Source organism: Drosophila guanche, unplaced genomic scaffold (genome assembly GCF_900245975.1).
Source record: "Drosophila guanche unplaced genomic scaffold, DGUA_6, whole genome shotgun sequence".
NCBI classification, from domain to species: domain Eukaryota; kingdom Metazoa; phylum Arthropoda; class Insecta; order Diptera; family Drosophilidae; genus Drosophila; species Drosophila guanche.
Genome location: NW_022995750.1, coordinates 1,212,497 through 1,273,444, shown reverse-complemented (window position 1 = coordinate 1,273,444; position 60,948 = coordinate 1,212,497). Strand labels below are relative to the sequence as shown.

At 43.7% G+C, this 60,948-nt stretch overlaps 10 protein-coding genes and 1 pseudogene across 11 annotated transcripts; 7 read left to right on the top strand and 4 right to left on the bottom strand.

The window, feature by feature from the left end:
- Window positions 1-19,668: 19,668 nt before the first annotated feature.
- LOC117586565 lies at window positions 19,669-20,802 on the top strand. The gene is made up of 2 exons (XM_034276725.1): window positions 19,669-20,493; window positions 20,572-20,802. Exon 1 carries the CDS (start codon window positions 19,748-19,750, stop codon window positions 20,480-20,482), a length of 735 nt encoding a protein of 244 aa, XP_034132616.1. The 5' UTR covers window positions 19,669-19,747; the 3' UTR covers window positions 20,483-20,493; window positions 20,572-20,802.
- A 4,919-nt stretch (window positions 20,803-25,721) lies between these two features.
- On the top strand, window positions 25,722-27,056 carry LOC117586563 (annotated as a pseudogene).
- Window positions 27,057-28,541: 1,485 nt separating this feature from the next.
- On the top strand, window positions 28,542-30,154 carry LOC117586562. Its single transcript, XM_034276722.1, has one exon. The coding sequence runs from the start codon at window positions 28,600-28,602 to the stop codon at window positions 30,067-30,069; it is 1,470 nt and encodes a 489-aa protein (XP_034132613.1). The 5' UTR covers window positions 28,542-28,599; the 3' UTR covers window positions 30,070-30,154.
- Window positions 30,155-30,283: 129 nt separating this feature from the next.
- Window positions 30,284-31,071, top strand: LOC117586567 (peptide deformylase, mitochondrial). Its single transcript, XM_034276727.1, has 2 exons — window positions 30,284-30,612; window positions 30,703-31,071. The coding sequence occupies exons 1-2, from the start codon at window positions 30,334-30,336 to the stop codon at window positions 31,012-31,014; spliced, it is 591 nt and encodes a 196-aa protein (XP_034132618.1). The 5' UTR covers window positions 30,284-30,333; the 3' UTR covers window positions 31,015-31,071.
- A 452-nt stretch (window positions 31,072-31,523) lies between these two features.
- On the top strand, window positions 31,524-32,421 carry LOC117586566 (peptide deformylase, mitochondrial). Its single transcript, XM_034276726.1, has 2 exons — window positions 31,524-31,952; window positions 32,005-32,421. The coding sequence occupies exons 1-2, from the start codon at window positions 31,548-31,550 to the stop codon at window positions 32,314-32,316; spliced, it is 717 nt and encodes a 238-aa protein (XP_034132617.1). The 5' UTR covers window positions 31,524-31,547; the 3' UTR covers window positions 32,317-32,421.
- On the bottom strand, window positions 32,314-32,957 carry LOC117586568. The gene has a single exon (XM_034276728.1). It carries the CDS (start codon window positions 32,885-32,887, stop codon window positions 32,390-32,392), a length of 498 nt encoding a protein of 165 aa, XP_034132619.1. The 5' UTR covers window positions 32,888-32,957; the 3' UTR covers window positions 32,314-32,389.
- A 178-nt stretch (window positions 32,958-33,135) lies between these two features.
- On the bottom strand, window positions 33,136-39,726 carry LOC117586569 (C-1-tetrahydrofolate synthase, cytoplasmic). 2 transcript variants are annotated; one of them, XM_034276730.1, is made up of 6 exons: window positions 39,575-39,661; window positions 36,486-36,569; window positions 36,211-36,421; window positions 35,672-36,143; window positions 33,540-35,377; window positions 33,136-33,475 (listed from the first exon to the last, which is right to left on the bottom strand). In XM_034276730.1, exons 1-6 carry the CDS (start codon window positions 39,643-39,645, stop codon window positions 33,233-33,235), a joined length of 2,919 nt encoding a protein of 972 aa, XP_034132621.1. In that variant the 5' UTR covers window positions 39,646-39,661; the 3' UTR covers window positions 33,136-33,232. The 2 variants fall into 2 exon arrangements, with proteins under 2 accessions (XP_034132621.1, XP_034132620.1); XM_034276729.1 differs by lacking the exons at window positions 33,136-33,475; window positions 33,540-35,377; window positions 35,672-36,143; window positions 36,211-36,421; window positions 36,486-36,569 and adding an exon at window positions 38,587-38,858 and having other exon boundaries at window positions 39,575-39,726.
- On the bottom strand, window positions 37,205-38,641 carry LOC117586564 (probable methyltransferase-like protein 15 homolog). Its single transcript, XM_034276723.1, has one exon. It carries the CDS (start codon window positions 38,604-38,606, stop codon window positions 37,470-37,472), a length of 1,137 nt encoding a protein of 378 aa, XP_034132614.1. The 5' UTR covers window positions 38,607-38,641; the 3' UTR covers window positions 37,205-37,469.
- Window positions 39,727-40,561: 835 nt separating the features above from the next.
- Window positions 40,562-46,504, top strand: LOC117586570 (zinc finger protein squeeze). The gene is made up of 4 exons (XM_034276731.1): window positions 40,562-41,285; window positions 44,105-44,550; window positions 44,605-44,732; window positions 44,790-46,504. Exons 2-4 carry the CDS (start codon window positions 44,310-44,312, stop codon window positions 46,026-46,028), a joined length of 1,608 nt encoding a protein of 535 aa, XP_034132622.1. The 5' UTR covers window positions 40,562-41,285; window positions 44,105-44,309; the 3' UTR covers window positions 46,029-46,504.
- A 6,734-nt stretch (window positions 46,505-53,238) lies between these two features.
- LOC117586261 lies at window positions 53,239-54,232 on the top strand. The gene has a single exon (XM_034276203.1). The coding sequence runs from the start codon at window positions 53,262-53,264 to the stop codon at window positions 54,150-54,152; it is 891 nt and encodes a 296-aa protein (XP_034132094.1). The 5' UTR covers window positions 53,239-53,261; the 3' UTR covers window positions 54,153-54,232.
- Window positions 54,230-57,166, bottom strand: LOC117586260 (BRCA1-associated protein). Its single transcript, XM_034276202.1, has 6 exons — window positions 57,099-57,166; window positions 56,263-56,316; window positions 55,803-56,181; window positions 55,571-55,741; window positions 54,723-55,514; window positions 54,230-54,666 (listed from the first exon to the last, which is right to left on the bottom strand). Exons 1-6 carry the CDS (start codon window positions 57,112-57,114, stop codon window positions 54,372-54,374), a joined length of 1,707 nt encoding a protein of 568 aa, XP_034132093.1. The 5' UTR covers window positions 57,115-57,166; the 3' UTR covers window positions 54,230-54,371.
- Between the last annotated feature and the right edge of the window lie 3,782 nt (window positions 57,167-60,948).

The following is a 60,948-nucleotide window of genomic DNA, read 5'->3' as shown; positions in this document are numbered from 1 at the left end:
GTGGCCAATCGAAATATTTCCTCGAATGTGTGTCTGTGTGTGGTGTCGCATGCTCCGCCAGTTTCAAATTTGTTTTCGATACACCTGAGGACGGGGTTCGGGGGGTCGCCTCCTGCCGGCGACAGCCAACGACAATTGGAGTGCCGCACAGATTTATGTGGAAACACCGTCCCAGCCATAGCCTTAGCCATGGCCTGGGAACTTTCTGCGTCTGCAGCTGACAATGTGCCTCTGCCCGGCTGGTCGTTATTCCCGCATGTTTTCTATGGCTAAAAGAGAATGGTGTTTCCCTAGTGTCCCCCCTCCCCCCGTCGTTTGAGGAATGACAAAAAGGACATTCAACTTGCACAGGCATTGCTGCGGCTTAGCCACAGGGGGAGGCATTCATTCTCTGCTCTTTCTCCTTTGGCCGCAAGAAAAACGTTTGCCTAACTTTACGGTGCCCTGGAAAAGAGGTAATCTGGGGTTTGCCAGGATGTTTTTTAAAGGATTTTATGAGCGTGGTTGGTGTAATGGGTAGATGTTGTGTATGGGTAGATATGCTACATTGGCTTAAGGAATTGGCTCAATAAAAGGTGACAAAGTAGTTTTCTAGATTGATTTAAATAGTAGTTGTTGTGTATTTTGTAATAAAATTATCACTCATATTCTCCTAATGATATTTCCCACAATTGTGTAAATATTTCTGCTTAAAGAAATACAACATTTTATCTGCAGATATCTCCTTCTGTTCGATTGACTCACTTGTAATATCATTAAATTTTTGACATTTTTTAAAGCAAAATCGCAGTCAAAAAGTCGCTCCCATCATTATGCACGACCACACACACAAAATCGTCTGCGGGGAGGGGCACTGCGAGAAGTTTAATCAAAATAATAAACACAGTTTGTTTTCTAATTTGCCAAGGCACACAAAAAAGTTTCAAGGACAATCATGTCCTGGCTGCCTGTCTCTTTGTTGTGTCGCTAAGTCTATTATCTGCCAGCAGCGCAAAAGCCATGGCAAACAAAGAGACACAGACACCTACTGACCCAGGGTAAATTGTTGAGGAAGGTCTGTCCGTGTAGCCTGTCCATAGACTTGACTCCACCTGCTCCTCAACATGCCATTCCGGCACACCTCAACACCGAACACCCACACCTCGCAGTACATGTAATTCGGCGCCGCCCACTGTTCCAGTTCATTTGAAAGGAAAAGAAATTCACAGGAATTGAAAATGAAACAGAGACGAGCCGGCGTATATTAGAATTCTATCGAAAATGAAGGCAATGGTTTGGGAAAAATCTAAAATGCAAATGAATAAACAGCTGGCAAATGAATTCAACATACATGTATCGTAGCCATACGAGTATTCATAATAAACAAGATAACAAACAATAACAATAATGTCAGTTTATACGACAGATGATATCCCCTCGTATGACTCTAATTCCGAGTGCCCACAGCCATAAATATTTATGAGAATATCCCAAGGACACACATAAAAGGGCGTAAACAAATGTGAAGTGAAAGTTGATTTTTTCGCCAGGCGCCCGGCGAGACGTCGGATAAGTCCATTAAAATGTATTTGATTTGAGTTTTGCTAAATCTGTTTTATTTGTCTATTAAATGGGCATTAGTATGACTAGCATACACTCGCACCCACACTGCTAGGGCCCAACAATTGTGTGTGGTCATTGTGCTTTCGGTTGGTTGCACATTTTCAGCATTTATCAGCACGCTGCAGTCGGCTGGCTGGCTCAGTGCATTATTAATGGCATTTCGGCCCTAGCCCTGGCCCTGGTCATGTTAGACAAGGCTAATCCATTGGATTTCCAAAAAGACTCTACTATTTTGGCTAATATCCACACAGCAGACCCTGCTTGTTATTTGTTCAAAAATGTTTATTAGCTGCGAAATAAACATGGCAATAATTGTGAACACATGATACACGAAACATGTGAAACTGGTGTTGGCCTTTAATGATGAATGACATTGATTGAGTTGCTGGCTGGCAATATTTGCGCTTGTTTATTAATTTAAGGATTAGTCTTTTAAGTTAGCTGAACATACAGCCAGTGACCAGTCGGTGGCCAGTCTGTGGTCGCTGGCATTCGCTTTAATCTTTCATAAGCGTTTCATAAGCAGTTTGCTGGACCCAACTAGAGCTGGGATAGGAGTGTGATTATGTTGATTGCAGCCATTGTGCAGAGGAGCAGGACAACACGTAAGCCATCGCCATAGCCATAGCTATAGCTATAGCCCCATAGACAAAGAATTTTCTCGTTACTGCTACGGCTAGTGCTTGCCCCATTCTCACTTGTAATGCCTCTTAAACGTAGACATTGAGGGTATGTTGGGCTTTCACTTTTAAACTCTCAAGAAATTCTGCAGATTTTCTGCATCTTTTATTGTACGTTTGCTTTCTTCTCACTTATTAAGTATTTCTTTGGCATTTAGCACCTGTTGGCTTCCTCTAACACTTCTCCATTCCACCTCCAGGCAAAAGAAGCTGACGTACTGCGCATCCTGTAGTCGTTTCCTTCATAGTTTCTTTATTTCCTTTCCATGGCAGCCAAGCTTTAAACAGTTTTAATTAAGCGCCAAGCCAACATAACACTGCAGCACTTTGCGCAGGCCCTGCAGATGGCATTCATATTTATTATTTACATGCATGCCAGAATGTGCAACCCCCAGGATGGGGTCCTCTTGACGTCGGAGGACTGTTGCCCCTTTTCCTGTTGACATTCTGCGTGAATATTATTTCAATATTGCACATGGCATATGTGGAGGCAGGACACACCAACTAAAGTCACAGTTGGGGTGGGGGCAGCAAATTAATACACACACCCCAAAAATGTTAAAGGACCAAAACACGCAGCAGTCCACGTGGCGGATACGTCATGTTTCCTACCAAATAAATCTCCGAAGGGGGTCGGGCGGTTGATTTTATTTCGTTTTGTTTTTTTATATTGTTACGTACCTCTCCTTCTCCGACTCGTTTTTTGGCAAATTTATGAGCCGCGTATAATGTTGATTTAATATTTATACCAACAATTGCCATTTGCCACAAGGAACGTCAAGTTTTTAATGCCTCTTGGACAACATTTGTTCGTTTATTGTGTGGTTTATATTTGCCAAATGAAGTTTTCTTATTTAGGCAATAATTCCACGATACTCTCCACTCTTCTCCCTCTCTTTTTATGCTTTGCTTCTGGGATTTGGTCTGGAAAGACTGAAATTTTTGTTCGTCTTCTCTGTTCCGTCTCTGCTTTTATGGGGCGTACTTTGGATCCATGAAGTTGCCAAAATAATTGAAATGACATGGCTTAAGTGGGTGTGGAAGTTTCCTTCGTCCTTTCGTATTTATTGTTGTTGTTTTGCTGTCATTCTGCTTGAAAGATTCCAAGTTCCTTATGATCTGTCCTCCAACAACAGTAGGAAGGGGGGATGGGGACTGAAGCGCAGTCTCAGTTTTGCAAAACTTTTTAGCACACACATAACCGTTGCGATAAATTGAGTGGAAGCAATGGAATATGTGGAATATTTCGATTTAAATTTGTCTATTTATTAAGTTTGATATTCGATTTGTCGGCCAATTTGTAAATTAAAACGAAAAATGAAATTTGACATGACTGTTGACAGCTTTTGGTTAACCATGTGCACTGAAAAAACGGGGAGAAAATTTTAAACTCGGCACTCGGTCTTCAGTATGTACATGTACATGTACATGTAAATATTTATGTAACCATATGTTTTTTTTTAATGTTACATTTTTCTACATTTTTTTCTACAACACTTCTCACACCAACACGCCATGCTGCCCCACTGCGAGCGAGAAAGAATGACAACAATAAGCAAGCACAAGCTAAGCAGCTGGAAGGGGTGGGGGAAAGCCGCTGCAAATGTATTTCTGCATTCTGTCTTTAATAATGCACCAATGTGATCCCAATTCAGGGATCTGATACATATGTCCATTTCTTGCAGAACTGCGTTTTTTTCTATTTTCAAAATTGTGGGTATGAGAGCTTTTTGGCTCTTGTGCGGTGGAATGGGGCCGGGGCGAAATTTTGAAATACACTTGTAACTTTATGATATCACATGAGTCTTCACACGAAATATGGTGACTCAAGCTCTTGCTAGTCTCCGATATCCATTCGCTGATCAAGACAGACGGACAGACAGACAGGATGACAGCCAGATGCTAAGTATTGATGCTGATCAAGAATATGTATGCATTACTTTATGGGGATGGAAACGTTAATTTTGCGCTTAACGCACATCGCGTAACCAAAACAAATAAAGGTGGATATATCCAGCATTTTTATATTTTTTTTAATAAATCAAAAGTTCGTATAAGTTAACACATAAGCAATAACATGAGACACCCTAACTTAGCGCACAAGAAATGTGAAATATCATGTGCCGCCCTTACTTATCCAGTCCGATACGGAGGGCGCCGATGCAGTAGATGCCGTTGCAGCGGGCGGCTCTGTTATCTGATTGGGCGCCAGCGATCGCATGATCTTGTTTATGCGTAGGCGGCTCTTATCTCTTGTGAGCGCGGACGGCTCGCCGGCTAGGTTTCGGTGTAGGTTTAGAAGTAAGCTTTAGTTTAGAATTGGACGAATAAATGAACGGAGCGTTCACATAAACTCCGACACGAGTCGTAAAACGTGCATTGATATAATTATATTGTTGAGCCTTAAGGGCCAACGAAATAGGGGGCAATTACCCTCTCAACATAATCTTCGGTAGAAGACTCAGTTGCCAACCGCAACCACCGTCCCCCGCTACAAGAGCGGGCCACGGGAACCCGATCGCTGCAGCTCGGACCAAAAACGACATAAGTTAATTTATATAAACGGTTTTTTTCACATTTGGAATTCTCATTCCGTTTCGTTTTCTCTCAGTAAATTTATTGACTGACTTTTTGAGTAAGCAGATGACCTGACCGCTTTACATAGCTTCTCCTGCTTGGGGTTAACCACATTTGACTTATGTTGTCGTTCTCAGAATTTATATATACATATATGTGTGTACATGTGAATGTGCAATGCACATGTTTTTAAAAGCAAACATATGAACTAATCTGCTGACATTCAGCTTCGTCAGAAACCTCTGTGGTTATCTTTAAAGAACATAAGCTACATAGGCATTCTAATCCGTAGATAAAATTCATACGTCATCTCATGTAATACATCGTATGTAAATATGAACACATTCTACACTTGTACAACTACTAATAACATACAGTAAGACTACCGTTGCATTGCAAACAAAAGTTCCCTCTATACAGGAGTTTCGCGATTTACCGTATGTTTCTCTTTTTGCTTATCTCTATTGCCTTTCGGTCTGACCAAAGCACTGTGTCTTGGGCTTTCGGAAGTGCAGTCGCTCTCTCTCTCTCTCACTATTTGTACGTGCACAAAGATGCATAAACTTGTTGTTGCTTCAGTCTGCTTTTGGCAGATTATCACTTCGCCTTCGTTTCGTTTGTGGAGAACACTGACATGCATGCATGCAGAAGAACTATTTTATACTCTCTGGAGTCTGTGCTGGCCTGCACGCTACTCCTTGATGTCTTGTTCCTTTCTGCATTGTATCTACCATATACTTTCGTTTTCAAAGGTGACCTGTTGGGCATTCAAGTGGTCTGTTCGACTCTTTTTACATTTTGCTATTATTCAGTCAGTTCAGAGATAATCTTCCGCTCTTCCAAGTCAACTTTGTTCTCTGCTTCAGTATTTATTCATTTATTTGAGAACTACTGGACATTATTGTGGTCTACTCTCCCTCACTTGTCAGCCCTCCAGAGTCATTTAAATTCCTTTAATACTAAATAGTTTATCCGCTCTGGCACCACAATCTCCTCTCTCAAAACTTTATGTTGGCTTTGAAGCCAGCAGTCAGTCTGACTGGCTGTCTACCCGACTGTCAGACTAACTTTCTGACGCACTGACAAATGCAGTTAAAAGTGGAAAAATAATTTGAGCGAAAAACCGACACGAAATTTGAATTGCAATATTCCACATTCCTGTGCAGAGATTTGAGTGTTTTCATCTTTGTCTGGGCGGGTCCCCAGTGGCATTCCCCAATGCATATTTCTAGCTTCAAGTGGTTCGAATGGGAAATATTTGTATTTAATATTAACAACAATTCAAGGGGAGAGAGAACAAATAACCATTTCACACGATCATGTTATACATTTTATTTAAATAACCAGCAGCCGCAAGGAAAAACCCGCACTTTCACTTGGGACTTGGTAGCGACCTTCCATTTTTCACAGCTTTTCCCTTGTGTGCAACAAAGTTTTCCACAACTTTGTTGTTAAGAGGTGGGCAAAACTTGTACTGGTATTTATGCTGTTCAGTTTCTCTCTCTCCATTAACGATGGGGGCCTTCACCTGCTACAGCCGCAACTTTTGGCCTAAGCCATTTGGCCAGAAAGGCAATTAGGTGATGTGGCTGCCTGGAGCACTCCTTTGGGGCCGGATTATCAAAACGCGTCTAGTAAGCAGATGTGTAAGAAACCTGGGTAGAGCATATGTACATACATATGTATGCAAATTCACGTTGAAAACGTGACACGGGCAACCAGAAATGAATCCAAAAACCGAGATTGTCTCATGTTTCTGTCTCCTTCGCTATTATTAAATAAAAACTGAATCTATCTCTCTAATCTCTCTAAACTCTCTAACTAATATTGCTACAATATTTTGGGGTTTTCGTCCGTAAATTTTAATAAACGTTGAAACTTTAGGTAACTTTTTTTGGTGTCCTGTCCCCCTGGACAAGGCTGTGACCTCAACAAAAGCCAGCCTCAACCTTGGAGCCTCCCCAGCAGCCTTGAATGCCAACCAAAAAAATATGAAGTGGAAGCCGCAGAAGCAACCATCTTTTCCTTTGCCAAAGGGCTGCTTTCCATACTTTTCTTTCACTTCTTCCAGACGACACGACACGAAAAGAGGATGTCAAATCTTGGGACCAAAGTCGACATAATTCAATTTGTTCAGCCTGCTGAAGCTTCGATGCCCCCCCCGCAAAAAAAATGATGAATGGAGGCCAGAAAATTAAGGCATTTTAAATGCTTAAAGCCGGCAATCACGAAGGAGTTTAAGTGGCGTGGGGGTGGCTCTGGGTTGACACGCAATTTGCGTTTTTGTGTGATTGAAATGCCTTCTGCCTGTCGGCTGCCCCAGTGACGACAAGTCGTGAACATAATTTGACAAATTGCTAGCTTAGGCATGGCACCATTTCAGCATTGTAATTGATATGGACTTTTCCTTTTTCTGTATGCCACATAAGCAGCTTAATTGCGCGCCTTTTGATGGGCTCATAAAAAGGCCAGCCCCGAAATCGTCGGCACACATGTGTTTTGGTCGGATATTCTGACGCCAGCTCTGAGGAATGTGCTGTGAAATTTTTTAAAACACATTAATTAAATCAAATAACTCAAAGTTGAATTGCTAACTGAGCAATTTGTTTGAATTGCGGTTCGAGGCGAAACAGCATAACAGAAAGGAACAAAACACCAGCAGCTTCCCACACAATAAAAAGGAGCTCAACAGGCATTTATGTAATTTTTAATGCCCTCTAACAGAGCGTGTATGTGCTTTTAGCAGGGGTTTAAGCCTTCGTGCCCCCTTCCTTTTGTTTCCCTTTGATATCCATACGGTGATAAAAATTTGTCACGTCTTTGGAATGCTCCCCTCGGGTGCAATACAACCAAATTGATTATGAACTAAAAATGGAAAATGTATTCAGAAAATTCAAAGAGCATAAAGGAAGTAGAGGAAAGAGTGAAATTTAATCCTCCGCACTCTGGCTTCACTCTGGCGACTCCTTTCAAGGAGCGTCTCGACTCCTTTTGCCACTCATAATTAGTATTTTCTTTTTATTTAAGATTCTCTGCTCCTTTTTTGGGTTCTGCCACTTGCATTTCCTCATTTTTCACTTTTTTACTCATTTAGCTCAAGGGAAAATGTGGCTGGGGAAACTGCAGGGACAAGTGGGGCAGGAAGAGGCGTGAAAGTATTAAGTTGCCAGAAGTTTTTTCCCCCATAATTCCTGGGTTGAGGTGGACGTCGGCACTTGTTGCTCGTAAAGGCAAATAAATTCAGCACGTAACAGCACCGACTAAAAATAAAACACATAAATAAACTAAACTCCAGCTACTGGATAAAAATAAGGAAACATTCTTGCTCTTCTAATTAGTTGAGCAGCCAAGAGGTCAGACAGGTGGAGCAGGGGGAGGCAGTCCTCTGTCGATTGGAGAGACTTAAAAACTAAAAGAGGATACTGTTGTCCTGCAGCAGAAGCATTTTGCAAATTTAATTAGCCCCAGAAAGGGGGTATAAGTACCCTGGGATTCCCCTTTTAAAAATGAAGTCAAAGTGATGCTAAAAATGGCAAAAAGTGGTGAATAATTTAAACTTTTTAAGGTAGAAACTTTACCAAATACCATAATTGAAATTTGTCTAAACTGAAGACTTGCAAACGGAGTAGGAGCTGCTTTCGGGTCCTTTCCTATCCCTCTGCCATTCTGGTCCATTAGAGATGGTTACGTGCTGATGCCATGGCCATAACACTTCACTTCAAATGTAATAGCCAGATCGATAGACTGACAGCAAACACACAGATAAATTCACATGGCCAATGTCCGGCTGAATGGATCCAAATGACCCTTTTTTATGGCAACGTAGAGCAGTGGGTTAGATGTTAATCCAACAAGAAGATAAATTACCCAAGAAACAGGATAGCTTGGAAAACTTTTAGTGGCCAGTAGCTAAAGTTTTGTGTGTGAGAGACAAACGCTTGAGCGAAACCATTGCCCAAATCGACAGTTAATTACATCCCCCAAACTGCCGCTCAGATTAACCTAAAGCAGCTTTCGTTTGCTTAAACTTGACTTGAAATTATCACCAGAAAGTTTAAATTTTAATTAGCAAACTATTTGCCACTGACACTGGCTTCAAGGACGCGCCATAATCTGTTTGTGAAGCTCAATACATACATAGGATCATCCTGCTAAAAATATACATCGAGATGTGGCTCGAATATCGTTGACATTCAAATTATATTTGGCGCAAAACGAATAACAAGCGAAAAAGATTTTTCAGGTCTTCCTGCCGCCGCCAAACAAAGGAAAATTGTAATATTTGAGCAAATATAAACCAATAAAAAACAACACAAAAATAAATGCGACAGACCATCAACAAAAACTGCCATTGACGTCAGCTCGCAGCTACATTTAAGTAAAAAATATAAAAAAAGAAAATAGAATAGCAAAAGTTACGCGGCATTCTTCGATTTCGTTTGAAGATATTTTTGGGGTAACTTGTTAATGAAGACTAAATTTGCTCGTATTTCTTGTATTTGCTTATGTAATTGAGCTTGGATAGCAGACGCACCAAAAAAGGAGACAAGAGATGGGGAAACAAACGGAGATCCAGCTTAGAAATTGAGCTGGAGATGGAGCTGAGAAATGGAGATGGAGATGGATATGAACCTGAGGTATGGGGTCACAAATGTGTCTATTTAGGCCAAAATAACCGAGTACAAACTTGATACACAGCTAAAGCTGGGTATCGAATGTGTGTGTGGCAAGGGTAGAAATGTTAGCCCAGTCTTTGAAGAATTTTTGGTTGGTATTTTTGTTGGAAAAAGGTGTAGGTGAAACTGTTCAAATTTTTGGTTAAAAAATAAGTAGGAGAAACTGCTAGAATTTCGGGGCAAAAAGTGTAAGTAAAACTGCAAGAATTTTTGGGGTGTTTGTGCGTAAAAGATGTGCATGATTTTCTGGGAATAAATCATTATAATCTATATCGAAAAGAAAATTTAATTTTTTCTACGTATAAAGCAACATTTAGGATGGAATTTTTGGCAGAGGAGTCAAAGTTTAAAATGAAACATATTTTCTGAGTAAAATGCATTCCCGTAGCAACACATTTGGATACAAAATAAAACACAAATACAAAAGTGTTACTCGAATTGCATTTTCTCTTCAAAATAAGTATAAATTGTTGTGTGTGAAGAGTGTGAAGTATTTTCCACAGCCAATAACTTTCTTTTGTTTTATATAAGCAATCCCGAAAACTGGTTACCAAACAATTATTTCTGCTCCAGTTATCACTTGAGAGGTCCCCCTTCGAGGAAATCAACTCAAAACTCATCCTTGCCGCTTAAATTGTTATGAGATTGAACCTTGAAATTCCGTTTTCTTATGCATAAATGTTATATCATTTGGTAGAAGCTTTTTATGAATATTTTCTGCTGCGCCCCAGGAATATTTGTTGCTGCTTCTTAGGGATATTTGCTGCTGCTCCTCAGGAAATATTTTGATGCTCCGTCGACATTTTTGCATAACTAGAGAATAGGGAGCCGCCTCGTAGATGCACAGTGAGATTTGCATAAATAAATAAATACAGAAAAATTGTTGAATAATTTTTCCGTTCGAAAGTGTATCTCCTGCACTTCGCTTCCCGCGTGCATTGCATGGGAAATCTAATTAAAGGGAGACTCTTCCTTTCTCCTCCTTTATTGGAACGTGTTGCAGCAGCGACAAATCCTAATTGAGATTCCATCAGTGTTGCCATCATTTGCACAGTTAGTTAAATAACAACCCTGACCGGAGCAGCAGCCACCCAACCAACGTCCCGCGAAATAATTCTTATTTGTTTAATGCTCTGACAGCAGCCTGGTTTACCCCTCGAGTGCCACTCCAACCATTCCCTGGGTCCCGGCACGCCTATCGCGGGGTGGGGGGACGCTTTAGCTCACGTCGCAATTGTAAATAGAATTGAAAATTCCACGCCTTTTGCCTTGCGGTTGCCTTCGCTGTGCGGCGCAGTATCTTTGGTGCCTCGGCTACCCTGTGGTTCTAAGGGTCAAGGAACGTTGAAAGAAAGCAAAGTTAGTCTCGAAGTTGTGTAACTATATATTGCCTTTTCTGCTTCTCTTTTACAGGGTACCACCTAGTTGAAACACCCTCAAATCAGCACTTAAATCTTTGTTCTGTGTAATCGCGCAGAACTTCAACATTTAAAAATCAAAGCAAGGCATTCGACCGCGCAGGTGTTGGGCCGATCGGATCTTCCCACCAGAGCTCTCCCCCCCTTGGGGGTAAAATTTCCGAAAGCTAATTGCAAAATCAGAATAAATAAAAAGGGGATTATGCAAATTAGAGAATTTATTTTGGGATAAATAAATTTCACTCGACAACTTAAAGGCTTTTCGGGAAGTAAGGCATTTTTAATTGACCTTCACTTCTGCGACTTCCTTGTAGAGTGGCCATCGCTGCGTATACTTCATAAAAGAGTGTGGGCCGTAAATCATGAGGCTGCCTGGCATGTGGCATGATGAATGAGCAGTATACAGTGCCCAATGGAAGCAACTGCAGAGCGTGCGTGCGCCTCATGGCTCGTCTTGAAATTTATTTATTTATTTAAGAAACCAAAAGGCCCAGCATCATGGCAGAAAAGAGTTTAAATAGGTGAAGATAACGAAAGGAAGAGAGTTAATTCATTTTATTATGCAAAATGGCAGAAAGAGCATCGCTTAAAGTGCTCTGCAAAACGATATTTCTGCCCATTGGCTTTGGCATTGGCAATCAATGGAAAAGTCTTGGCCATTTTCCATTATTCTCTCAGCTCATTTTGCAATTCCCAGTTGACATTTGTCTGGCCCGACCCGCGCCTCACGGTGTGCACACATCTAAATAAATAATGAGAGGGAAAACCTCAATTGAAAAGGCAATTGACTGGAAGAAAAGGTAGCCCAAGAGCAATGTAACCCAAGTCCAACGGCCAAGTGGAGTGTGCAAATGTTTGGACATCGGTCACCCATGACTTCGGCGGTGTCCTTCGACTTAACTTGAATTCTTGATTGTTCTTGTTCTTGATTTGTGTACGAATCTCTGGTGTATTTTGTCATGTCCACAGCTTGACAGGCAGGTAATCAGGGCACGTGCCCCGCTTCAACTGTGGCAGCACCCCATGGATTTCTCTACTTTTTCAAACAGTTTTTACCCATCATCCGCTTAACATTAATTTTTATTTTTTTACTGTTTTCTGTGCCACTGATTAAATATTACATCTGCTTGTAACCCACTCTCGCGTGGCGAAAACTTTTGCTGCAACGAAAAGTTTTGGGAGTTTTGGGATTCATTCCATTAATATTTAGCCACAGCACACTTTTCCATCCCATCCATCCTCTTCTCTAGAACAAACAGAAGCTGCAGTCAACAGCAGTTTTTTTTTTGCCTGACACAAGTGTGCCACGTTGCGGCACCGGCACCTCATCAACACGGATGCACATGGTGCGTCCATCCGTCTCGCCTTTCGTTCCGTTACTCCACTCTCTCTCTGCTCATGAATTTGGTGGCGAATTCTCTTTTGGAATTGTGAAATTTTGCACGTTTTGTTTGCATTTTATTAGAGCGCTCCACAAAGACAAGGGTTAAGCTCTGTTACTCTGATGCTCTGCTGCTCCGCTGCTCTTTGCTTTCAGGTTAAGGCAATTTGCCAACTGGACTGGCTTTAAGGTCTGACTGGCATGAGTCTTGTGCCAGTCTGACAGTTTGACTTTTGAGTGTGTGTTTGGATCTACAAGTAAACATAATGCGCAAAGGGCAGTCCAATCCTGAGGGATTCCTGGAATACCCTAAGCTTCTTCTCCCCCCTCTAAAACCAAAACAAAGGACTAACAATAACACTAACAATGTTGGGAAAACGTTGGCATGCCTCGACAATGTATGCACACCCCTAATCAAAATGGGTTTTCGGGTGGCATGGACATTAACTTTTGGCTTGTGGCAAACAGCTACAATATACGACTATGTCTGTCTGTGTATGTAGGTTCGTTGTGGGCGTGGCATTGCATTGCTGCCGACAGTTGCAGCCAAGCGAGTGAAATGTTTAACAAGCACAAAATTCGCAGCTAGGAAACTCGCCTGCAAAACCACGTTGGGGTGGGGCGGGGACAACAAAGAGATAACGCGAAAAAAAAAATCTAGCGTGCTGTTTGCGTTCTGATTTTGCTGCTTGCTATTGTTGGTGTTTTCTTTTCTTTTCCTCGTTTGGTTTGTTTTTCCTTTTCTTGTTCCTTCTGCTGGTTGCTGCTTCTTCGCCGCCTTCCTCCGTTCGTCTTTGGTGATTTATGTTAGGCGTTACTTTTTTTGTTGGGTTTGATACCCCTTGAAGGTTCTAGTTGCGAGTGTGAGGATTTTTGGTTGGAGAAACGTCAAGGAAGGGGAACTTTTATATCAACCAGAAAATTGTTTCAAAAGGTGTAGTGTCTATTTGGGTATATTATTATTTTTTGGGTAGAAAACTTGAAATGCAATAGGTTAAACCATTTCTAAAAAACTACCAAAAAAATACTAGGACTAGTACTAGAAAATACTGTAGATAATAAAACAGAATACCATAAAATACCACATACTCTATTGCATGCAAAAATAATAAGTAACACGCCCAACCATGCACTCCAAAAAACTGCCCAAATTGTTTGTTGTTTTCTTTTTTTATTATTTTTTTTCTATTTTAGCTGCAGCCTGTGCTGAAAATTTAATTAAATTTTCTGGCCCTAGTTGTTTACAACAGCCGAGACACAACGTCTCGGTTAATCTTTTGATTAACTCACCAGTCAGACAATGAAAATGTATGCATGTCTCTCTCTCCCCTTCTCTCGCTCTGGGGCTGACAACTTGATAATCTTTACAGAGCCACGGAAAACCACACGAAGGACCAGACCCTCATCCCCGATGCGATGCGAGGCAGCAGCATTTGATGAAATATAAAACTTCAAAATGAGTCTGACAGCTGCTCACATTGCCAACGTGCTCGCTCCACTGCTACATAGATTTGCCGGAGGGGGAGCGAATCTGGCTCTGTCGACGGTTGCACATTGCGCATACGTCATGTGGCACGAATTTCAATATTCACTCGTGCAAATGTGTTGCCACAGGATTTATAATGCATACACTCTGAACAAATTTGTCAACTGGTGGCTGAATCAACTGTCACCTTATGTGTATTCAAATACTTTAGCAATTAATCTGCTTATCCGTCGGGCCCGCCCACAAATACTGACAGACAGCCAATGTGATTTCTCATTGATTTAAGAACACTTTTCGAGCGAAGAACCCCATCTAGCTTTCACTCAACTACAGTCATTGGACTTTGGTGAGTCGTCCGTCGTCCTCTTAAGATTTTCTGAACAGCCATTGTGAATTTCTGTAGAAAAATGTCCTTTTATCGCAGATTTTCAGGCGTCAGACACAAACGTTTGGTGTTTCAGACTTCGCTTCGTCTTCAGTTGGCCTTTTGAAGTACTTTTACAGAAGCATTCAATTTCTATTCATTTTCCAGTTCGAGGAAAAAGCCAACCAACCAATTTGGCAATGATTTGGCACCAACATTTTGCATTTTTGGGTCCAAATCTGGAATGGAATTTCCATAGAATCCAGTATGAAATGATTGCAAAATTCGTTTGGATTAAGACCTTAGATTATAACAATGTGTGCATAATATATTAGAAGTTTCTGCATGGCTGTAGGTTTGTGTATGCGAACACCACGAATGGTTGATAAATAGACACAAATGATATGGAATTTAATGTTCTTCTTGCGTATTCCAGTCTCCGGTTTTGTTTTGGAAACATTTTAATGGATTTTTAACAAATTTGTTAGACATTTTCGATTCCAACTTAACTTTTAATTGATTTATAATCGATAAAGTTGGGTTACCGTACCAATTTGCAACAGTTTCTCCCCACAGCTCTTGGAAAAATAACTAGATATAACCAAAAACACCGCACATATGTGTGTGTATGTGTATGCTGCAAAAGACACTCCTCCCGCCCACATGCTGGATACCCGAAAACCCGCATCCGAGAGAAACAAACTGTTATGGCTCTGGCCATGTCCGGTTATGGCCATAAATGGAAGCAATTACCAACACCTCTTAATGCTGCGAAAATTGAAGTGAAATAAACAAAATTAATATGCTACCACCCGCTGGGCACGGCTGTGTCTCGTGTCTAAACACAATGAACCACCACCCGCTGAGGCTGATGAAAAAGCTTAAGAACGGGAAGGTCATGGGTACTATACACTGCACAACACATGTATGTGCACACCAGTCCATGGAGAGTCTAAGGAGCTAGAAATAAATTGTTATGCATGTGTGTTGTAAAGCCAACGAGGGGCAAACAGTCCTTCAAATGACTTTGCAGAACCTGCCGGCTGGCACGATATTGTTAACCTGATAACCAGTCTCACTTGTCTGGCCATTAATTAAGCCTCCATCCGAAATGCCAGCATAAAACTAAATATTGTCCGGCATCGCCAAATGTCAACAGGATTTTCGTATTGCCTTGCGAGCGAAAGGGATATCAGGGATACGAAATCTCTGCTACGTACGTCAGTGCTTAATTAAATCTCTCTGGACAACTTTATTTCACTTCCAGGACAACCCCATTACCCGCTGTCAAATTAAGGTTTAACACAGCCCTAGCAGGCTGCTGCATAAGTTTGTGGCAGTCTGGTTATCCCCCGCTGACTCTGACTCTCGCTCGCTGATGCTTGGCTAAAACTAATTTCAGCTAGATGATGTCAAGTCATTAAGTTATTGTGGCCTGGACTTCTGACCCCAAAATAGCTCTGAGCCCTGTGCATGAGATACGAGCTAAAGAGGAGACCAAAGGACCAAAGACCAAAGTTCAAGTAACTTTCAGTTGGCAGAACTTGTTGCATGATAAAATGTCTACTCAATGGCAGAAAATTACATGAAATTCGCAGAGAACTACAAACGTTCTTGTGGCTGTCGTACTCTCATGTAGTTTGCTAATTGCAGTTGGAAAACTATGCCTTATGGGAGGGATAAATGCTTAAAGTTCTCTTCAATTTAAACTACAAAAAGAGCTACAGAATCTGCCCAGGATAATTCTTTGCTTGGTATACATATTATTAAAGACATCCCGATGATAAGTAAATGTTTAAACCTTTACCCTTTGCATTGGAAATTTCCTAACCATATTTTTAGCTGACAAATTAATACTCCCACTCTGAGCAAGCCCCCAGGGTAGCTTCTTGTCAGTGCAGAAAATGTTTACCATTGGCAACATTCGAGGGATTTTCATTTAACTTTAAATGTCACAAAGGCCAAAGGCAAAGCTAAGCCCCAACTCGCTGCAGACGCGAAACATTTTCATTTGTCTAGCACTACTTTTGTGGCAGACATTGCTTTATCCCTGCCAAAAGTCTCACCTGGCTTTGGCTACAGCTGTAGGTGATTAATATCTTATTTATAAAACATTAAGATGAGCCCTGCAGAAGACACCTTCAAGTATAGACGAGCCTGTTCCGCTCCGCTATTAAATAGCCAAGAGCCTCCTCCTGGTAATACGCGATGCTCACTTCAAGTCAATATTGACGTTGCTGCTGCTGGGGTATTGGAAATGCAAAACTTTTCTTTATGGTGGAATTTTGATATTTGAAAAGTTTTGTCTGCGTGCTCGCTGCACGCAATTTGGCAAGACAAAGACAAACAAACATATAATCGTTAAAGTTTTAATTGTGCTGTGTGTAAATGATGTTTTTGTTTCCATCTAAATTTAGATGCCACAAAGTTTCAGAGGCCCTGTAATGGCATGATTTTCAATGACAAATGAAATAGGCAAAGATTCATTCTGACATCTGTAGAGCTAAAGCAAAAATCGGATAGTCTGCAAAACATTTAAAGAACTCCAATAGCCAGAGCCAGCAACTCCTTAGGAACCTACCTACATATGCAAACATTCTGAGATTTGTACACATTAAATGCATTTCCTGACAATGCTGACAACTGTCAGCGACAGATGCACAGGGAAAACCCTACCTCCCACCAAAGAGGAGGAAAGTTTCATTTCAACTTTTACGTCTGACTTTTTGTCAAATAGTTGAAGACTTTCTCTGCAACTGGAAAACTATTGAAATGTTTCGCCTTCTTTTTCTCAGGGACGTCGTCGTCGTCTCTAGGCACACAAGTTCTTTACATTGCTACTTTTTTTGTATTCAGTGCAAAGTTGATTTCAGGGCATCCTTGTGGTGGATTCCATGCCATGGCGTTGACATGACAAAACAGCATAGAGCAAGACGATACAGTACTAAACAGAACAAGACGATACAGGATGAAACAGAGTAGAATACAAGGGAGGAATGCCTGCTCCTTGTCCTTGTACTTGTCCTGTCCCCCTACTCCTGAGTGATTGAGTCCAACATTTGTTGAACAAATTGCTGAGGATTTCTCTGAAATCCAGCATTGTGAGTCCTTGCATGCCGAACAGAGTACATTTTTGTGAATTAATTTGATGTCTCGCCCGATTCGTTGCTTGTTATAGTCACAGATACACAGATACACAGATACGCAGATACAAATGTCTGCCTGTCTGCAGCCACACCACGGACACACAAAAAAAGAACTTTGCATAAATGGAGCGAATGTCTGACTGTCTTTTCCCACAGATGACACATGTGCAGGGAAAATGTGGAAATAAAAGGATACCAAAGGCAAATGATTAATCGAAAGTCATCAGTTTGGGTGCCTTTATGGGGGTTTTAACCTGAATGATGATGGAGACAATTAATATTAGATTTTTGACAGCCAAAGATGCTTTATGCTTAATATCTAGCTTTCTTACACTTTGGCCAATGATGTGCCCATTTACCATTCGCTCCGCAGACATTCCACTCGGAGCTCGTGGCAGTTAATCTTTTCGTGGGTATACACTGCACCTTCACCACTTCGAGAGGCAAAACATATTTTGTGCCATTGATGCCACGATGATATTTGGTGTCTAGTGTGAAGGAGAGCGGTGCTCGTGGCTCCTGGCATTTCTTTGTGTCTGTCTCCTTATCGCAAACATTTGGCAGCTCATCCGCACCATCGATGCAGTCGTAGATGCCATTGCAGATCCGTTCAGTGTATATGAGTCTGCCATTGCGGACACACTCTCCTGGTCGGCACTCGAACGACAAATTTCTGACGGTGAAGAACGACTTAGAGCACAGTTTTTGTCTTTAAGACTTCATCCCTACCCTTTACAATTTCCTCAACGATTAATTTCTTTTCCAGGCTGACACATCGTCCGCAACTCATCCGATCCGTCGCTGCAGTCGACTTCTCCGTCACACTTCTATTTCATTTCGATCGCCGCTCCAGTGGCACAGTAGAAATACGAGTAATGCGATAGTTTCGGCTCGTGTTTGCACTCTAAAATCGACTCATCCTCGCCATTCGGACAGTCCGCCAGCCCGTTGCACACTTGAGTGTTACGTATCCGTGCAGGTACCCTCGCCGACGTTGCTCTCCCAGCAATGGAACCAGTCTGAAGTGTTGTCGCACACACTAGGGTCTGTGAATATTCTCATTTTGTTATATGTATACCGTATATTCCTAGACGTTGCTGCTTGCCAGTATATATTGACTTTATAAACATCAGCAACGGGACTAACACAATGTAGGCGCACATATTGATTGTCGATCTGAATCGCTCTGACTTTCCCAGCTGAATGATCTGCCATGCAAAGCTGAAGTTTTCGCATCTACATATATTTACTGTGTATAGATTCCTTACAACAGCCATGCAAATGAGCTCTGTAATTCAAGATTATGCGAAGCTTATCATGTTCATAAATACATACGTTAATACACATGTGCAGAGTAGCAGCGACAGCTATGTATATCTCGCGCACAACGCGAGAGAACCTTCTACAGTGTTTTGAGTGACTTGCAAACGACTTTCTTTTCTTATTCGACTTGAGGCAAAGTCGGTAAAGTAAAGATTTGATTGTAGTTTGGTTTCCCGCAGAAGAGGGACTTCTGTGTACGTAATAAATATCTGTTGTTGAGTTCAGAGCGTGTTTGCAATTACAAAATTCTGCAATTTGCAGCAAAGCAAAGCCTGCATCATTCTCCCATCTGCTGTTGTGTACAATTTAAGTTGCATTGTATTTTACAGAGAATTTCCTATTACTTTTCCTGTGGCTTGAGTCGGAATCCCATTTGGTGTGGTTCGTTCCTGTGGCTTTTGTCCTTTTAAGTCGCTTCAAACTTCCAATTGTTTGTGGAGTGTCCTGAGGTCGGTCCTTTGATTGATAGGCATTTATAGGGCTTTCTGTGTCAAAGCCAAAGCTTATTACATCCTTAATCTGGGCTGGAATATTGTATTCTCAAAATATGGCCAAATTGTTGCGTTTTTTTGTGTAACTAAAGGTCCTTTGGCCAAGTGGTAATCGATGATTGGGGATTATGTGGCAATCCCAGGGTTAAGCGGATTATCAGGCTCTGGCTAATCTCGAATTACAATGGGAATATTCTTTGTATTCTTTGGCGCTGACTCATGTTTATTTAATTCCTGACTTTGTTTGGTGTTTGTCTGGCGTTGTTTCTGCACGTGTTGGCTTTTCCGCGCCCATAAACCCAATTAAAATTCTGCAAAAGCGAATTCATGCCCAGAAAGTGGGCCAGTCGACACACACACAGACACACTCGCATACTTGTCTAAACTAAAGCCTCAGGTGGCAGAGTGGTAAAGTGTCTTGCCGCAGCAGGGCGCACGTGCCATTGATTAGCACTTGAGTTGTGGTCATTTAATATTCATGAGCAGGTGCCGGGGGGAAAACATTCATTGAATGAATTGTTAAACAACACAAATTTGTCATATAAAACACCCAGATCCTTAGACGAATCAAAGGAAACAAAGGAACACCCCAATGTAGAAAGGATGAGCGATTTGGCTGGTCCTCCATCACAGACAATTGGACGACCGGAGTTCTTCAGGAAAGTGTACACCATACTGATAATTTTTGTGACTGTTGGACTGTTGCAACTGGTGATTGTCAAGGCCTGTGATTATGACTTCTACTTGTACTGTCCCGTGCCCAGTTTTATATGGATGCTCATCGCCTTGGGCTGCCTGATGACGTTGCTCTGTGTGCCCATGGCCCACGAGTTTCCAGTCAACTATCTGCTGGGCATTATCTCCACCGAAGCACTGACCCTAAGTGTGCTCAATCGAGATTATATGCTGCTCACGATCCCCTGGTCGTATGGCATCCTGGTGGTGGCTATAATCCTCAGCATTTGCCTTTACTTGATTGGAATTTTCATGCCGCTTAAACTGCTGCCGGGTCCCCTGACGATTCTGGTTGTTACCATTGTTGCAATTGCCACTTTCGTCTCACTGCTAATCACACGCCTGGTGCTGCATTATGAGAGTCTGGAGTTCTACATAACCGTGATCACGCTGCTGTATGTCATGCTGATTGTTGTCTTTACCGTCACCATGGTGCACGATAGACGTCTGCAGCCGCTGCCCCAGGAGCAGAGTATGCTTTCGGTTATCGTTTTAGCGGCACTCTTCTTCTACATGGTGCACATGATTGGCGTCACTGTACTTTATGCTGTGCATTATCTCAAAATCACATCAGCAATAACGCCACATCGATTAACAAAGTAGATCCAAACTGTGTGAGTGCTTTCTTTCAGCAAAAGACTTAAGGCACTTTTTGGACTTGCTTTAACTATTCCTTGAAACTATTTCTTCAGTCTCTTTCGTCGTGGCTTAAGGCACACAACAATTTCTCTGACGTGTGAAAATTTGATTGGCTAGTAATCTTTGGGATATCGATGGACTTCTATTTACATATGCATTGTGCTCTTTGGGGCTTTTAGCTACGACAGTTCTGGTTGAGGCCGAGCCTTTTTGTGTGTGTTTATCAAAGACCTTCTGGACGATTACACAGACAGATGGACAAAAGGGAAACAAATATAAAGACCTGCGGCTGAAATAAATAAATAAATATATATCCCAACAAAACTTTCCCTCTCCCTAACTCTCGCTCATATTTTCCGGCATTTTTCCGGCATATTTTTAGACTTTGTATTCCTTTGGCTTTGTGCACACTCCAGTGAACTTCAATCCTTTGTCGGTGGCCACTCGAAATTGTAAATTTCATTCTGGCTTCATTCCAACTTATGCTAATTTCACAAATACCATTCCATTTGCTTTGGATTGCTTTTAATACTTTAAAAACAGAAACAGCAAACAGAAATTTCCCTGATAAATGTGCTCGTTATTTTTCTTAACCACAGAAAACAGAACAGAACACAGGCCATGTAACACTTTGTGAGTGTCGTGAGTGGTTGCTTGGTTGGTTGTGTGTATAATTGCGTGGGTGACTGTCTGTGGGCATAGTACACGTACTGCTGGTTTTACACGTATGACAGTTATTCATTTGTTTCTTTTTTTGTGGTTAAAAGACACCTGAATTGTAAGGCAAACCATGCACTTTGTGTGCCTTTTTTCTGATGCGAAACTTATGTTCATTCATTCAAATGAAATTTTCTGTGGAACACAAAAGCCAGAGAGAAGTGCAGAAGGTTCGGTATTAAACCCCACTTGAAATGCATTAAATATAAGCTTGAAATTTAATAAGCTTCTATTTAAAACGACTCACATCAAACATTTTTAATATTAACAATTTTAAGATATCAATATACAAATGTGTGGCAATAAAATAATTGAATATTGATTGTTAAATATATTTATCCGGCCTGCTCTTTGTCACACCTAAAAGTAATAGAGCCTTCTTCGCCCACGCAATCCATTCGCCTGTTGGGGTGGTCTCCTTTTTTCCATAGAATTTCGTGAAATGTAATTAAATTTGAATGCCTGTCCATTATCAGAAATTTGCATTTGGTCAGAAATGTTGCTAATAATTATGTAACCAATTAAAAATACCTTCTGTCACGTTGTCATGGCGCAAACATGAAATTACTAAGCCGATTCGATATTCGATGACAATTTTCACAAATATTTTGGGGCGTTTTCTTTGTTCAATTATTTCTTGAGTAAATAATTGAGAGAAATTAAATATTAAGCCTCTCATTCACTTAATACCCTTTTTCGGACGTCTGCTATTAATAAAACTTGAGCAGCTTTTCCCCCAGACTCAAGAGGGGAGAAAATCTTTTGGTTCTTTGCTCAAATGTCAGTTAAATGTCAGACTATTTAGGGGGCTACAAGGAGATTTATAATGGAAGCCACATCAATTATGGAATAGTATCAAAGTTTTTTTTGGTGTGGTGACGGACATGCGTGTATCTAATTGTGGCTTAAACTTTTCAAAGACTGCTTTAAATAACTGTCTAATTGGAGAACAATTAGGACAAAATATTCAAGGCTAAATATATCGTGATTTATTAGAGCTCTGAGTGCGGTTCGAGTGTTAGTCCCTCACTTCGATTTAATAAGAATTTTGTAACCACCTTCATATGCCGGCAGTCACCTAGGGGGAGCCCTGCCATTAAAAAGCACCTACACATCATACCGTGACTTTCCACCCGCCTCCCCACTTTCCACTCTGCCGCTTTCCGGCGACATGCAATTGAACAAATAAATCTGTGGGCTAATAAATTTTTAGCTACGCCTGAAGTAGAACCCAAGCGACGAAAGCCAGCTGGGGGATCTGGCATGAATGCCATAAATGCTGTCGTCTGTGCCATTAAGGAAGCCTTTTCTCTCTTTCTTTCGTTATGCGGCAGCGAAAAGAAGGTCCTTCCTAGTATCGCTTCAGTGCCAGTGCCTGAGTTTCAATTGAATTGTAGCATACCACACTGCGTATACGTGTTGCCTCCTTCAGGGGTTGCCTCTTGCCTATTCCGCTGCTGGCTTTGCCACACACATAAATACATATGTATATGATTTAATTTGTTGCACCTGTTCAGGCTGTAGATTTTGTATCACGGGATTTAATTGCATTTTATTTTATTTTTTTTCGGCAATTAGATTATTTCAGTATGAGAGCATAAGCCATTTTAAAGCAAAGCAGCAGTTCTTACAGGGGTTAAGCGTAGTTCTTTTGAAGATTTGTAGTTACTAAATAAATATAAATGGTGATACATATACATATGATAGCTTTGTGAATTCTTTTAAAAATTCTGGAAAATAACATTTTAAAGACAATATTGTACAATGAAGACGTGTAGTTGTATGGTGTATGGTTAACACCATTATTGCTGAAAATGCAATGATAATGTAAATCCCTTCTAAAAAAACTGTCAAACAGCGCGTTGAAATTCTATTAAACAATAAATATATGTTGAAGTTGCTCTTAAAAGCTTATTAAAATAAACGTCAATGACAATTTAATGTGAAATCAATTTCCAACTGCATTTATTTCACAGTTGACTTTTCTTTTTAATAAAAACGAGAAGGGACGTGTGAGACGCTTCTTACGCGTCACAGTTTTTATACCCGGAACTCAGTACTACATCTGCACCTTAGCGGTGTTTTGTCAAATTTTACATATTTTCTTCATCTGTCATCTACATCTACATCACTTCTCACACCAACACGCTCTAGCTCGCCGCCCTTCCCTAGGCACACACACTGCAGACTCGCGGCAGAGGCAAAGGCAGCGCCTGCACACAAAAAAAAACAAATATAAGCTGCGTGACGGGGTGAAAAGTCAGCAAAAGCAAAGGCAGAGGGGCGGCAGAATCAAGGGCCGAGTGAAGAAGAAGCAGAGTGTGAATGAGAGAATGTGAAAAGAACAACAAAAGCTGAGGGACAGGGTGGGTTTAGCCACTGCTAATTAATTTCTTCATTCTGGCTATAATAATGATCCAATCGGATCCCAAGTGATCTGATATATATGGTCATTCCCTACAGAATGGCGTTTTTAGTTTTCAAAATTTATCTTCAAAATTGTAGATTTGGGAGGTTTTCGCCCTTTTGCGGGGGCGGAAAGGGGTCCATGGCTCATTTTTGAAATACACTTGTAACAGTGTGAGCATACAGAAGTCTGGATACAATATTTGGTGGCTCTAGCTTTTATGGTCTCTGAGATCCAGGCGCTCAACAAGGCGGACTTACAGACGGACAGACGGACGGACAGACAGACATGGCTCAATCGACTCGGCTATTGATGCTGATCAAGAATATATATACTTTATGTGGTCGGAAACGTTTCCTTCTATGCGTTACATACATTCACTTTGTGCACAAATACAATATACCCTATTTACTTTTCGAGTACCGGGTATAAAAAACACCGTGAAATGACTGTGAAATGACGTTATGTTTTCGTATTTCCTTGCAACCAAACGATATGAAAACCGAGATAAAAATCACACAACATTTGAGCTTTCAGCTGATTTGAAAGCATTCAAGAACGGGATGGAAAAGCGAGGAATGCCGCAGATTGTAGCTTCTTCTGCTGAATCTGTCAGTGAACAAAAGATTAGTTTAATTTTCTAACAAGATATCTATGGCATGTAAAGCAATAATCCATTCGAATGGCATCAGCCTTTTAAACGCACTTTGTGACATGGAAGATTTTTCATTATTTTCTTTCCATCTAATTGCAAAATCCCTTTAAGACTCGCTCTACATTAAAAAGGGAATTTTTCATTTTTTTCTTTCCTTAATTATGTTCAAGCAATTTCTTACTCTGCCCCATGCTCCAAGCGACCAGATTGTCCTTGCTGCACCTTAAGAGCAAAAGGCAAAATACTGATAATAAAAACTGGGCGGAAATCCACAAATTACGGGGACTAAAAACAATCACAACGATGATTACAATTGTGGAAAAAAAATACAAGACTCTTGAGGAAGAAAATACTTTTGCAAACATTTAAAGTATAAATAATGTGTCCCAAGGACCCAAGGAGGGAAGCCTTGCATAAAAATCCTACAACTGCTTTACGCTGCTTGACAATATGTCAAAGGGAACAATGCATCCAAGGGCTGAAGTTATTTCTCCTTTCTTCTTTTGTATTTCATTTTTTGTTCTTTCGAATGGTTTCCCGTTTTCTTTCTTTTAAGTATCTGATGAGTTTTCCTTCTAAAATTTAATGCATTTAATTTCCTACAAATGAAAATTCAAAATGAAAGTTATTCCCGTGAAACCATTCACATCTGTAACAGCACATTTCCTGGAACAGTTTTTCAGCGAACTTCACAAGCGACTGCATTTGATTTAAGATATTTTATATATGCAGTCATTGAAACAGCCTTTAATTGGATTTCTGGGAATAACAGCAGTCGGCAAAATGTAGAAAAAGCTTGAACGAATCGAAGAAGGTGTAATCGAGACCTGCACATGTACAAGTGTGTTTATGCATGTACATATGCCAAAACACCAACTAGTGAAAAAACTGCAAAGTTTGGCTGACGAACCGTCGATACCCTGTGTAGGGCAATCGTATATGTTTGTCGTAGATAAAATACAAAGGGTATTAATAGTCTGATGCAGTGACGAAGCTCACGACGAAGACTCTGCCAAAAGCCAGGTCTCTTTTTGCTGAGAGAGCCATTGCGAGAGAGTGCTTTGCATGCTGTTGCTCGCAGTTTGCTACCTGGACGTGAGGACGAGAGCGATAAAGAGGGAGAGTGTGAACAACAGACATTTTCGTAGGCAGTCAAGGCGAACTATGGAAAATGAAGGAATGGGCGCCCCCTCCTGAAATTAAATGTGTGTAAATCTATTTCGCAATGCAGTTAAAACAATTTCTCTTGTTAGATGGCACAACAAAATAATTCAATTCAACACAATAACTTCAATAACTTTGATTTGATTTGCTAAGTGGCCTTTGACTTTTCTAGAATATTGTTTAAAATCCCTCTATTGTGATTGTCCATCACAACAGTCTGCTTTGAACACAACATCAATAAGAAGGAATCTTCAGAACAGTATAGGATTCTTAGCATGATACGCGTCCACGTGGATAATTAACTATGCGCCCAAGTACTACAGCGGAAAATGGTCTTGGGACCCGAAGAGCCGCACAATGATCTGGAGGATGCCAAGGAGCGCTACATCACAAACAAACGGCTTCAAGTTTTTAAGAACCATAACACAGGAGGAAGAGCTCGTGTTCCGGCATGTCTTTGCGAGATCTGACACGACTTACGACACCGATGCATTGGTGCTCAACAATATAAGAGATCTGGTGCTCTATTTTATGCACCGTGAATTTCTGACGTACAAGTTTGTCTACTTTATGCACCATCGGGTGGAGTACCAGCTGCTTCATTCGCTGACCATCTACTTTGAGTACTTCCTCCAGATGGTGGAGTTTGTAATGATCCACCGCGACGAGCTCTCCGGCAGCATGGCCCAAATCCAGAGCGAACAAACGAATGACGAAGCGGGTGTTCTCCATGTATCTCGGCCAATATCGGATTCTGGTGGCCCGCAACTACAGCATAATCAAGGGGGAAGGCGACTTAGGCATCCCATTTGGGATAAGAACTTCCGCGAGCAGTTCCTTGCGTGCAGCAATCAGATCGTGTGGATTGCAATGCATCGCCGGGCCTACAATATCATCGAAATGGAGATGAATCGTTTCTTCAGTTCGGAGCACTTTGTCACGGCTCTAATGGAGTATCCCATTTTTACGACAGTGGAGAAGAGTCGAAACAAGATTGTGAACTATCTCATGCAGGTGTCGGAACTCATTCAAGAAATGCAGGATCCCAAAGAGGAGGACCTGCCCATTCTGTCGATCGGAGATCGCAAGTATCGCGGCACAGACATTCGCATAATGGAGATGGAAATGGAGTATATTGTGCCGTCACCGCAACTCCGGCTGATCGATGTGACCCACGGTATTTTGGGGCACCCCAAATGGCTCTACAACACCATCCTGTAGCTGGATTGGCCCGCTGTGCTCTGCTCCAACTTCTCGCTGAAGCACGATCCCTACCTTATTGTTCGACAGCCCCGCTTGGCCATCCCAAAGATGGATGTCACGATGCGGCGCCTGATGGCTAAGATCTACGGCACTTTCTTCAAAATCAATGAGATCTACGATCTGCCTCCCATGCACTAAACATCAAGTGGGTGAAACGCGACAAGCTCATTCAACATTATCGTTCGGGTGGTCTGCTCACGAACACCTTGCTGCGTGCCGAGAACGAGGTGAACAACACGAGCCTGGGGGCCCAACGTGGATCAAATTATTGCCGATTACAAAAAGGCCAAAGCGAAGCATCGCAAGCATTAAAATTTGATTTTCCTTCCTGTTTCCAAGTTGCATGGTTCTATTTCTATGTATGCGAAAAACTAATTCAAAAACGAAAAAAACAATTGATCCCGCCAATTAATACAACAATGTTGATGGGGGGAGAAAAATGTTTATTTTAATTTTGTGCACTTCAAAGGTCCAAACCCAAGCAATGGCGCCAATTAAAAATACAATGCAAACATCATTACGTTACAAATGTGGAAAAGCCTCCACAGTGCGACGAGTGAGGGAGACTCTATTCTGCGGGGAGTCAACAACTTTAAGCAAGTAGTTGCCGTTGGCGATTCTTTTGTTTTTCTTCTTGCTATGTTTTCTCCACAAGTATTTAATGGCATTATAAGTGGCAGCAGCGCTGGCTTTTAATCAGCAAGGATAACGAATTCATTCGTAGCTAAGTATAGATTTTGCCCTGCAGCTAGAAAACTTCAGATTAAATTACTCAACATGAAGTGTTCCTCGCCGACTTCCGTCTGCTGATTCGAGAAACAGCAAAAGTAAAACTCAATTACCATCCCAATACCGCCGCCACTGTAGAGCCACAATATATTCCAACAAATAGCCAAGAGATAAAACTAAGTTGGTTAATGGCAGTCGGTAGCTAGAGTTGCCATAAACAAATTGAGAAAGCTTTTTGCCACAAATGTTGACTATAATTCGAAAGCTCTTGAAACTAGTTCGCTTGGAGTTCGGTTTTTTATTTGCATCTGCGGTTCGGAAAATAACTCGCTTGAGAAAAATGTACATCTGAGAATCACTTTGAAATTTAGCGTAGAATTACGTAGAGTTTCACCTTAAGGCATTTCTCTAGCAATGCTGGAAATTCCTGCAAGGACTGCCAGGCTAATTATCTCGTGTGTGGAACATGAATACATACTTACATTCATAGTACATACATATGTACATACATAATGTAACTAAAGCAGCCTGATGAGTCAAGTGTAATGTATTGAATGGCCATGATCGAACATGATTAAAAGAATTAAGGAAACATGATCGAAACATTGAAAATAACTGACAATGTTATATCATTTTCAATATGAAAGTTGAAGTTTTCTCTTTGTAGTTTCCAGAGTGCTGGATACCCGGCCTCCTTCGTCTGTGGAGAAGTTTTCCATAACTTTCCGACACTTGAATGCGAATCGGCACAGAAATCTACAAAACAAAGAAAATGTTTCCCCTGGGTATGTATGTATGTATTTGTGTACAAACAAAATTGGTTAGCAAGTCCAACTTTTTGTGGGTGGCAATTTTAGGAGGGAAAAATGTAATGGTCTATTTTTGGGCCACTTTTAAAATGATTATAAGCTTTTGCACTATGCAAATGTCTGTGTCTGGATGAGCAGCTGTGTCCCAGTAGAAAGGAAAACAAGGTCACGTATCATTTAAATGTCCATTAGAAGCACTTTTCATCTAGTTAGTTGTTGGTTAAACATCAACCTGCTACCCAATAGCTATCATTGACCTAGCGCACACTTCAAATTCTCAAAACAATTCAACAGGCAAAAATAAACTCAAAATCTCTTGAATCTTTTTCGGTTTGAGATGAAGCGCATCCACGTGGATAACTATGCGCCCAAGTACTATAGCGGCAAATGGTCCTGGGACTCGAAGAAGGACGAGCTACACTTTGAGCCGCACAACGATCTGGAGGATGCCAGGGAGCGCTACATCACCACGAATACCTTTATGTTTATGCGCGCCATGAACCAGGAGGAGGAGCTGATCTTTCGCCAGGAGTTTGTTCGTCCCGAAAGCAGCTTTGACAATGACACAGTCGTCATATATGACATACGCGATCTTGTGCTATTTATGATGCCCAGCGAGTTCCTAACGTTCAAATTTGTTGAGTTTATGCACCAACCAGCGGTGTATCGGCTGCTGCATGCGCTGATCATCTACTTTGAGTACTTTCTGCGCTTGGTGGAGTTCGTCCTGATTCGACGGGATGAGCTCTCCGGCCAAATGGCTCAGGTCCAGAGCGAACAAACGAATGACATGAAGCGGGTGTTCTCCATGTATCTGAGTCAGTATCGGATGCTGGTGGCCCGCAACTACAGTGTGATCATCAAGGGCGAGGGCGCCATGGGCAAGTACTACCACATGAAGGAGATTGTCAACATTTCGGCCACCATTTGGGACAAGAACTTCCACGAGCAGTTCCTCGCGTGCAGCATTCAGATCGTGTGGATTGCGATGCATCGAAGGGCCTACAATATCATCGAAATGGAAATGAATCGGCTGTTTCGCTCCGAGCACTTTGTCACGAGTCGGCCGGAGTATCTGACCTTCACACCGGCGGAACGGAGTCTGCTGTATGGCCGCAACAGCAAGATCGTCAATTACCGCACTCAGATATCGCCGCTCATCCAGGAGCTGGAGCACATTCCGGAGGATGATCTGCCCATTCTATGGATCGGGGAGCGCAAGTATCGCGGCACAGACATTCGCATCATGGAGATGGAGCTGGAGTACATTGTGCCGGAGCCGCAGTTGTCGCTGATCGACGTGGCCCATGGCATTTTGGGGCATCCCAAGAAGCTCTACAACACCCTCCTCGAACTCGATTGGCCCTCGGTGCGCTACTCAAACTTCTCCAAGAAGCACGATCCGTTCCACATCGTGAGGCAGCCCCATTTGGACATACCACAGATCGATGCCACGAAGATGCGCAAAATGACCAAGCACTATGAGCATTTTTACAAAATCCACGGCCTATACGAGGAGTGCCCCCGCCAGAAGATCTTCAAGTGGCTGCGGCGCGAGAGGATCATCAAGTTCTATCGCTCCGGGGGTCTGCTCACGAACATTGTCTCGCGCTGCGAGAAGGAGCTGGCCACCAAATCGCACGGCCCTCGCGTCGATCAAATTATCGCCAATTACTTCAAGGTGAAGAGTCGCCTGCGCAAGGAAGCAACCTACGGAGATGACGCTATCAGCCTAGCCTCCTCCCGCGTTGGCAATGCTTCGCCCAGAAAGAGGAAACAGTCCCTCGAACTGCATTTCGATCATTAAGCTGATTCACGATTGTCACTTCTGAGTTTAGTTTCAAATTTTTTGTCGATCGCCAAAACTATGATTAAACTACGATTAAATGAAATTAGTTTAATTCTCTGTATCTTTATCTGGCGAAATTTACAGACTTTTCCCTCCCACTGTGTTTATTTGTACCATCAGCTGTTCTGCAGATAAGCTTATCGAGACGGGAAATCTCTATTGGCGACGCCTCCTAACAGTAGTCGCTCGAGAGCAGTGGTTCCGTTCAGTTCATCCAGCCTCATGTCTGTGCCGCCATATCTGCACTTTACCCAAATCGGGGATCCAGTGCTCCGTCAAGTGGCGGAGGAGGTGCCTGTCGAACGCATTGGCACTGTGGAGATCGATCAGATTGTGGAACGCATGGTAAAAGTGTTGCGTCACTATGATTGCGTGGGCGTGGCAGCGCCCCAGGTGGGCATACCGCTGCGCATCATCGTCATGGAGTTCCGCGAGGGCAAGCAGGAGCAATTCAAGCCGGAGATCTATGCAGCACGCAAAATGTCAACTCTTCCCCTGACGGTGAGTCTAGTAATCTCTCTGTTGTTGTTTAATTAGTCTAAAAATACGTTTTATTGCTGGATTATTGTAACTCATTTGGATGCACCTTAGGTGTTTATAAATCCAGAGCTGGAGATAAGCAGTAGCGCACTGAACAAACATCCCGAAGGCTGTATGAGTGTCCGTGGCTACTCCGCCGAAGTGGAACGCTACGACAAGGTGCGCATTAGGGGAATCGGAAAGCTGGGAACGCCAGCCGAGTTGGAGCTGGAGGGCTGGAACGCACGCATTGCACAGCACGAGATGGATCACTTGAATGGCATGATCTATGTGGATCGCATGGATGTTTCCACCTTCAATTGCCTCAGCTGGCAACAGATTAACGCGGCCGAGGGGCGATCAGCCATTTGGTTCCATAAGTAAACATATTTTGCGGCATTTCTCAATAAAATGAACTAGTTCACACGCAGTATCAATATTAATGGATCGATTAATGGTGGCTCATCGGATCGATCATCTTTATGATTGCGTGTATATGTCCGATTTCCGTCAGATGATAGCTTTTAGACTTCTCTCGAGTTTTTAAAGTAAAACATTTTTGCATTTCAAAGCTTAATATTTTTTGAACGGAGAGCTACAACTACAAAGTGTTTGGGCTTTAAAGAATAACTAAATTCATTTGTGTGAAAGAGGAGCACTACATCTAAAGAAGGGTTAAATCAAATGAACAGATTTAAAAAATGCTTTAAAAACAAGTTCTGCTATAGGGAAAAAAATTATCGTCAAACCAATTCTTTCATAAAAAATTAGTTTGGATCGAAGCGGCAAAATCGTGTCGAGTAGTGTTAATGTTAATCATTTCAAGAGTGAACTGAACTGGTTCACCCTATCGATATATTGATAAGCGGTGTCTTCCTCCCTGCTATCAGCTGTTATTTACCACAATTTGTATAAAAATGTTGCTTAGGCAACCGGCAAACCTTTATAAATCCATTATTGGAACCCGACGCAGCCTCAGCACGAGTCTGCCCGCGGGCCAATCCTTCCGGAAATGGTACCAGCAACTGTGGACAACGGAGCGCACCAATCTGCCGCCCTACAGCCATTTTACACAAATCGGAGATCCTGTGCTGCGGCAACAGGCGGCTGCAGTGCCAGTTGAGCTCATTGAGAGCCCCGAAATCGAAGCCATTGTTGAGCAAATGGTCAAGGTGCTCCGGAAGTACAATTGTGTGGGCATAGCTGCGCCACAGATTGGCGTTTCCCTCAGAATCATAGCAATGGAGTTCAAAAAGAGCCTGCAGAAGGAGATGCCAGAGGCGGTGTACCAGTCGCGACAAATGTCAGAGCTGCCACTGACTGTAAGAGTAGAATATAGCCAATGCTACCTTCTTTAATATTTTCTATCCATAGGTGCTAATCAATCCTGTATTAACGGTGACAAATTATGCGAAACTGAAACATCCCGAGGGCTGCATGAGTGTCCGCGGGTTCTCCGCCGATGTGGAGCGCTTCGAGGGCGTAAAACTAAGCGGCCTGGACACGAGTAGCAAGCAAAAAGATCACGAATTTAGTGGCTGGAACGCTCGCATTGCTCAGCACGAGATGGATCACTTGGACGGGAAACTGTACACCGATCAAATGGATCGTTCGACCTTCTCCTGCACCTGCTGGGAGGCCGTGAACACCAAGTCCGGACGTGTGGAGATTCCCTTTTACAAATAGTTGATGGCATTATTGTTGTTTTAATTGACTGAAATATTGTTATTGTTTTTGAAGAAAAGTCCATGCGATCGCTTTAATCTTCCAATTTGGAGGACGCAAACTTGATTAGATCCTTGTTGGCCAGCTCCAGAGCGTCCTTGACCTTGAAGTACTCCTTGCAGTTCCACATGTCCTGCTTATCCGAGATGTAATTGAACAGATCGTTCATCTCTCGCTTCAGATAACGATGCGCCTCCGACAGCTTTTTGTGCAGCTCCACAACCAGCTTGTGCAGCTCCTCCTTGGCAGCAGTCTGCTTCTGGTCCGCCTCCGCCCCGTCTTCGCTCAGCTTGAGCGCGTTCTCCTGCAGCATTTGGTTGTGCCAATCGGTCCAGCGTTGCTTCAAAACCTTGTCCAGATAGTTGACTATGCCGCAGCGCAAGATGAACTGGCGTATGACTGGATGTGCATTGCCAGCGGCGTCCCGATATGCGGCTTCCCCATTGATGATATGCGACTTCTTCTCCACTCGCGTGTCCTCCAGTGTGAATGGAAGGCCATCCATTGGAAAAGTAAAGGGCTTTCGCTCCATTCTGTCGTACTGATGTTGTTTGCTGCCAAAAAATATATTCAAAATTGTACTGTGCGTTGTTGTTCGTTGGCGTACGAATCAGGAGTGATGTGGCGTATGTCCAGCCAAAGCCTTGACAAATGTTTGACAACTAAGGCAAAGGTTACTTTGTCTTTTATATTATCTATTCCCACACGTTTAAAACTTATTTCTAAGTCAATTTATATACAAACACGCGCAAGAAATGCTTTTAAATTTGAATCTTAATATTTTACAGTTTAAAAACTTTGAATTTATACAGTTAAATGCAAAACAAGCAGTGAGGAGTGGTACGTCCTTGGTCTTGGATTTTGGCAGAGTTCTTGCCTAGAACAGACCCTCGATTTGGCCCGTCTCCGTGTTCAGATCAATATCGTAGATGGCCGGGCGTGTGGAGAGTCCTGGCATTTTGGTAATCTCCCCGCACATGGCCACCACAAAACCAGCTCCGGCCGAGACATAGACATCCTCGACGTCCAGTGTAAAGCCCTTGGGTGCGCCCTTGATTTTTGCATCACCACTCAGGGAGCCCGAGGTCTTAGACATGCAAACGGGAAGATTGCCAAAGCCCTGCAGGGACGAAAAAGGAATGTGAGTAGGTGGCATGGCAGCAAAGGCTGATTATTGCACTTACCGCCTCTGTCAATCGCTTGACCTTCTCTTGGGCGCTTGCCGAGAGCACCACCTGGCCAGCACCGTACATGGTCGTCGCAATCTTTGTCATTTTGTCCAGCAGAGGCAGCTCCAGATCGTAGAGCAGCTTAAAGTTGTTGCCCTTCTCACAGGCCTTGATGACAGCGTCCGCCAGCTCCACGGCACCGGCTCCACCATCCGACCAATGGGTGGACACAACGGCAGCAAAGGCGCCCGCCTTTAGAGATGCCTTCTTGAGCAGCTCATGCTCTGCCGGGGTATCGGTGACATGAACGTTGATGCAGACAACGACTGGCATGCCGAAGGCCTGGCCATTGGCAATGTGCTGCAGCAGATTGGGCAAACCCTTCTCCAGCAGCTCCAGATTCTCCTCGGTGTACTGCTTGTTGAGGGGCGCGCCGGGAGTGACGGCTGCACCGCCGCCATGCATTTTGATGGCCCGCACGGTGGTCACAAGGACCATGGCATTGGGTTTGCGTCCGGAGGTGCGGCACTTGATGTTGCAGAACTTCTCCATGCCAATGTCTGAGCCGAAGCCGGCCTCCGTGCACACAAAGCCATCCTTGCCGACGAGCTTGAGGCCGATCTCGTCGGCAATAATGGAATTGCAACCATGGGCGATGTTGGCAAAGGGTCCAGCATGCACCAGCACCGGCGTTCCCTCCAGACTCTGCATCAGATTCGGCTCGAGGGCGTCCTTCAAGAGCACAGCGAGTGCCCCAGTCACGCCCAGGTCATCGGCTGTCACCGGTTTGCCGGCTCTGTCAAAGGCCACCACCATGTCCGCAAGCCGCTGCTTCATGTCCTTCAGGCAGCGAGAGAGCGCTAGCACGGCCATGATCTCGCTGGCCACAGCAATCGAGAAACGTGTCTCGCGCGTTATGCCCTTCTCCGTGGGCGACTGGCCCACCGTGATGGCGCGCAGGTAGCGATCGTTGATGTCCACCACGCGCTCCCACATGATCGTCTCGGGATCGATGTCCAGGCGGGCAAAGGCGCCGTACTCCTGCTCTGTCAGTGCATCCGGATCGGTCTTCTGAATGCCCAGACGCTGCAGGCGACGCAGCTGAATGGGGCTGAACTTGCGCTGACCCTTGACACGCGGCACCAGGCGCTCGTACAGCGCCTTGTCCTTCTGCGTGCACTCGTGGAAGATGCGGGTGTCCAGCTGTGCGGCCAGCAGATTGTTGGCCGCCGACACCGCGTGTATGTCGCCCGTCAAGTGCAGATTGAACTCCTCCATGGGTATGACCTGCGCGTAGCCACCGCCCGCGGCACCTCCCTTGATGCCAAAGGTGGGCCCCTGCGAGGGCTGTCGCAGCGCAGCGATGACATTCCGCTGCTTATGGGCGCCCAGTGCTTGGACGAGGCCCATCAACGAGGTGCTCTTGCCCTCACCCAACGGTGTGGGCGTGATGCCAGCCACCACAACGTAGTTGCCCGCCTCCTTGTCCGCCAGCCGCTCGAGCACCGACAGCGAGATCTTGGCCTTTTTGTTGCCATACAGCGACACCTCACGCGGCTCTAGGCCGATCTCCTTGGCCAGCACAGCAATGTTCTTGGGCTTCTGCCCGCGTGCAATCGCAATGTCACTGGGCACCGGCCGCAGCGGCGTCAATGGCAGCGGCTCCAGTGTCCACTGGGTGCGCAGCTGGAGATCCAGAGCCTTGGCCGCCGAACGGACGGTGTTCTTCATAAGCATGGCCACGGTCATGGGCCCAACGCCGAACGGCACCGGTGTGATATGTCCAGCAACCTTCTTGGCCTCCCAGTAGTCCACGTCGCCCACCAGACGAGTGCCGCTCTCCTTCGTGGGGTCTAAAACGAAGGGGTTGAGATTTGTGTGATTAGAATTGGAGAGCCAAAAGCAATCGATGGACTCTCAAGGAGCGCTTAGCCTAGACTGAAAGCCCGCACCAAAGTTGAAAAACAAAATTATGCACCTTATCAGTGTGCACACCCCAGGGGGGAGGGTCACTGCGGGGTCACTTTGTAACGATAAGAGCGCAGTGCTGTGCAGTGCAGTTGAAAATGAAAATGAAAAACAAGTGACAGAGCTAAGGAAAATTCCAAGAGAAGCAATGGGGGGAGAGAGATAGAAATAATCCTCACCTGGCTTCACATTGATGCCACAATCGATGACCACTGCACCGGGCTTGATCCACGATGCCTTGACCATTTCGGGCACGCCAATGCCCACCACCAGAATGTCTGCGGTCCGTGTGATTTCCTCGATATTGCGCGTCTTCGAGTGGCACACCGTCACCGTGGCATGGGCCCACTTCAGCATCTCGGCGGCAGGAGTGCCCACGATTTTGCTGCGACCCAAGACAACGGCTGTGGCGCCAGCAATCTCCACGCCTGTGCGACGTATGAGCTCGATGCAGCCCCACGGGGTGCATGGCAGGAAGCCACCAAGATCACCGATGGCCAGACGACCCTCGTTGATGGTGTGGAGGCCATCTACATCCTTCTCGGGGGACACTGCATCCGTGATGCGATGCGAATCGATTTTTCTTTCGCAGTCCAGTGGCATCTGCACAATGATGCCATGCACTCGGGGATCGTCGTTCAGGTCATTGATCTACGGATTAGAAATTTTTTCTTTGGGTTCGTGCCATTGCATAATCCACGATCAACGATCAACCCACCTTATCGATCAGCTCCACTTGGGTGATTGTGCGCGGCAGCTTGACGTGAACCGCATCGATGCCAATCTCCTCGGCCGCCTTGATCTTCATGCGAATGTACACATTGGAGTCCTCGCGTCCGCCCACCTGCACGATCCTCAGTCCGGGAGTGAAATTTGGCAGCAGCTTCTTCATGGAAAGCACCTCGTTGCACAGCTCCCCGTATATGGTTCTGCCAGTGAAGGTGGAAAGAGTTTGCTAGGGAATAATCTTTAAGGATTCTCTACAACACTCACCTGGCCACTGCCCTGCCTGTTATAACATTGGCACCGTCGCTGCTCATCTTTCTAGCCGGATCGTCGTCTCCCTGCTGAACACTGCTGAAATAACGTACAAGGTTTCTGCTTAGTCCGGGAACCGAACAAATCGAACGCCTCACTAGCGACGCCAACACGAACGATCGAATCGCGCAATGCAACTCAACTGAGTGGCCGCACACCAACGACAGTCCTATCTATAGGTTCCAGGTGCCGCTCTCCCTTTTGGGATTAAGCCTGCTCGGCCCGCTCTCCCTCTCTCTATTTCTATTACCCGCTATCAGTGGTCTTCCGATTATCGGCTGTGCTGGGTTTCAGGTTCCACGGGTCACATCTTTCGATGGCGAGCCGTAAATAACACCATTATGTGACGTCTGTGGAGGGGCGGGCTCTAAGAGCCACAACATGATCCATGCCAGTACAGGAAAATAACCGCAAGCGGGTGGGCAGAGGGTATCATAGAAAACTCTGGATTGATTACCAGGGAAATCATTTGCGAAAGTAATTTCCATGCATCAAATCTTATCGCTGAAGTGGTCGAACCTTTGAAATGATTGCTAGGTGATATGAAATGGGGAAATTTGTATGATGGAAACGATTGTCAGAATGTTGAGGCATATTTCTAGACCTTTATGTATGGTGTATGAAATGGGTGGGTGCCTTTGCATGAAGTTCAACTATTAATTACAAAATTTAAAGTATTTTTAAGCGTATATTTTAACCACGATCTTTGGCATGCAGTCCCACTGTAGGGAGAACACTTTTACCTGCCACAATTAACAGCGTTTTCCTAATCTAACTAAACCCAACACAAAAAAGAGTCAAACAATTCTGCACGAAGGCAAACAGAACAGAACCTCAGCAAATAGCACAGAAACCAGTCCGTCCTTATCGGCAAGGTGTCAATTGGCTGAAGCGATAAGCAATGCCCAAATAACAGCCACAGAGAGCGCGACAAGCTCTCTATTCTGTGCTCTCCTCATAGATCTCTGGAGGCGCACTAATCTTAACTGCTGCCCGCAGCTTGGCCGATCGACTGCGACTGTTCCGAGCGACCTCCGCGGGGTCGGGCACAATGACGTGACGATGGAGCTGCCGCCAGTTGGTTTCGCTCAGCGATTGAAGCATTTCGGGATCATCGATGAGTCCATGGCTGGAGTACTTTAGGGGCATGAGATTTGCAGCGCCAGCAGTGACATTGCCAGCGATGTGCCGCTTCACAATGGTGTCCTCCAGGGAGTGAAAGGTGATGGTCACCAGGCGACCGTCAAGGCGCAGCATTTCGTTGGCCAGCAGCATGGCGTAGTTGATTTCGTTGAGCTCATTGTTCACAAAGATGCGCAGCGCCTGGAACGCCTTGGTGGCCGAATGCGCCGGACGCTGCAGCTTGTCCTTGCGAGGCCCACTGGCGAGGGCATCCTCCACGATATTCGCAAGCTGTCGCGTTGTCTCAATCTTAATCATTCCGTTGCGTGCATCGACTATGGCTCTGGCAATCTTTTTGGCTGCCTTTTCCTCGCCATAGATGCGCAGAATCTTGACCAAATCTCCTTCCTCGGCCTTGGCCACGACATCGGCGGCAGTCAGGCCGCCACTGCGTCCCCCATCCATGCGCATGTCCAGCGGACCATCGTGGGAGATGGAGAATCCACGTTCCGCCTCATCGAACTGCATGGAACTGCAGCCAAAATCAAAGAGTATGCCAGCAATCGAGTTCTTCGCGAGGCTCTGCTCCCCAAAAAATCGTGGGATGTCGGAGAATTTACCGAGCAGAGGGATAATCCGTCCCTTGTACTCTGCCGTTTCGCTCAGCTCCTGCGCCAGCTGGTGGGCCACTGGATCACGATCCAAGGCGTACACTTTGGCATCCGGCAGGGCCTCCAGTAATCGCCGCGTGTGACCACCCGCACCGAAGGTCATGTCGAAGAACGTTCTGCCGGGAGCCTCCTTCAAGTATTCGATGGCTTTGTCACAGAGTACAGGCACATGGGGAGCGGCTGGAAGAGGACTGGCAACTGTTGCTTTTGCTGCTACTTTGATGGTATTGTGTCTTAGATAGTCTAGCCTTATTCTAGTGGGGATTAGGAGTCGCTTCAGCATGATGGTTATTTCTTCTTGGAGCCCGCTCCGTCGTTGAGATACTGCAGGAACTCGGAGCTCAACACTTGGCTGCACTGTGCGGCCGTCAGTCCAGTGGCCGTCGACTCGTAGCTGCGCGGATACTTCTTGGCGTAGACGTTGCTCGACAGCCGCTCCAGTGCATCAATCTGTCGGTCCAGATCCTTGTCCGCTTCGCTGTTAAGGCCGTTTGAGAATCTGGTCACTTGTTTGCGGATCTGCTCGCCGAGATCCCTTTTGGTGCGGATTAGAGGATAGAGAAAGTTTTTATTGGAGTGGCAGCAAATGGAACTTGTGTTTGGTTTTGTGGCAGATGTTCGTTACAAGCAGCGCAGCAGTGGGGCATGGGTTGGGGCTACTTCTGGGAATGAAATCGAAGCTAGAGTGAAGACAGCACCTGGGCAGACGTAATGGGAAAGCGAAAGACGAATACGAGAGAGCAGAGCAAGATAATCCCAAGATTCCACGACTTACTGGACCTCCACTCCATCTCCCAAGAGATATTCCTCTGGGATTAGCTGATAGGAAAACTTTGAAGACATTTTCAAGGCTACAAAAATACACTGGACGCTCGACCAAACGCTGGGAAGACCGGCTGCACAATGAGTCCCATGTAAGCGGACAATTACCATGAGAGTAGCGATCCACACACATGGATATGCACCATACCGTGCCACATGTGTGGAACCTGAGTGACGGCATGGCAGCAACATCGGCTTCGACGCAGACAAACCCGCACTGACATGTTTTGAAACTACAATTTTACATTGCACGAAGACTGTTTGAATTTAAATGGCACTTGCTCCATTTATTTTTTGACATTCGCTTCATTTATTTGTTAGATAATCCAAATCCAAAAGGCAACGCAACCCAAACGTCGCCCCAGTGGCCGCCGGAACGAACATTCGCCCCGCTTATTCTCGTGTGTTTGTGTGGACAATGGTATTTACCTGCCAATCTTTGTTTTATCCGCTGGCCACTTTTCAAGTACTTTCAGGAATTTTTGGTATTGTGCCGACATTGTTTAAACAAATTGCATCCAAAAATGCGGCACGTTGTTGCATGCAGTGTTAGAAGAAATCGAACTTAACCCACCTAGCCCCGTCTATTTAAACAGTTAAGGAACTAAAGTTAAATTTTTCAGAAAATACTGCTTTTTGTATACTCTTCTGTTAGATTCATTCCATCTCTTTGATTGCAAACTAAATGCACTACGATATCCTTCACATGAAATGCGTAAAGTATTTTTTAAGTTCCATAATAATCCTACGTACATTAAAATACCCAATGGCCCACAATGGGTTAATCGTTCGCTGTCCATTCAGTGTTGGCCAATTCGAAAATATTTTAAATTCCGAAACTGTTAATGCCATTTCCTTTTCCAACTTTAAATTGTAATTTTCGAAGTCTGTAGGTAACCAATGTTACTCAACATGGTTCATTATCTTAGAACCTAGATATATTGGACGCTCATTCGTCTTAAAATAGAAAATAGATAGCTAAATAATGTCAAGAACAATGTTTTAGATACACTACCAGTGTAATCCATATCCAGGTCATCCTCCATCCCAAAGACTCCCAACAGGTTCTAAAATCAATGGATATCATTCATTCGTTACCTTTTCTACTTTTCCTTTAACCAACATTTGGCCCAATTAAATTCGGTATTCAAAAAAAGGAGTACGCCTTCCTCCCTTCCTTCCCTACACTATACAGAGAACCACAAAAAAATCAGAGGCGCCAGAGGAACAAAAAACCGGAATGACCGACACAAGAGAGAGAGCAGAGCCCACAAACACATATGCAAAGAGCCAGAATGAGAGAGAGAAGAGAGACAAAAAGTACACACATAAAAAACATAAACAAGCCTTTTTTCATAACGTGTGCGAGCGGGAAGGAAGAGCTGTGGAGAGCGACATCATTCCACCCTCTCGCTCAGCTGCTTCAGAAAAAACTTGCTTCGGTTGTGATTTTTTTCCACTCTCTTTTACGCCGCCGAACCGAGCACTTCTTTACTCGTTTGCGCCGAGAGTCCCGTTTTTTTGCTCTGCACCGCGCGCTCGTCTCTTGATGTAAACAAGCGTAACCGAAGCTTACGCCGCGCCACCCACCGCCGCCTCCTACCAAACGGTTGTAATTGCAATTAATAGAAGGCGGGTCGCCAAAAAAGTGCCAAAAGCCCCCCAAAAATAAAGCCCAAAATCGTAAAAAAGGGGCAAAAGCACAAGTGCAGAAAAAACCAAACTTGTGCGAGTGTGTGTTGGTGTATTTTTGGCGTGCGCGGCCATTTTTTCTTGTTGCCACACGGGAATCTGCCTTAAGTGTGTTAGTGTATGTGGAAGATAAACCAAAAAGAAGAGGAATATAAAAGAGCGAAATTCGCAAACTTAAACATAATAGAATCATTGAAACACATAAAAAAGGCGCAGGAATGCGTATCATCCAACAAGTAAATTACCGCAAAACCGCAAGCAAAATACCTGAGTGAAAGAGTGAAGGACTGGAACCTCCACTGTACCCCTCTCTCTTCCAACAACCACCTACAATCAGCAGCTGAACACGTGCTCGGTGCGGGCCAAAATATCAACAAAAGTTGTCCCACAAAAATACAGCAATAAGAAAACCAGCATACAAAAAACCTTTTCAAATTGGTGAGGTGAGGTGAGTACTTTCCCGCAAGTCTTTCTTTTATTTATTTGCCTTATTGGAAGTCTCGTTTCCCGCGCTCACTGCACAGTGGGCAGGATTTCATAGAGATAATTTTTGACTCTAGAATCTAGAGTCTAGAACCTAGAGAGAGTAAACGGTTATCTGGGTATATTTGATATGTTATGTACATACATAGTACATATGCTTTTATATTGAAATAGATTTTCAAATTGAATATTTAATTCACGATGTCAAAAGATCTCTCTCCCATTTCCCCAAACATTCCACGCAACCCGAATTGTTAACCGCTTTGAAGCGCTCACAAAACTTTTAACTAAATGCCATGATTACCAAAAAGTTAAAACAATTTCATTCCCGCAAAAATATTTGTAAATGGTAACTGTCCCCTCTGTCCATTGTTCCCCCTCCTCTTATTACTTTTTATGCTCGCTTTCATTCATTCGGTGGTGGCGGTTTTTTTGTGTGTCGTCGTGTCTTTTTTATCTTCTCTTTTTGTATTCATCAAATATTTGCTGTTTTTTCGCACACATGTCGCCCCCAACCACTGCGGCGAGAGCGAGAGAGCTAGCGAGGTCCGGCTCGGAGCGTTTGTTTATGTTGCGCTCTTGCTCGCTCTTTCTGGATCAAGGTATATGCTTCAGAAGGTGGGGCAGAAGGTTGTCTCTCTCTCTCCGCCCACACTAAACATTTGCCAATCTCGCTTTCGGAAAATGCCACTAAACCCTCTTATTAGTATACCTTGCTCCGCTCTTGTGCTCTCTTTTGTTTTTCAGCTGCTTGCGCTCAATTAATTTTCGTTGATTCGTTTTTTTGTGGGTTTCTTCGTGTGTGCCTGTGTGTGTGTGTGGGGTTTTTTTGTGTATACCATGTTATATACTTTTTTAGGCAGCGTACTGCTTCTTTCCTCACTTTTTTTTTGGGCCTGACTGACCGATTTGCCTGCGTCTTTGGGGCATTATCAGGTTGTGTGCTTTGCTCTGTTTGTTGAACGCCACTTTTTTGCAATTGTTTTCAAAAGCAAACACTTTTATAGGGTATTTACATTGTCCGTAATCCGCTTCCCCATCCCCTTTTTATATTCTTTTTGCGCGCAACAAGCAAACAGCGCGTCCTTTTACATTCCGCTTCTCCATCCCCTGCCCTGATTCCACTTTTGCTACTGCTTCTGCTCGCGCTCCCGTTTCCCCTTCCATTTCCCTTCCCATCATTGTCCAACGTCAGCAACGACATCAGAACCGGTTCTTTTGACCAGCGCGCAAAAAAGTAAAAGAAAAGAACTCAATTTGCCTCTGACGTCAACACCCACCCGACCAAAAGGTCGCTAACAAATTATCGTTCAAACATTTTGAACTCCTATATGAAGAGAAACGAAAGGCAATAGGTAATTTACATTTTAAAATGTAGTTCCATAGCAGTTGATAGTCTGAAAAAGAAATAGGAGCGGTCTTGAACTCCAATTTCGTTCATTCATTTATTTTAAAGAATGAATTTCATTGTCTTCCAATTTCTGAAAATTTGCTTGAGAGTCGAATTGAAGAGACTCCTCTATTCGATTTGTATCTTATCTAGGAAATCCAGCATATTCCATTAAATTTCTATTTCCGTTTCAGCCACAATAAATTTTGAACTGTTTGTTACTTTTAAGCGCATTAAATGTAGTAAATCTAGAACAAGGTTGATAAATTCGTTTGATTATCCCCATAAATGCAACAAGTGAGGGGAGGATATATCACTGTTTTTATAACTCCGAATTCTGTACAGGCCTTGGGCGAATGTTTGTTTTTTGTGGGTTTTGCCACCGTTGTGAAAGGGTTATGAAAAATCTGTTTTTAAAATCAATTAAAAGTCATTTATCAATGATGGATATGCTGGTGGAAACTACCGTCAGAAATAATTTATATGATGAGGTTGGATAAGGGCGGGATAATTGATTAAAAAGAACATTACAAGTGAAAGGAATCAAAGTAATTAATTGCACTAAAATTACTTAGAAATGTGTGGATTTATGATTCCTAGAATAAAAGAGATCCAAACCCGTATACCTTTCTTCATTCGATTTTAGGAAAAATACAATTATTTACTTTCCAGAAAGACAGTTGAGACAGTAGAGAAATGTCCCATTCTATTCACCAAAGAGTTGCGCCTCTAATAGTTGATTTGCCTGTAGCATATTTTGGCACCCCATCCAATCATATTTCCATACGTACTTACCCCCACCTCTTTTACATGATTGGTCCATTTATTGTTGGTGCTGCCACTCCCCGTGACGCCTCCCAGAAATGTGTTAAACTTGTAGTTGCAATAAATTTCCATCCATCGAGGTTGTTGACACGTTCCGTTGGCGCCCCTGACGTTTTTTGCTCCCTGTCCGAAAAAGAGAACCCCGATTCGGGTTTGGATTTGGCTTTCCATCTTGTGCAGTGTTGTGTTGTCACCACGAAAACTTGTTGCCCCAAGCGCCTTTTTTGTTGATCTGTTGAAATTTTCATTTTTGCTTTTTTCCCTCTACTGGCATTGTTCATAAATAATTCTCTTGGAGCTTTTTAGCGCTTCAGTGGCAACTTTTTTTTGTTCGTGGCAGCATACACCACAGAACTCTTGGCCCATCTTTGGGGCCCATCACTGCACACGTTTTAATTCACAATTCACAAACAATTAATTAATTCATGCATAAATATGTTAATGTGCAGAAATTAGTGTACGAGAGTGTAAGGGGAAGCAAAGTAGAATCGAAAAAGTAGTTTATGCCCAGTTTTGCTGCGTCGACAATTATTTCAGATTCAAGAATTACAATATTTCTGTACTTTCAGCAGAAAAGAGTCAAAGTCCCCCATATCAGAGGAGGAAAGTGTAGAAGTAGAGGAGGAGTATCTTGTGTAAGCGGAGTCCGCTGCTCCAAGTGTCGACTGTTGACTGTCGATTTGCCCCACAATCGTTGGTGAGCTCTGCCCCAAGCTGGACGCACGCACAATCGCCTACCGCCCGCTGACACTTGGGGGCCATCAGCCGCCGCATATGGCCGAATTGCCGACGGCGCCGAACGGCGTCTCAAGCGGCGACTATCTCCATCGCTCCATTGACCAGCTGCGATCCCTCACGCACCTCACCACAGCAGATTTGCGAACAGCACAACTGGTCCACGATTACAAGCCTTTCAACATCAATGAGTTTCGTCAGAATGTTGTGGAGCGGCTGGACTACAGCTTAAAGAATGGTTTGGTGCATCACCAACAGCAACAGCAGCAGCAACAACAACAACAACAACAACAACAGCAGCAGCAGCAGGAGATGTTGCAGCAACAGCATCAGGCACATCAGGAGCAGCAGCAACAACAACAGCAACAGCACCACCATCAACAGCAGCAGCCGCATCATCTAAAGTCCAGCTACAGTGCGCCAAGCTCTCCGCCAACGCCACACGAGCAGCAGGAGCAAAAGGTGAGTCCTGATGGGGTGCAAAGAAGAACAGACCTAATCCCTGTCCTTTATTTACAGTACGATCCCAATAGATCGCCTCCACGCCCGCTCATGAGCAACGGCAGCAATGCCTCGTCACCGGAAGATGATCGCAGAGGCAGTGGCGGAGGACCTGGCGGCGGTGGCGGAGATGGGGACCAATCAAAGCCATACAAATGCGCATCGTGCAGCAAATCCTTTGCCAACTCCTCGTATCTGTCGCAGCACACGCGCATCCATTTGGGTATCAAACCCTACCGCTGCGAGATCTGCCAGCGAAAGTTTACGCAGTTGTCGCACTTGCAGCAGCACATCAGGACGCACACGGGGGACAAGCCGTACAAATGCCGGCATGCCGGCTGTCCCAAGGCCTTCTCGCAGCTCTCGAACCTGCAGTCGCATTCGCGCTGCCATCAGACGGATAAACCCTTCAAATGCAACTCCTGCTACAAGTGTTTCGGCGATGAGATGACGCTGCTGGAGCACATACCCAAGCACAAGGACTCGAAGCACCTGAAGACGCACATCTGCAATCTGTGCGGCAAATCCTACACGCAGGAGACGTACCTACAGAAGCATCTGCAGAAGCACGCGGAGAAGGCGGAAAAACAACAGCAGCGGCACACCAGTCAGGTGGCTGCAGTGCAGCAGCATGTGCCATCGGGTGGAATCGGTTTGAATCTGCAGCGCCAGGCTATGAATGATGTGAATGCCGCGTATTGGGCCAAGATGGGGGCGGACAGTGCGGCTGCATCCCTGGCAGAGGCCATTCAGCAGCAGTTGCCGCAAGCCAATGGCCAGACGTACGCGAACTTTGCCTCGCTCCAGCAGCATCAGCAGCAACAGCAGCAGCAGCAGGAGATGCTGCAGCAGCACCATCAACGGCTGGCGGATACGCCTGGCCACTCACACAGTCCGCATGAAGACCCCGCCGGCGAGGATCTCGTCCTGCGGCAGACGACACCACAGCATCACCTGCAACAGCAACAACAGCAACAGCAACCCTCGCCTGGACCTGGCTCCTCGGCTTTCACTCCACTCAGCGCCACGGCGCCGCCCTCACATCTGCAGCAGCATCGTGGAGCTCCAGCGGCCACTGCGGCCTATCTCTACCAGCAGAATGCAGCAGCGGCGGCCGCTGCCTTTCCCACGCAGCTCATTTCGCTGCATCAGATACGGAACTATGCACACCAGCCAGGGACAGCGGGGCTCATCAGTAGCGATCATCTAACCCTCGGCCTGAGCGCCGTCCAGGCGGCCAAGGAGAAGGCCCAATAGTACAGGCCTCTGCGTGGCCACAAAAGGCAGCTACGATGACATTAGTTTTAAGTTACAACAGGACCTTTAAACTGGAATGAATTAGCACGACTTTTCAGGAATTCATTCCAGTTTAAACACTCGAAAATATGTGTAACTTAGGTTTAGTTTAGGCACCAGTTCAAGGCAGTGCAGGAGCTGAAACTTTCACTTAGTGTTAGCCTAGCTATAGACTTAGCCATCCTTTAGACACATTTAAAGTATTGATTGCTTTATTCTACTATAAATCTCACTCTCCAAGCCCCTCCAAACACTGCCCACAAATAAAAACAAAGAAAGGTAAACGCAGCTCCTCGCTGCCTTCAACTGCAAAGAATTTGAAGAATGTAATGTATGTATAGAATATTTGTATCTAGGACAACTCAGGATTTTCAAGTATCGTTTTTATGATATTTATATGACCCTCTACCAACTTTCTATTCATAAGAAATCTCTCCCAAAAAAACCCTAAAACTCTGATGTACTCGAAAGGAAAAACAAATAATGCATTCGAGTAGATCACAAGTTTTGTCACCAGTCGATCCGATGATAGGAGCCGTACAAAGTACGGCGGATACATAATGTAAATATTATGTAAATGTGTGCTGTACGACGTATCCATATTAGCCGTAAGCGAAACCCTAGAGATATTACCTTTATTTATCAAACAAATTAGTTTAAGAACTAAAATGTGTATTTTCTACCTAAAAACCACAAACGAAGAAAACAAACGAATTGCATAATAAATTTGGAAATAATTTATAAAAATAATTATCCTGAGTGAATGATCTTTATATCTTTTACCGCAGGATTTGCATTTCCATTCAGGGATTGCACTGAGAATGCAGTGAACTGGAAAACTGCATGATAATCCGCTTATAGAAATTTCCTTTTCCTTTCTTGAGGCCCAAGGCGACATAAGACATGAGAGATTTATGTTTGCCGTGCACCCCATACAATCTGAGTATCTCTATAGGGAAGTGTAGTACGGCTCAAGATTCTATCGAGGGTTTTGTATGCGATGATGTCGCAGCTGTCGTTTTGGTTTCTCTTGCTCCTTGCAACGATCAATGATTGATGACTGATTGAATCTTGAAGTCTGATCGAAGCGAAGATTAATGACTGCGAGTTCTTACATAAATATACTCTCACACACACATATTCATAAATATTTGATGATAAAACTAGTTCATCTGCTTCACACATCACGATTTGCAACTTGAATCAAGTGATTTCCACTCGAAGAATGAGTGAAGTTCTTCCACAACCGTAGAGAAGGGTAAAAGATTAGTAAACTGATATTTCTTATAGACAGAATACACATTGAAACATTCATGGTTTGAGCAAATCTCATGGTTAATTAATAAAACAATAAGTCACAAAAAAAAAAACCCGTTTTAAAAGTTGTTTACAGGTGTTTCGTTTTCTTCATCATAATTCTATTTGTTTCTTTCTTCTTATTTTTTTGCACTAAAAATTCTGTCTTCTCTATTTGCTTAGGCACGCATTTGAATGGAATTATAAATAGCTGGCAAAATGCGTTGAGACCCTCGACGCAGTAATATGAATTTTATGAACATTTTATGACTCAAATAAAAACCATATAAAAACCACCTAAACAGCTCGTAAAAATTGCCCAAAGAATGGGCATTGTTTGCCGTTGAATAGTCACCCACTAAGGGGGATCAACAATAATAACAAAAGACGAGGCTGATAGAGACATAAACCCCTTGCTAAAAGGACATTGTCTGCGCTGTTTTGTCAACACGCAAAAGGGATTGTGCGAAAATTCGGCACGATCCAAGCCGATCCAAGCCAATCCGCTGCACCCTTAACAGCGACAAGGATCGCTGACAATAAACCAACAAATCATCAAAGGCTGGATTGGCAAACACACCGCAGAGTACAAAGACCCGGAATAAAAGGGCTCATCGATCGACAATCGATCATTTGGCAGTTTTGCCCTGCAAAATCCATAGACAAAAGGGATAACAGGGAGCCTCCAAAGGTATCGCGAATCTATGGCCAGGCAATGTTTGCCAATAATTTAATTGATAAATGATTTGATTTCTGCCAGGCGATCACTGGGCTCGTCGTCATCGATCATTGCTGGCATCGACCATTCGAGCATCGGAAGAGTTTCTTTCTCTCTGATTAGCATATCAATGCCTCACTTTTAGAGACTCACTAATGATCATGGGATTGTCTGCTGCTGTCTGTCTGCCTGAGTGTATCTTCGGGGTGGCTCTTCTCTTTCGGTTTTCTTTGGGTGCTGAAATCATCACGAATCTCTGTCCGTTGTGTGCCTCATCAGCGCTTTGTTATGCTAACTATGAGAAAAAACTGTGGCTGAGAGCATCTATCCTGTCGAGGATCCTTGGTGCTGTCTGGGCCCTGGGACTGTCACTTTTACATGCAGTCGTCTTTGGTTTGTTGATCGATATGATAATTAGAATGCAATGCCTGAGGCCAGGAAGGAGTTTTTGTTCGTTGAGCGTAGCAGTGGCATCTGCTGGATATATCAAAGAGCTCCTCAAGGAGTACACTGAAAGAAGCATATGGCTTTGGGAATTTCTAAAATGATTAGAGAACATTTCTGTGTACTAAAGCAAAGGATTTGAATTATTTTAGAGTGTTTCATCACACTAAATGTGCCCTAATTGATTAGTTCCGCTTATACTCCAGCAGTTCCTTTACTTATTCCTAACCATAAACTCTTCTAGTAGGGCAGTTCGCCGCTCCTTTACTTTCTTTCAGTGTATAATCTGTGCCAGTGCCGAGGAATTATGCAAACTACTTGCATTTGAAATTTATCTATGCATTTTTCAATGCCAAGAGATCATTGCGGGAAAGAGGCCTGCAGAAAGGCGTCATCAAAGCCATCAATAGATTTATGGTTTCTAAACTCTAGAGAAAATCAAAACACACACCCAGCCCTATCCCATAGATAGCAACTGATCATCAGGGGTTGCCACACACACAAAAACATCCGGAGAAAGGAAAAGGAGAAGCACATTTCACCCCAGCGAAGGTTTCGGGGGCGCTTTGCATAAGAAAGGATACGTCGAGGGTAACCCATTCCACGTATGGTATTTAGTCGGGTGTTCGGCATTCAGCAATTCTTCTTGGATAAACTATTTATGAAATTACTAGACAATGGGCACAATATGCAGAATACACTCCACCGATTAGCCCATATATTGAGCGGAGAGGACAGCAGAGAGGTGTGTATGTTTTTCCCATAACTTCTTGTTCCTTGTGGCATTTGCATTTCCTTGTGTTCCTCTCCTGTCTTTGCCAATTTTTGTGGCTCTCTTTGTGCTCCGCTCCTCGAGCATTGTTCGATTCTAATAAGGTGCGATATTGTGAAATTTGATGCGATTTTCGTTAGCCATTCTTCGGCGTACGAGTACGAATATATTCATATTTTTCACCCTATCCGTACTCATTCACCAACTCAAGGGATTCGCACTTTCAGTGCATAAACGGATGAGGAGAGGGCACACTCACTCACTCTCTATTGTTGAGGTTTTTGTTTCCTATGCTCTTGTTTGGATTGATTTCCCTTTATCATATTTCGATTGTTCAGTAATTGATACTTGAGCTAGCATATTGGCATATTGCCAAAAAAAAAACCACCTAGGTTTTTGTGGCATATTAATTAAGCGATTTCGATGATGCGGATTTGAGGGCATCATTGAGGGATTGAATGGGTATTATTGCACTCTTTGATTGGTGCTAAAAGGGTTTTTTTTCGAACGCATTTCTAGCATGTTTTGGCAGCCCAAGGAAGTAATTTTTCATTTAAGAGCAACAACAGATGTTGGAGATAGGTTGAGCATTTTTAGGGAATTTAATGTCCTTTAATTTCTTATTTTCTACATTTTCATTTGAATTACATATGTATATGTAGATACATATTCGTTATACTTTTTCAGTAGCATTAAATCGGGGCTGTAGATTTTCCCATTTAATTAACTTTCCCACCGTTTAAAGAGTACATCTTTTTCCATCAATCCTGTTCAAGTTTGTTTGCCATTCAATTAAATATTTTTTTCCAGAACTTTTTTATATTTTTTTGAAATGGGAAAGGCCAGCCCAAAAGGCACATCAAGTACTTAGCACTGTTCATATTTATTCAAACACTAAAAATCACGAGGTATTTGTATTACAATTAATGCAGAACTCAACTCCCTGACAGCCAACACGTGTTTGACATTTAACGACTAAAAAAATCCCAAAAATGCTGAAAAAACGACACAAAAAACTAAATGTTAAATGCGTAATTGAAAGACACATGAAAAGTGTATCCTGCACGCAGAAATCCTCCGTTATCCGCCGTAAAATGACGCAATAACAAAAATTTAATTAACATTTTCGCGCCCAGCCTTTTGTCGAAAACCTACAGCACAAAAAGTAACCAAAAAAAGGGAAAAAAAACTACAGTAACAAGGTCGATCCTATGGCGCTACTGAACTACAAAAAAAAACTTGTCACACGGGATTTCTTTGAGCATTAAAAAATACGCGCCAAAAGAACACACAAAAAAAAGCTGAAATCGCTTCAATTATAAACGACTTTTTTCGGTAGTCAAGCATAAAAAATTTTACTATTCCAACCAAAAAAAAATGGGTTAAAAAACTGACAAGGGGCTGAACCTGGGGATGGGTTATATTTTTTGTGTCCTTCGGGAGAGAGCAGCGAACAAAAAAATCACCCAAAAAAGTATGCAACGGGCGGGCATTTGGTTACCTCATTTGAATATTTGGCGCTGGAAATTTTCTCACGATTTTTTATTCTTCGCTTGTGTGTCTACCCACAGCTCAGGGGTGACGATCAAGGATAAAGGACGCTCGCTCGCACCACCCGGAGACACACAAAAAGATGCAGACATCCGCGAGCCCCGAAGACAAGAAGTAGAAAAAAAATCCGGATTTTTTGCCTCATTTCCATGCGGAAGCGTTTCCTTAACGATCTTTTCGAAATAGAAAGGGTGAATGCCTCAAACAAAAGGGTTCCAAAGGACCAAAGGATTGCCTAATTTATGCACAACACGTTCGCGGATCGGACGACGCACCTCAAAGGGTTGCTGATCATCCTCTGCCGGGATACTCGTATCTGGGCATCGCGCATTTGCATACATGATCATCCATGAAAGAACGGGGTTCGGGTCAATCATCATTTTTCATTTATCATCCGTAAAAAAAGGCAAAGTCCTAAGTGAAAAAAACCAGAGCTCTTTCGCATAGAAACATACGTAAATTATTTAAATTTCAATTTTTTTCTCTCGGATTTCTGTCAATAAGCAGGGGCCGAGATGTCCTACGGAAAGGATTTCTCCTTTGCCTTTTTTCTTTCGCTCTCCTCAAGCTGTTTGTCTGGGTCACTTTTGCTCCCTGCAAGCAGTCAGTTGCGGGGCAGGGAAACCACCCCAAAAACGCGTTCTAGTCTCCTTTCCTCTGGCACATCCTTCTGGGGTTTCTTACGCTTCTTCCTTTTGTCGTTGTCGGCTATTTGTTTATCTATTTTACATATTCTGGCTTTGTATCCGGCGCCTTTGGAATAAAGTTTCTAAATCAATATTTGCTCATTAGTCACATTCAATAATTTTAATTATTATAATTTGTATGCGCAGTGAATGGCAATGGAAAATGCAGAAATGGCAGCTGTTCAATCATCGAAGACTAAAGGAATTTATATAGCTTAAGAAGGAGTAGAAGCTGAAGTTCTTTTGAGTTTATGCTGACGAATTTTATATCAATATCGATCTTTAAATTCCTCTATTTCCTGTTAACTGCAGCAATCCTAAACATTGCCCCTTTTTGAAATCGTTAATTTAAAATCTCATTTAAAGATAGAAGTCTCTGCCCAAAACTTTTGTTTTAAAATTAAATGATTTTGCCTTATATACACACATAAACCACAACAAAATGAAACTTAAAATAAACTCAAAACAATGCCACGCGCATCTGTGCAAAATTAATCAAATTATACACCTATCGAGCGATAATCGACATCGAATCCATCAAAATCTATTAAATATACGATCTACACAATGCAAAAATTATGCAAAACTTATTCAATTCGCCAAAAACGAAAAGGCAAACATTTTATGCGCGAAAGTGTGTGTGTGTTTTTGTTGTTGTTGATGCAAATTAATTAAGTTACTTAATTACAGGTGCAAGATGGACAAAGTCCGTGTGCCCCTTTGCCCCACCATCACTGTCTTTCGGGGGACTTTGCTAGCAGGTTGTCTTGTGCCAAATATTAAATTTTTTTGAAAGATTCATCAGAGGAGTGGGAGGCAGCATGGAGGAGGGAGCGAAACATGGATAAGCTTTAAAGACGAATATTTAGAAGAGTTTGTCCCACGAAAACGAAAGTACCCTGCAAATTGTTTAATGTATAATTCGGTGATATTTGATATTTATGTATATTTATGTATTTATATGAGTTTTTGTTGGACTAAATGGATTGACTTTCCTTCCCATCTCCAGTCCACCGCGTTTCATTTCCCAGGGTATCTATCAAGCTTTACACCATCATCTTTTGGCACACTTAAGCTTTTTGGTAGTATAAGCGACAGAATGATTGATCGCTTGCCAATTGTAGACGATCGTACGATGGAAAGACTGAAAGACACAGAGAGATTCCGAGAGCTGGTGGCAGAGACAGCAACAGGGGGCCGGCTCATAGTGGGGGGAAACCATTAAAAAAGTTTTTGTTGGTGCCTTGTTCATAGCCAAAAGTGAATTAAATTTATATTTAAGTTCTTTATTTGTTTGTCTCTCGCAGCATCGCCCGTGTGTGTCGGTGTGTACGCAATTTAAGTGAAGATTCCAGGGGGTCTAGTCAAACCGGTTCGACTTGTAGTTGTAGTTGCTTTTATTTTTGGAGTCTGTAAGTCTTTGCTGTCGCGGTGAGGCAGCGAGTCATGGCATAAATTATAGTATTCGTTTCAGAAAATATTGTGGGGAGCTTCTGTAGAAGAAATTGCTACTGGGGAATGGAATAGAAGGTGTTATGGCATGGAGTATGAGAAGTTCCCACTACCATTTCCCCATTGAAATGTATCGTCTAGAAAACCCTTTTGAACCCAAGCAACCCCTGCTCTGCTATCATAGTCACAGTCAAATTCCCACCAACAAAAACGTTTCATTCTAAACGAAAAGAGAATTTAAATTAATATTTTTCCATACAAAAAAAACCCTCAAAATGCTTACCGAGTGCAACGAGGAGCTGCCCAATCCACACAAGAGCTGCCTGCGGGAAATGCTCAACACTTTGATCATCAGCGACAATGATGTGAAGCGCCTCAATACGCAACTCCGGAATATCCAGCTGGAAATGAAGGCCGAAATGGACAAGATCGAAAAGTCCAAGTGCGTGGGCGATGAGAAGTCCAAGAAGCCGAAGGTCTGCGACAGTGAGCAAGATCTCACGCAGTTTGCCGAACGCATCGTCAATCTGGATGAGCTGAAGTTGCACTACACAAAGAAGAGCGAGGAGTTGCGCCGCCGCAGGGACAACATAATGGTCTATGCCCGACAATGCCTGAATGCGTACAACGAGGAGAAGTGCAAGTTCAAGTCGTTCCAGGAGAACACCGTTGACTACATAAAGCGCACGGCTACGCTCTCGCAGGATCATGATGTGGTGAAGAAATGCGAGTATGATATTTGCCAGATGAACAAACGATTCGTTCGCGAGGTGGCCCATCTGAAGCGCTGTGAGGGCGAGCTGCTAGCGTTCATTAAGCTCTTGAAGGACTCGGATCCCAAGGCCTATTGTGAGTGCTGCTGCTTTAAGGAGTACGACTGGCTGCCGCAGGGCAAGAACCTCGAGGTGGTGGACACCCTGGCCGAGGAGATCAAGCAGATGATGGGGCAGGTGCTGGTGCGTGCCTTTGCCCAGCTGCATGTGCATGAGCCGCAGGATCCGCGTGCCTTTATTGCCGCCTATCTGATGAATCTCGATCGCAGCGAGCAGGAGATGCTCGAGAAGCACACCATCATCCAGGAGGCAACCGAAAACTGCACCAAGCAGCTGCCCGATCCCACATTCCATTGCGAGAACGCATGTCCGCCGCAGGCCAAAGCTGTCTAGAAAACATTTTGAACATTTTTCTCATTTATTTCACACACGAAAAACACACCGCGAAATACAACTTTGAGACAATTCTCTTAGCCGTTAGATTATATTTTTTATATCGCTTTGCTTCACAAAGGAAATCACATTTAGAGCTGCTTTATATGGGGAGAGGTTTACATTTTAAACACATCAAGAGACAGCCAAGCGAGTCGGCTTTATTCACGAATTATAAGTCTATTTCTTGCGACGATTGTTGCGACGCGTGCCGGGCTCAGGCTCCTTCTCGCCTACGCCCGTGATTGAGGCACCGGCCAGCTCCGAATTGGCCATCTTTCCTTGGGTGTCCAAAAAGAACATGACATCGCGCAGCTGCTCCTTGAGATCGGTGACTTCTGTATCGTGTTTGGCCTTGAATTCTGTGTACTGCTGCTCCAAGGCCTTGTATTTGACCAGCCAAGAGCTTTGATTGTCCTGCAGGGCCTTGGAGAGCTCGCGCTCCTCGTTCAGCTGCTTTTGGACTTCTTTAAGCCTGAAATGGAAGACAGTTTACTCCCCTCTACAGCTCTTTGGAGGTGCATCACTCACTTGCTGGTATGCTGCGCCAGTTTGCGCTCTAGATTTTGCTTCTCCTTTTGCATGGTTTGCTGCACCTGCAGCAGATCCGTCACCTCCGACTTGGCCTCGCTGGCCTTCACTTTGAAGTTCTGCCACTCCTCTTCGAGGCGCTCCATGCGCTCCTCGTAGTACTTGCGCTGCGTGTCCAGCTGCGAGGTCAACAAGTAGGTAAACTCCATCTGCATCGAGTCAATTTTCTCCTCGCGTTCATCCTTTTCGGTCTGCGAGGCCACCAGCTTGCCGTCAGACTTGTTCTGGAACAGACGGTGCACGAAATTGTCGCCTGCATAGTCCCACACACTTGAGGTGCCCAGCTGCATGGCAAAGGTGTGATTGGTGGCCCTGTAGTGGGCGGCAGCGTGGCCGCCCTGATAGCGACCGCAGCCGACATGGCCGCAGATAAGGCAAATCCACAGCGAGTCGGTGCCCTCACACTCCATGCAAACAGAGTCCTCCATCAGCTCCGGGGTCTGCACATGACGGCAGACGGGGCAGGTGGAGTCGCCCCACTTCATCAGGCAGCTGGCATGGAAGGCATGATTACAGAGAATCGTGAGAACGCCATCCACGCTCTCGTCCATGCGCTCCAAGCACACGGGACAGGTGGGCAGCTCGGTGTGCCCCACGGGCGGAGTTCCGTGCTCGCTGCGCTCCACTTCAGATACCCAAACGGCATGGCATAGCGAGTCCGGCTCCAATGAGTTGTAGGCAATGCCATTGTACGACTTGTAAAACTCCAGGGCCGACTCATTCGAGCGAAATCTGTGGGAGACACAAGTTGGATTAAAATGCGAGATGTCTGAGGATTGGGGACCCACTCTAGGAGAACCATAAACTGGTTGGGACTTCCGTCGCGTACGATCTGGACATGCTTAATCTCCGCATGGCAGGGAGCTATAAAATTCAGCAAATCATGGCAGTTGAGAGTGGCTGGCACGGCCAGCAGGCAGAGTTGATTGGATGTAGCCTCCGTGGAGGACTTTCGTTCACTATTAAATGTAGAGAAAACGCATAAAAAGGTGTACAAAAACACGCAATGACTGCTCTTACTTCTTCTTGTATAGGTGGATGAGTCCCTTCGTCACTTCCACAATGGGATTGCCCGAAAAGTAACCAATTTCCAGTGGAAAATTCGAGTTTGCCTGCACGCCACCAAGCTGTGACTCATCGCCGCTGCGTGGTGTCGTCTCACGCGAACTGCCAGCCGTGGGGCTGTTCACATGCTGCACTGCGGCGGTCCAGCTCATCTTCTTTGTGTCGCCTTGAAGCTCTTCCTTGCCCTCGCCTTCGCTCAGTTCCTTTGTCCAACGCTGATTCGTGTACGTTTCGATGATGATGTCGCGGGACAGTCGCAGTCCACGGTCCCGCTCACGCTCCTTTTGAACCCGTGGATTGGTGGGATGCTCTGCTGATACGGCGCCTTCTTGGTCTGGTTTTTGGACGAAGCAGCAGACGGATTAGAGGCATATAATTGTTGCGAAATTTACATTTCTTTGTTTTTGTCATTTACCTGCGTCTGGCTCCAAATCGATTTCGATTTTGATGACACACAAGGAAATGTTTTCTAGCATTACACAAGCATAATTTCAATCAGTTTAAATGCCAAAATCATGGGAAAAATACGGTTTAAATATTTTAGTTTTTTGTTTTTGTGTCGTGTTCAGTGTGACCGCGGAATTATCGATACAATATATCGACAGATCTTCGGGAAATATACCGAAATATACTCTTTCACTTCCAAAATATACTGTAAATACCGTAAATCTTAAAAAATGTTCCTTGACTTTGACCTTCTTTTCAATTTTAAAAGCTGGTCAGGAAAATTTCGTTAATCTGGTTCTCCAAAACTTTTTTTTTCATTGATTGGAACCTGAGAGTTCCAAAATTCTCTCCATTTGAGCATAACTTCTTTCCCAGAAGTGTCATAATGTTGCTCACCGTGCCCATGTTGAGGAGCAATGCTGATCACATTTCGCAGCATGTTGCTGACCCACAAAAACTATGCTGCTAACGGTAAAATACGTAAGTAGTAATGGAATTCAGACACATTGCTGCTATGAAAATTCCCATGTTGCAAGAGAGGGAATTCCCTACGGAAAAGAAAAATTCCGCGAGGGACATTTGAAAAACATGCGAATAGGACTATCAAATATGTCGTAAATGGTCACCCTGGATAGCAGACTTTCATATTAAATATACCATCTCACCCTCCGAAATATACAAAATCCCACCTGATTATTTTCAAAATATACTGTAAATAATTCGAGGACTATCGACGGCTGGTTGAACTAGTCTCTCCGAGCACTGTTCATTTTTTGGTTTTTACCAACACCATCTCCTACATACCGGGAAAATAATCCATTTGAAAGACAATTTGGTTTTCCAGCAGCAGAAGCGTTTCAAACTTTCGATTGAAATATGTATCTTAATAACATATGAAAAAGTATTGGGATTATTTCAAAATAAATTTGAATTTGTAAAAATGACAATAAACTGAAAGCTGAAAAACTGTTATGTCTTTATTAAAAAAAAACCACGTAGAAAGACCATTTAAAAATTTGATTAAGTAGGCAAACTGGATTTTGATATGTCCCACGGCGGTGGTCGCTTACAACTTGTCGGCTTTTCGCCAACCCAACCACCCAGCGACCCCCCAAAACAACGACCATTTGGTTGTCTCGCTTCGGGTATCTGCCGAAGCTGCGTGGCCAACAAAAATACAGTTAGTAAGTACTGCGAGCTACTCGGAGGCGGATGTGTTGCCGCCAGTGGTCTAAGCCGTGACAAAAACACGTTTTACGAGACTTGTTCGTTATTTCACGCGCGCGTAAATCAAGCCCCAAAAGAGAGCGCCAACGCGAAACCAGCAAAACAAAACAAACCAAAAAACCAACAAGAAAAAAGAAGTGAGTGCAGTAACGTATAGTTGGTGTTGTAGTTGTAGTTGTAGTTGGGGATAGTATAACCATGAACTGGCCGTAATAAACCCAACAAATTGATTACAATACGCGGGATGGGGAGGGTGGAGGACGGGTGGGGCATTCGTAATTGCAATTACCAAGATTGAACCATAAAAATATATTTTTGTGCACTCATACATTCATACAATATTCGAGTGTATGGAATGTGCGGGGAGGTCTGGTTGAGGGGGCTACTAAAAATGGCCATTGCAAGAAATCAGGCTATTGATTTTTTGGCATTATTTATTAATGGTTACAGCAATAAAATTGCTTACAAAATTCGTAGCACCCGTCAATCCTTCACACATCCGCAAACACACAGAAAAGCACACACGCACACTTCAACACACTCACACACACGTGACTGGCGGCGGTACCTTTACGGACTTCAAAACGTCACACCATTCTCGAGGGATTTTTGTAGCTGCCAGCTGACAGTGCTGCCAAGTGCAAGGACAAAGGAGGAGCGAAACTCCATGCCTGTCGTCAACAAGTCTATCAAGAGTTTGTCATTTTTGTTGCAGCAAGAGCCCGCAGAGCGCCCAGTGTCACTCCCCACTTGTCAGTCTAACTGTCTGCCGCTGCCCCAGTGTCTGTGTGTGTGAGTCACTTTTCTGTTTGCCAATTTGAAGTTTTGTTTGAAACTATATTGTCCCCACCATACCGTACCATCACTTTTGCTAGCCATCGCTGTCGCTGTCTCTCTCTTTGGCGCTGAGCACTTTAGCATTTTCATTTGCATTTTGCCTGCTGCTTCGCGTCGCATAGCGAAAATCAATTGTTGTATGTAATAAACGCCAGCGCGCGAGAGCCAGAGAGCTTAGCCAAGCGTTGAGCTGTCAACCAAACCAGCAACTAACCCAGCAACCAGTTTGCTGGTTGCTGTAATTCTGCCAAAATCAGGTTTATTTCTTTTTTTTTGCGCATAAACATTCTGGATCATATGGATTTTCAATAAAAAATGAAAGCAAACAAACTGCAGTAGCCGAAATAAACCAAAAAAGTTTCGTTATTCAGAGCGGAACTAGATCGTAAATTGCATTCAGTGCTGAGGTAATCTAGTTTCAGGGTAAAAAGAGCATTAAAATTGAACGGGAATTAATTTGTTTATCTATTGGGAGTTTTGTTTATTTATTTGAGATGAGTTTTGAATGAGATTGCATAAGATTAGTTAGTTGTCAAGTGGGGCTTAAAGTTCTTCCACTATTACAATTTATGTCTCTCTCACTTTACTTAAATCCAACTCAAAGCCCGTAAGTTCATTGGAACTAGTTTATCCATTTTAAAGAGGATTCCCATGTGTTGCTCTGTTAACTTGAAGCACTGTTGCTGCTGTTGCTGTAACTGCTGTTGCTTTATTCAAATTGAGTTGTTGTTTATTCATGCATTTGTTGCACTTCTCCGCACTTATATTGTTATACCAACACCCTCGCGAAACATACACACACACATCCAGACACATGTGGACATTCACACAAATTCATTCATTCAGTCAGTCATGGTGGGCACAATAAACATCTAGCCCTCCCCCGCCACATAACAAGGTTGACTTGTCTGTCCAAGTGGTATTACTGTAAGGTGAGGGCCAGAGCACAACTGCAATTGCATTTCAGAGACTGATGAGTGTGAATGCTGCACATCATTAATAAATCAGCGAGTTGCAAGCACAACGTGCAGCTATGAATAGCGATGCCTGTTGCCTCACCTTTAACTTTGATCACACACTTGCGCCCCGTCCGACGGCCTGACATTTCTAAGCTCTCTTCTCTGCCTCTCTTGAAAAGCTCATGTGTCTGTTATGTTTAAATGTCGGCTCGCAGTTACAGCTAAAATTACAGCCAGACACACTGACATACAGGCATGTTACAAACATTCATACATGTGTACATATGTAAAACACTTACACACGTATGCCTGACATGTGGCATTTCGTAAACATTCATATGCATATGCATAGCATACATATATATGCATGTATGGATGTGGTGTCTGTGTTTGTGTTTAAAGTGCACTTTCACTTTTTGTGACCGCCACCCGCCTTCTGTTTTCCCCACATGCTGCTGAACACAAAAACTGGCAAAACGACAATCATGAGCAAGCATGTCGCTCTCCCCATGTTCCTCTCTCACACAGCTTTGCCTAGCTTTTTCACTGTTAATCTCTTCCCACAACTCTCTGGCGCCCTCTCTGGCCTGACTGTCTCTTTTACTCTTACACACGAAAAGTTTGTGATGCCGCAAAAGAGCAAGAGGGAAGAGCAGATGTTGCTGTTGCTGCTGTTGCTGTTGTTGCTGTTGCTGCAGCGAAGTGCAACCGGTTGAGGTAATGATGTTTTGTTGCCGTGTTCCAATTGCCATTTCCACCAAAGTAACATAATCATAGAAATGCAGAGCGTGATAGAGGGAAGGGAAACAGAAAGAGGTGAGAGATTGTACATGTATGGGAATGGGAATGGGAATGGGAATGGGAATGGTATGGAACGGAGAGTGAGTGACACAGAAGCATGGCTTACGCGTATTATAATTCGAAATCGAAATACGGCTTTCGATTAATATTGCTTGTAGCCATGCACGTATGAAATTCCATTTAGTGCTTAGGGATTTAAATAAATACCAATAACACTGTATATTTAAGCTTCTAGAAACTTGCATCCTCGGCATATTTTAATTAGTTTCTATATAAAGCACAGTCTCCCCAATCATTCACCAAAATTCACTCATACGGGTACGATACAGGGAGTGTGGGTGGAAAATTAATATGAAAATTCGAACTTTTTCGTTTTCGATTTGTATTAGATTAGCGTTCGAAATGTATTTTCAATGTAAAATGTTTGCCGTATCAATGAACATCTGTTCCCATGTAAACATGGGAAAACCCTTAATCAAAATGCAATTAAATGAAATTATAGTTTGGCCCCACAGATAAAACAATAATTATATTGGAAAGCAGGCATCTGGCTGTTAGCTAATCCACTTTTGCCCGTGAAACACTTTGGCCCTAATCACCAACTGAAACTAATCCAATCTGCTTTCTGTCTCTATCTCTCTCTCTCTCTCTCTCTCTCTGTGAATTCATGGCAGTCCAGGGAAAGTGCCTCCAAGTTGATTGATTTTGTTGTGTAGAGCAGAGCAAAAATTGGCTTCTAGGAGTGCATGCGGAATGTTTCGCCCATCCATCAATGTCACTAAATTCGAGGCGGAAAAGCAAACAACAAAACAACAGATTAAATAGGAAGA

What these genes read in the sequence shown, in the direction of transcription:
- LOC117586569 (XM_034276730.1), bottom strand. Translation starts at nt 39,645, where the DNA reads ATGTCGGCACAATACCAAAAATTCCTGAAAGTACTTGAAAAGTGGCCA. An exon ending in GATAAAACAAAGATTGGCAG is followed by an intron (nt 36,570 to 39,574) that starts GTAAATACCATT and finishes ACGTTATTTCAG; the next exon opens with CAGTGTTCAGCAGGGAGACG. An exon ending in TGGCATCAATGTGAAGCCAG is followed by an intron (nt 35,378 to 35,671) that starts GTGAGGATTATT and finishes CCTTCGTTTTAG; the next exon opens with ACCCCACGAAGGAGAGCGGC.
- LOC117586568 (XM_034276728.1), bottom strand. Translation starts at nt 32,887, where the DNA reads ATGGAGCGAAAGCCCTTTACTTTTCCAATGGATGGCCTTCCATTCACA.
- LOC117586562 (XM_034276722.1), top strand. Translation starts at nt 28,600, where the DNA reads ATGAAGCGCATCCACGTGGATAACTATGCGCCCAAGTACTATAGCGGC.
- LOC117586261 (XM_034276203.1), top strand. Translation starts at nt 53,262, where the DNA reads ATGCTTACCGAGTGCAACGAGGAGCTGCCCAATCCACACAAGAGCTGC.
- LOC117586564 (XM_034276723.1), bottom strand. Translation starts at nt 38,606, where the DNA reads ATGCTGAAGCGACTCCTAATCCCCACTAGAATAAGGCTAGACTATCTA.
- LOC117586260 (XM_034276202.1), bottom strand. An exon ending in CGATTTGGAGCCAGACGCAG is followed by an intron (nt 56,182 to 56,262) that starts GTAAATGACAAA and finishes TCCAAAAACCAG; the next exon opens with ACCAAGAAGGCGCCGTATCA. An exon ending in CAGTTTATGGTTCTCCTAGA is followed by an intron (nt 55,515 to 55,570) that starts GTGGGTCCCCAA and finishes TGTCTCCCACAG; the next exon opens with ATTTCGCTCGAATGAGTCGG.
- LOC117586566 (XM_034276726.1), top strand. Translation starts at nt 31,548, where the DNA reads ATGTTGCTTAGGCAACCGGCAAACCTTTATAAATCCATTATTGGAACC. An exon ending in TGTCAGAGCTGCCACTGACT is followed by an intron (nt 31,953 to 32,004) that starts GTAAGAGTAGAA and finishes TTCTATCCATAG; the next exon opens with GTGCTAATCAATCCTGTATT.
- LOC117586570 (XM_034276731.1), top strand. Translation starts at nt 44,310, where the DNA reads ATGGCCGAATTGCCGACGGCGCCGAACGGCGTCTCAAGCGGCGACTAT. An exon ending in ACAGCAGCAGCAACAACAAC is followed by an intron (nt 44,551 to 44,604) that starts AACAACAACAAC and finishes AACAGCATCAGG; the next exon opens with CACATCAGGAGCAGCAGCAA. An exon ending in ACGAGCAGCAGGAGCAAAAG is followed by an intron (nt 44,733 to 44,789) that starts GTGAGTCCTGAT and finishes CTTTATTTACAG; the next exon opens with TACGATCCCAATAGATCGCC.
- LOC117586565 (XM_034276725.1), top strand. Translation starts at nt 19,748, where the DNA reads ATGAGCGATTTGGCTGGTCCTCCATCACAGACAATTGGACGACCGGAG.
- LOC117586567 (XM_034276727.1), top strand. Translation starts at nt 30,334, where the DNA reads ATGTCTGTGCCGCCATATCTGCACTTTACCCAAATCGGGGATCCAGTG. An exon ending in TGTCAACTCTTCCCCTGACG is followed by an intron (nt 30,613 to 30,702) that starts GTGAGTCTAGTA and finishes GATGCACCTTAG; the next exon opens with GTGTTTATAAATCCAGAGCT.